The sequence below is a fragment of the Oreochromis aureus genome, linkage group 22 (genome assembly GCF_013358895.1).
Source record: "Oreochromis aureus strain Israel breed Guangdong linkage group 22, ZZ_aureus, whole genome shotgun sequence".
In the NCBI taxonomy this organism is placed as follows: domain Eukaryota; kingdom Metazoa; phylum Chordata; class Actinopteri; order Cichliformes; family Cichlidae; genus Oreochromis; species Oreochromis aureus.
This window is the reverse complement of record NC_052962.1, coordinates 17,001,405-17,053,504: the sequence shown is the minus strand read 5'-3', so window position 1 is coordinate 17,053,504 and position 52,100 is coordinate 17,001,405. Positions and strand designations below refer to the sequence as shown.

General features: G+C 39.4%; 5 protein-coding genes across 5 annotated transcripts; all 5 read left to right on the top strand.

Annotated features, from left to right (window-relative positions):
• Positions 1-895: 895 nt before the first annotated feature.
• LOC116333065 (lactose-binding lectin l-2-like) lies at positions 896-5,209 on the top strand. The gene is made up of 2 exons (XM_031756199.2): positions 896-2,008; positions 4,788-5,209. The coding sequence occupies exons 1-2, from the start codon at positions 1,933-1,935 to the stop codon at positions 5,207-5,209; spliced, it is 498 nt and encodes a 165-aa protein (XP_031612059.1). The 5' UTR covers positions 896-1,932.
• Positions 5,210-12,846: 7,637 nt separating this feature from the next.
• On the top strand, positions 12,847-13,737 carry LOC116333077 (lactose-binding lectin l-2-like). Its single transcript, XM_039605303.1, has 2 exons — positions 12,847-12,910; positions 13,304-13,737. Exons 1-2 carry the CDS (start codon positions 12,847-12,849, stop codon positions 13,735-13,737), a joined length of 498 nt encoding a protein of 165 aa, XP_039461237.1.
• A 6,591-nt stretch (positions 13,738-20,328) lies between these two features.
• On the top strand, positions 20,329-23,738 carry LOC120435528 (lactose-binding lectin l-2-like). The gene is made up of 2 exons (XM_039605302.1): positions 20,329-20,405; positions 23,308-23,738. The coding sequence occupies exons 1-2, from the start codon at positions 20,342-20,344 to the stop codon at positions 23,736-23,738; spliced, it is 495 nt and encodes a 164-aa protein (XP_039461236.1). The 5' UTR covers positions 20,329-20,341.
• A 12,862-nt stretch (positions 23,739-36,600) lies between these two features.
• Positions 36,601-38,306, top strand: LOC116333068 (lactose-binding lectin l-2-like). Its single transcript, XM_039605442.1, has 2 exons — positions 36,601-36,732; positions 37,265-38,306. The coding sequence occupies exons 1-2, from the start codon at positions 36,645-36,647 to the stop codon at positions 37,699-37,701; spliced, it is 525 nt and encodes a 174-aa protein (XP_039461376.1). The 5' UTR covers positions 36,601-36,644; the 3' UTR covers positions 37,702-38,306.
• Positions 38,307-47,195: 8,889 nt separating this feature from the next.
• Positions 47,196-48,311, top strand: LOC116333658 (lactose-binding lectin l-2-like). The gene is made up of 2 exons (XM_039606124.1): positions 47,196-47,328; positions 47,735-48,311. The coding sequence occupies exons 1-2, from the start codon at positions 47,241-47,243 to the stop codon at positions 48,163-48,165; spliced, it is 519 nt and encodes a 172-aa protein (XP_039462058.1). The 5' UTR covers positions 47,196-47,240; the 3' UTR covers positions 48,166-48,311.
• The last annotated feature ends 3,789 nt before the right edge of the window (positions 48,312-52,100 follow it).

Sequence of the window (52,100 nt, the reverse complement as noted above, 5' to 3'; positions counted from 1 at the left end):
AATAAAACTGGTCTTAAGATATCTGCAAACTTTGTGACATCATGTTGAATTTATAATAAAGTGTAACTTAAAAATAAGGCTTAGGGTTAGGGCAGCCCTGGCACTGATTCTGTTCATAATTTTTATGGACAGAATGTCTGGGCTCAGCCAAGTGGCAGAGGCTCACACTTGGGTGGTCTCAGAATATCGTCTCTGCTTTTCACGGATGATGCAGTTCTGTTGGATTCATCAGGTGATTGCCTCCAACTCGCGCTGGAATGGTTCGCAGCTGAGTGTGAACTGGTGGGAATGAGAATCAGCACCTCCAAATCTGAGGCCATGGTCCTCAAATGGAAAAGGGTGTAGTACCCACTCCGGGTCAGGGACAAGTTCTTGTTCCAAGTGGAAGAGTGAGTGACGGGAGAAGGGAGCGGGAGATTGACAGACAGATTGGTGCTGCGGCTGCAGTGATGTGAATGCTGCACCGGTCCGTGGTGGTGAAGAGAGAACTGAGTGTAAAAGCGAAGCTCTAAATCTACCGGTCGACCTATGGCCCTCCCCTCACCTATGGTCACGAGCTGTGGGTAGTGACTGAAAGAAGATTGCGGATACAAGCGGCGGAAATAAGCTTCCTCCGATGGGTGGCTGGCCTCTCCCTTAGAGATAGGGTGAGAAGTTAACCCATCCGGAAGGGGCTCAGAGTAGAGCCGCTGCTCCTCCACATCAAATGGAGGAAAGGAGCTAGTTGAGGTGGTTTGGGCATCTGACAAGGATGTTTCACCAGGAGGAAGCCCCGGGGCAGACCCAGATCATATAAAGATTTTATCTCTTGGCTGGCCTGGGAACGCCTGGGTGTTCCCCCGGACAAGCTGGAGGAGGTGGCTGGGGAGAGGGAGGTCTGGGCTTCTCTTCTTAGGCTGCTGCCCCCGTGACCCAGCTCCGGACAAGCGGAAGAAGATGGATGGATGGATGGATGGATGGATGGATGGATGGATGGATGGAAAAAAGAAGTAATTATCTGTTAACTTTTCTGTCGTTTAAAAAGAAACAGTGACTGTGGTGTTTGTAAAAGCATGTTTGTTTGTTTTTTAAATCTCAAAACTTCATGAACTCGTTAATGTGGGATTAAATGATCCTTTAACACTTGAAGCTACTGAAGGTCATGCTCTCTTTCTGCACTCCCGAGCGGACAGCCTCTCTCACTTTTTCTCTTTGTGCATGTTTGATTGTAGGAATGGAGTCCGCTGTGCAGGTCACCAAATACTACTGACACAAGTACCTGAACTTTGCTGTACTGTAATTTATGTAGCAAAGCAAAACAAAATAAGACAGAAAACAAGCACAAAGAGACTTCAAAGTGATCGCCACAGTGATTCTGCTGTAGAAACATGAAAAGGACCAAGAAAAAAAAAAAAAGAAATGTCTCACTATTTTCCTCCGCTCCTGGCCCAAATCTTATAAATGCAAAAACAGATGAAAGAAGAGGGCTCTTCCTTTTTGCATTTTACAGAAAATTTTGATTTAAAAAGAGAGAGATGATGCTCTTTAATGTAAGGAATTTGTTCTGTCTTTGTTTATGAGAGCAGCTCTACTTGCTCCTTCTTGTTACAACTGTCCTGTTTCTTTACTCATTATGCTGAAAAGGCCTTTGATCAAACCATAAATATAGAATTACATCAAAAACAGTCACGTTCTCCTGGAAGTACCAAGAAAACGTGACTGTTCAACAACTATTAACTTTTTTGGCATGTGATGTTTTTTCTGGCTTCTGTTTAGTGTTATTGTGTACAATGGAAAGCTTTGTTCCATGTGGCCAATGATGTCACACCGCAGTGAAATCACACTCTTACTCAGGTATAAAAGAAAGCAGCTTCAGCTCTGCAGAAATCTGAACATCCTGTACAAAGAAGCTTCAGTAGCTCCTCATCAAACTTTGAGACTTAAAGCTCCGACATGATCTTGCTCCTCTTCTTGTTCAGTCTGACTCTGGGTGCTCCTTCTGATGACAATGGAGTGAAGCTCCAACTTGGTAACTGTCTGACTCTTTTCTCCAGGGCCGTGCAGAGACGTTTAAAGGGGCGGGTGCTCAAAGTTAAAAAGGGGCACATTGAACCAGGCTGAATAACAACAACACACATTCATCAAGAATCTAATATGGGATCGCATCATACTACATCACTGTTGTGATGTGGCAACAAGGCAAAGCAAACGTAGCTTATGTTTTACCTGATGGGTACAATGTTGCTGTTGAGGGGTTGCTGCTGCTCCTGCTGCTGATAGTGCTGGAGGGCAGGGCTGTGCTGATCTGAGACTGTAGACATTAAAATGTTCATAGGAGAGATGGTAGCTGATTAAACAAGTGTCATGAGATAATAACAAAATGCGCTTGGAACCACAAGGCAACAAAAAACTGTGAGAAATAAACTAGGCTCTGCCTGTGAATCACGCTGCTTCTCTTCTTCTTTCCATCCCCTCATCTCATCTATCACTCTCCACTTGCTGTCTATCTGAGAACAAGGCACAACTTGCTATAGCAATAAACTATTATTTAATTATCCACACCTAACAACTGCTGCATTTACTCTATAATAAAATGATGACAGAAAAATGTTATAGAAGCAAAACATTCCAGTTGTGCTTATTATGATTTTTATACAGGAATACCACTCCAACAACTGGTACATGTGTTAATGTTACCTGTGCTCTTTGTAATCCAGCTGCTGAGGGATCCACTGCCTTTAGTATCCTCACACAGCTCCTACTGTTTCCTCCTCATGTCCTTACCAGCCATGTCTGGACTATGTTATATCATGAGTAATAATTTAAAAAAATCCATATACATAAAACACACACATGCATGCACACACAGTGACATTTTAGACCTTCTTCAGAATACTGTATATACTGTGGGCTAGGGCTGCCACAAACGATTATTTTGATAGTCGACTAGTCACCGATTATTTTTGCGATTAGTCGACTAATCAGATCATGCATCCATTGGACGTAAAATGTACACCTGAAAATATGTTAAACGTTTATTTTGTGACCCAGAAAGAATAATAATTGTAATATTAAAACTAACTAGCTGCCGCCATTGTTGACAACTGCGCTGGGCCGCGCTATGAATTCTGGAACACAGTTTCTTCTTCTTCGGGGTTTAACGGCAGCTGGCATCCTTGTACATGCAGTGCTGCCATCTTCTGTTTCAGTCCGTTATTACACTCTTAAATACTACTACTTATTCCTGCGTCTTTTGGGATCTTACAAAGCTTCAAACGACGCGTCGACTATTAAATTAGTCGTCGACGATTTTAATAGTCGACGTAATCGTGACTAGTCGACTAATCGTGGCAGCCCTACTGTGGGCACAAGTTTCCATCATGGTGCTGATCCAGAATCCTTCCCTTATTATTTATTACTAGAGCTACAATAATAAAGCAATGAGGGAAAAAAGTAATAAATATGAAATAATGTATTTATGATGATTCCATTTGTTTCACTATCCACTCTGTGCAGGCAGAAATCTTATTACATTTTTTAACTGTAGAGATGCAATGATTTTACTGCTATAAAATCAGCATTTTAAAATATATATCTACTATAATCTGTGTCTTAATGTATGTTCTTTAAAATACAGCGTATGTTTTTTAAATATTATAATTATAATAATCAATAATTATGTGGACATGCATATTAGATCGTTTTTAGTGAAATATAATCCCCACAGAAAGGCAGGAAAAGCCCTGTAACTTGCTTTAAAACTAAATATGTTCCCTAAAACGGTGACAGAGCTACAGACCCACGACAGCCTTACCCAGTTAGCCAGCAGCTATGACCAGCACTACTTGTGCAGTTAATAAAAGGACAGGTAATGTTTGTCGTGCTGTTGCACACACAGCACGCTCGTTTGTTTCAGTTCGTCAGCTGCAACAAGACAGCTTACCAACGTGTACGTAATAAGCTAATACTCCTGTGTGCTATACACTACAGTGTACGCTGTACACCTACTTACTGGTTGTGTCGCATCAGTCTGTCTCTGAGTTAATTTGTGTTTCTCCTACAGCTCCGGACCGCTAAAAATGCGCGTGCTCTTTATGAGCTCGTTCCCGGCTCGTAACCAGCGCGTTCTGCCGTCAAGGGCGATCATTGGTTAATAGTGATCATGTGACTGATGCAAGCCAGATTCTTTTATTTAGCAAAACTGTGATTAATAGTTAAATATTATTGTTGAGGGGCACAGACAGGACTCCGCACGCACGCACACATTAAAAAAATATTTAAAAAAAAAAAAAGTTGCCTCAAGAAAAGGGCACTTTGGGCACCCATCAGGAAAGGGGCGGGTGCTCAAGCCCCTCCAGCCCCCCCCTCTGCACGTGCCTGCTTTTCTCTACTTTTACCTTTATTTGTGTCTTTATTTATTTCACTCCAAGAACATGTTGTTCATGTTTCTGTTGTTTCTGTTTCAGCAGATTCTGTGATACAAAATTCTTGGTGTTGGATTGTAGCATAGATTTTTTCCCCATGTCTATACTGTAGAGTTATGATAAAAACTTGCTAGTAAACATAATAAGAGCAGCTTACTTCTCTGCATGTTTTAACTTTCCCAGTGTCAGCTGTGTAGACATGCTTCTCTGATGTACCGTCTCTGAAGAATATCAAGAAATAACTCAGTCACAAGGTGTCACCCTAAAAACTATTTCAGTGTTAATAGAACTGAAATAGTTCACTCCTATTTCAGTCATGCTGACCAAAACAGTTCTTGTTTGTTTTTTTATCAAGTTCTGTGTCTTCTTCAGATGAACACAAAGCTAAACTACCGCGTGGAAGCTGTCCCATGTTCTGGTACAGCTTCAATGGCCGCTGCTACAAATATGTGGCCACACACATGAGCTGGGCTGATGCAGAGCTCTACTGTGTGTCACAGCGAGCCAACCTGGTGTCTATCTACAGCGAGGAGGAAGAGGAGTTTGTTAAATCATTAATTAAGAACTTTGACCATGCTGAGCGATGGACCTGGATTGGACTGAGTGACCTCCATAAAGAAGGCAGATGGATGTGGTCTGATGGTTGTGCAGTGAGTTTCGTCTACTGGAATGCTGGACAACCAGACAACGCGGGAACAAATGAACACTGTGTTCACACTAACTTGTTGGACTTAAAGAAATGGAATGATAACCAATGTTCTGTCAATTTAGCTTCTGTTTGTGCAACGCAGATAACCTGCCCTTAGATACTTAAATGTACATTAAACCTGCACTCTTTATGCTATCTGTCTTTTGTGTGTTTGTGTGACAGTCTCAAAATTTCACCAGCCTTGATTTTTATAAATGTAAATGTAATATTAACCACTGGCAGCTGCACTCGAAGGGAATATTTACTCATCGTTTTAATCTCAAATCTCAAAATTTATGGAAGGGAATTCTGGAGTTCCATCAGTTTCTTCTTTGCTGTTTCACATATCATATCTTTACCTTTTCCATTTCCTTTCTGCCCACTGCCCTCTTTCCTGGAAAACTCCCTGCCTCCACAGTTATGTATTCTGGACCAGCTGCCTTTCCACTAGCTGCCCCCACTCCCTCCTTACTAATCCTCTGCATTTCCTGATTTACCAACGTTCCTCCTTTTGTCCTCGTGTCTCTCATTTTCTTCGTTCATGAGCCCCTTCAAAATACTCCTTCCATCACTCTCTTAACTCGTTAGTACATTTTTGTACTAGCGACAGTAACTGCATGTGTATATGTAAGCGTGTAAAAACTGCAGATAGTAAGATTAAAAGCAACAGTATTTTGTCTCTATCAGCCATTGTAGAAATTCATCTCATTTAAACAATAACGTGGCGCACAGCGTGACGTCAAACAAGGCGCACACCTTTGACGTTGCATGACTAAATCTATATTCCTCATCCACATGTGTGGATCCATCCACACGAATAAAAAGACGTGGGGCATCAGCTTTCACAGGAATATACACACCAACATGACTTTATTAAGCTCTCGCGTATATACCACAACATAACAGGAAATGTCCTTTCAAAAGAAAACCCCAACACATGACAATGAGGGCATCGCTATTAACTAGCCCAACACCCCCACTAGCACTCACGTTATAAGCTTTAAACGCATTTCAAAGAAACAATGTTTTTTTTAACTATATGTTTACACTCCAAACATATTTTCCAAACTTCAATAACTTGCTCTTTGTTGCTGGCTTTGTCATAACATCGGCCACCATCAGACCTGTCGAACAATATTCCAATATCAAATTGGACCTTACAGAATGATACTTGATATCGATATGCTTACACCAAATGCCAATGCGATAGTCCCTTGATTGTCCTCAAGAATCTTTGGTGGTCCCTTTTGATGCTCATACATGCTTTGCAACAGTTGTGTCAAGTACAAACATTCTTGTGTCGTTGCTGCCAAATCTATGTACTCTGCTTCACAAGTTAACAAGGCAACAGTTGGCTGCTTCTTTGTTCGCCATGGCACCAAAGTACCTTTTTCATTCAGGCTTATGCAGTAACCTGCAGTACTCCTCCTGTCAGTCACATATGCAGTCCAATCTGAGTCACTGTGACCTTGTACCCACAAATCTTTGTCACTTTTTCTGTAGCACAATGTCTTGTCTTTTGATTGTTTCAAATACCTCTGAACATCATTCACAGTAATCCAATGCTCCAAAGTTGGTTCCTTGAAGTGCTGTAATAGCTTACTTACAACAAAACTCAAATTTGGTCGTGTGCAAGAGGTCAAGTAAATAAGGCTACCTACTGCCTCTCTGTACATTCTGACATTGTTCATTTTCTCAGCATCATTTTGTAGTTCAACTTTTGTTCACAAGGAGTTGATCTTGGTTTACAGTCTTGCATTTGAAATCTTTCCAGTATGTTTTCTACATATCTCTCTTGTGATATTTTTACACAATCTTTTGGTTTGCTCAAAATTAATACCAAGAATTCTTGGTAGACAATTCTTCCGGTGCCCCCCCGTGTGCGGCAGCCTGTTACAGCAGCTCTTATCTTATCTTATCTTATCTTATCTTAAGAAAATGTTTGAGTTTCCCCATATCTTTCATTTTGAACCTTGCAAAGTTTTCAAAACACTTTCAATACTGGCTGCAATAATAATACTATCAACCCATATGATCACAATCACTTTGTCTTTTGTGTTTACACAAGGAAAACAAGAATGATCTGCAGGACTGCATGAAACCGTTCTCTATCAAATAGTTATGTAATGTCCTGTTCCAGTTTCGGCCCAACTGTTTAAGGCCATGAAGTGACTTTTCCAGCTTATAGACCAGTTTCTAATCTGTTTTTCCTTTTACTTCATAGCGCTCCAGCTGCTCAACGTAAACTTCAAAGTCTATTGGTGCATGCAAGTATGCAGTTTTTACATCCATCTGATGCAAAATCAGGTTTTCTTGTATCGCACACTGCATCAATACTCTTATGCTTGTCAGGTTAGCAGTCGGAGAAAAAGTTTTGTCATAGTCTATTCCAAAACTCTGGTTGTAACCTTTAGCTACGTATCGTGCTTTATATTTTCCTGATCCATCACCACTGTTTTCCTTTACATACAGCCATCTACCCCCCACTGCTTTCTTTCCCTCAGGTAAGCTAGTTAGGGTAAAGGTGTTGTTCTCTTTTAAGGATTGCATTTCCTCATCCATAGCTGCTTTCCACTCTTTAGAGTTGGGTGACTTGACAGCTTCACTAAATGTCATGGGTGAATTACATATCAGTCTGTAACAGTAGTCTATGTTGCTCAACACTTGATCATCAATGTCTTCTCCTGACTCATATTCATTTAGATAATCTGGTTTCTTTCTTGTTCTAGAATGATACCTTCTGGAGTTTTCAGTCTCATCACTAAGTGGCGTCTGACTGTTCACTTCTGGTTGATTGTCCGTGCATGGTTCCTGTGAACTGGTACTGGGACTTTCCCTGTTCACGTTTGGTCTCTCCCTCACCTGTATGTCCTCATCCTCAGATGTCGTATCAGTTTGTGTTTGCTTTTCCTCATTGTGTTTGGTCACAAACTTAACCAGCCTAAACTTTTGCACTTTAGTGCTGTCTGGGAAATAACCCTGTATGCTGGACTGTTTTTGTCGTAACCTACAAAAATCCCTTTTGTACACCTAGAATCCAGCTTCCCCTTGTCTTGCTTGTAAGCGTAACACTCACACCCAAACTTTCGCATTCTGGATAGATTAGGCTTCCGCCCAGTCAGCAAAAAGTAAGGTGTCTGTTCTGTCCGGTTGTTAAAGCACCTGTTTCTCACAATAGCCACTGTTTGAACTGCATATGTCCATAATTCCTTTGGTAAGGCACTCTCAATAAGCATGCATCTTCCCTTATCAAAAAGTGTTCTCTAGCCACGTTCTGCTATACCATTCTGGTGAGGGGAATATGGAGCTGAAGTTTCATGTCTTTTTCCATGTTTGTTTAACAATGCCTGGTAACTCTTTGCCATGAATTCTGTACTATTGTCTGATCTGATACACTTTACCTTCCCATGTGGGGCTGTATCGGCAAAAAAGATTTCAGTTGCTTGCACTGTTTCACTTTTGTTTTTGAGAAAATATACAAATACTGCACCAGAAAAATCATGGGTAAACAATAATGCATATCTGTGTCCATCTTTTGATTCTGGATCTATCGGCCCTGCTAGATCCGTATGTCCCAGCTCGAGAGGTTTCTCAGCTCTTCTGTCAGGGTTTCTATTCCCAGTTTGGACAAATTTTCCCTGGATACACACCTCACAGTTCAAACTTTGGTTGTCTGTTTTCCCCTTGATTTTCATGCCTTCAACCACATTTTGTAACTTCAGAATGTCACTATGATTGCAATGTCCCAAAATTTCGTGCCATGTTTGCACATCAAAACAATTATTACACTTATCATCATACTCACTTACAGTTTCAAGGTAATAAAGTCTGTTGTGTTCATGGATGTAGAACTTTGTACCGTCTCTGTGTTGAAGGACGTTTCTTCCTTTCTTAAAGATGATAGTAGCTCCATTCGTGGTGGCTGCTCTCACAGAGAAGATATTCTGTGGAAATGAGGGAATATATAGAGTCTCTTTTAGTGTTGTTTTACACTCTCTCCCTCTGCTGTCAATCAAGCATCTCCTCTGCCTTCAGCCACTCCTTTACATCTGGTGCCATCAGCTAATTCCACACAGTGTGTTCCCGGCTGGAAATCATTGTTAAATTTCTTGAACGCTATTTTATCATTAAGGATGTGTGATGTTGCACCAGTATCCACCATCAGGCCTTTGGTCCTGATTTCCTGTCGCTGTTGAGGTTCCGCGTAGTCATCGCTCATCCGGAAGACATAGGTGTCGCTGCTCTCTGCGTTGCTGCCTTCCTCCAAGGCTGTGCGCGCTTCATCATTCCGTTGCCATCTCCTGCAAGTCGACTCTCGATGGGTGTAGCCTCTACAGCAGGGGTCCCCAATCCCAGTCCAAGAGGGCCAGTGTCCCTGCAGGTTTTAGATCTCACCCTGGGTCAACACACCTGAATCACATGATTAGTTCATTACCAGGCCTCTGGAGAACTTCAAAACATGTTGAGAAGGTAATTTATCCATTTAAATCAGCTGTGGTGGATCAAGGACACATCTAAAACCTGCAGGGACACCGGCTCTCGTGGACTGGGATTGGGGACCCCTGCTCTACAGTGACTGCACCACTGTTTGTAGCAGCATGCTCTGGCCTTGTGTCCCCACTGGCCACACTTAAAACAGACTATGTCTGCCGTGTCTCTCCTGTGGTCACTAGCAGCTGCTGCGGGTCTGGCGCTAGGTTGCACTCTCGCCTTCATGATGTTATCCTCTTGTTCCACCAAGAGCATTTTCTCAGTGTCCTCGTAACTGCGGAGTTTAGTCCGCATCCATCGTCGGCAGCTTCTCTCATCGCAAGCAATAAACTCTTATCATCCAGGAACTGTATTAACTCTGTAAAGGCCTGGGCATTGTTATCTTCGTCATCCTCATCTTCGTCATCACTCTCCAATATTGTGTCTTTTAGACTTTGTAATCTAAGATGTCCCCAAATTTTTGTCTCCCACAGTTCATAATTCTTCTCATCTCCGTCAAAAATTAATCTTGCCCATCGGCCACTGGGTTCACCTGCACGCTTACTCATGATGCTAACTTAGCATGCTAGTCCTCACCGAACACGCTGTACTTTGCGACTTTTCTGGTGGTAAACTTTTCCCTGGCGTAACTTTTCCTGGGCCCATAACCTGTTAGCAGAGATGGGTCTTCCAGCAGAATCTGCATGTATACTGAAGTTACTTATTGATGTAGACGGAGGAATAAACACACGTGGGCATCAGCTTTCACAGGAATCTACACACCAACGTGACCTTATTAAACTCTTGTGTATACACTGCAACATAACAGGAAATGTCCTTTCAAAATAAAATCCCAACACATGACAATGAGGACATCGCTATGAGTGAGAACGGGTTGAACTAGCCTAAGAACTACACTGGTTTTACTATCAAGCCTTTGGTTATCCAACCCGAGGCATTGGCTTTAAGATAGTTAAAAAAGTTACAGAATTATTTCTTTGAGTGTCACACACAAAAAATAATCATGATCTTTCCTTTTCTTTTTTCTGTCTTCTTCAGATGACTGGGCAGTGAAGCTGCTGCAAGGAAACTGTCTATGCTGGCTTCTACACATAAACTATGGGACCAATATATTTAAGATGAAGGCAGCACTGATGACCATTTCAATTTCAGATTACTTAGCTGAAATTAAAAGCTACAAAGTATGCGGTCGCTACACTGAAATACAAAGTCAGAGTACTGGAATTTGGGGTCTTTCTAATAGAGAAAGCTGTTTACAGCTGTTTTACATAAACATTGAAAAACAACTTTGTTATTTTTGTGTCCGGGCACTGGGTCTGTGATCCAGTGTTTTCTAATTCAGGACATGATTCTGTTTGTTTTTGAATAATTATTGTGATTCTTAGGTACATAGCAATCTTAGTTCTCCCTCCCTCAGTGGCTATCTTCTCCTGTGTATTGTCAGTCTTTGTCCCTGTGTTTACTCTTTCCCTCCCCTGTATTCCACATTTCATGTCTAGTCTCCCTTGTCTTCATGTTCATTTGTGCCCTGTGTCTGTGTTGGCTTTATTCCCATGTCTGCTCCTTTCCCTGGTCTCAGTGTCAAGTCTCTGTCTTGGTGTGTGTCTCATGTTTCCTGTTTTATTTTGACAGTTCCAAGTCTTGTGTTCAGTGTTTTTCATTTTGCTTCCTCCCTTTCCCATTATGTTAGATCTCTTCCAGCTGTGTTCCCTGCGTGTTTCCACTTCCCTTCTTACCCCTCTGTGTATTTAAGCCCTATGTCTTCCTCTGCCCATTGTCATGTTGCCCCATGTTGGTGTGTAAGTTTCTCCATGTTTCTGGTTTCCTTCGCTCCTAGTTTTTCAATTCTTAGTACCTAGTTTCTAGTTTGAAATATGTATTTCTAGTGTTTTTATTACAGCAAAATAAAGCTGCCTCCCTTAGTTTATTATTTTGAGCTCTGAGTCCTGCATTTGGGGTCCTCATCCCGCCTGCCACAGCACTCACTATGACATAATAGCACAAAGACTGAGAGAGAAGAGAGGAGGATAGAGAAGAGAAAGGGAAAAAGCAGGATGAAAACAACAATGAAAGAGAGAGAGAGAAAAGGACCCAGCCCCCTATTTCCAGTGTTTCTTGAAGAGGCAGATTAATTATTTTTGTAAACATTGTAAACAATGTTTTGGTTGATCTGGTAGCTGTAGGGGTGGGAGGCCTTTTTTTCTTCTAAAACCATTTTCTCCGGTTTAGATTAGATTTCTACCTCTAAAGGTAAATAAAAAATTCTGTGTTTGAAACTATAACTCCTCCATTGGTCTTTCTTTGGGAGCAGGAGCTTTGTGTTGTGCTCTGGCTTTCCCCTAGGGTGGGGTGTAACAAAAGAACACAAGTAATGCAGTAAGTTACTTAATTACTCCCAAGAGAAAGTAATTTGTTATACTATTCAGTACATTACTTTCACATTAAAATGATGTGACACACACTCTTTGATCATTCCCATTTAACAATATAAACACGTAGTCTACAGTCCCACACACCAACACAAACCTCGATGAGGAAATTCTACAATCAAAGAATTAAGATATGAACATAAAGCCGAAAGCAAAATAAAGAAAACAAGCACAAAGAGACTTCAAAGTGATCGCCACAGTGATTCTGCTGTAGAAACATGAACAGGACCAAAAAAATAAGAACTGTCCCACTATTTTCCTCTGCCCCTGGCCCAGCTCTTCCTTTTTGCATTTTAATGAAAAACTTTGAGTCAAAAAGAGAGAGATGATGCTCTTTAATGTAAGGAATTTGTTCTGTCTTTGTTTATGAGAGCAGCTCTACTTGCCCCTTCTTGTTACAACTGTCCTGTATTCTAAGGAAGTCCAGATGCTTTTCTTTCCAAGCTCCTTAGACTACGATGACCTTGATGACTGAGAACCTTTACAGACAACTGTCCTGTTTCTTTACTCATTATGCTGAAAAGGCCTTTGATCAAACCATAAATATAGAATTACATCAAAAACAGTCACGTTCTCCTGGAAGTACCAAGAAAACGTGACTGTTCAACAACTATTAACTTTTTTGGCATGTGATGTTTTTTTCTGGCTTATGTTTATTGTTATTGTGTACAATGGAAAACTTTGGTCCATGTGGCCAATGATGTCACACCAGCAGTGAAATCACACTCTCACTCAGCTATAAAAGAAAGCAGCTTCAACTCTGCAGAAATCTGAACATCCTGTACAAAGAAGCTTCAGCAGCTCCTCATCAAACTTTGAGACTTAAAGCTCCAACATGATCTTGCTCCTCTTCTTGTTCGGTTTGACTCTGGGTGCTCCTTCTGAGGCTCCGTCTGATGGCAGTGAAGTGAAGCTCCAACTTGGTAACCGTCTGACTCTTTTCTCTACTTTTACCTTTATTTGTCTTTTTTTATTTCACTCCAAGAACATGTTGTTCATCTTTCTGTTGTTTCTGTTTCAGCAGATTCTGTGATGCAAAATTCTTGGTGTTGGATTTTAGCATAGATTTTTCCCCATGTCTATACTGTAGAGTTATGATAAAAACTTGCTGGTAAACATAATAAGAGCAGCTTATTTCTCTGCATGTTTTAACTTTGACAGTGTCGACTGTGCTGACATGCTTCTCTGATCTACCCTCTGAAAAATACATTTTTTCTAAAATGTCAGTCATGCTGACAAAAACAGTTATTAGTTTGTATTTCATTAAGTTCTGACTGCTGTGTCTTCTTCAGATGACCACAGAGTTCAACTACTGCGTGAAAGCTGTCCTCCGTTCTGGTACAGCTTCAATGGCCGCTGCTACAAATATGTGGCCACACACATGAGCTGGGCTGATGCAGAGCTCTACTGTGTGTCACAGCGAGCCAACCTAGTGTCTATCCACAGCGAGGAGGAAGAGGAGTTTGTTAAATCATTAATTAAGAACTTTGATCATGCTGAGCGACACACCTGGATTGGACTGAGTGACATCCATAAAGAAGGCAGATGGATGTGGTCTGATGGTTGTGCAGTGAGTTTTGTCTACTGGCATGCTGGTGAGCCAAACAACAGTGGAACAAATGAACACTGTGTTCACACTAACTTGTCGGACTTAAAGAAGTGGAATGATCGCCAATGTTCTGTCAATTTAGCTTCTGTTTGTGCAACACGGATAAACTGCCCTTAGAAACTGAAACATATATTTAACCTGCACTGTTTATGTTATGTGTCTTTATGTGTTTGTGCAAAAGTCACAAAATTTCACCAGCCTTGATTTTCATGAATCTGGAATCAACAATTGGCATCTGTCAAGGGGATATTTACTCATCGCAATGAATGTTGTTGGCACATAAATAAATGATTAAAACAGCTCTGAATTAAAAGGAATGAAAAGTTATAATGAAAATTCATCATCAGTAACTCCACTGTGTGTCTCTGGGGTTACGAGGCATGTGACAAAACATGCAAGCACATGCCCGCAACATCAGTTACCCAAATTTCATCAGTACGCAGTTATTGAAACTGAGTATATCAAAAGGAGGCAAATGGAGAAAATCCACTTCCACCTTTATCATTACCAAAAATAACTCAAATCTTATTAAGATTTATTGTTTGGCTTCATTCTAAAAAGAAAACAACATAGAAGTATATCACTGAGGAGGCCAAGAGAGAGGTGCAACAGTGAGTGTCTACAGCCATCTGTAAAGTTAACATCTAGAAAAAAAATAGCTTTGAATGTTCTTCAGGAAATCTGGAGAAACTTTCCTGAAGACTGAAGTCATACCAAACACTGACTTTAAATCTTCCCTCCCTTCTGCTTAACAGCAGCAGATTAAATGTGCACATCTAACCTTACTGCACAAGAAGATTAGTTCTTTTTATTTTACTTTATTTAAAGTGTCAGTGCATTTCGTCATAGATTTCGTCCTTGTGCATTAGGTTTTATTTAAGTTAGCATCTTGTTTTCATCAGGAAAAAAAAACAAAAAACTATAACACCAGGTGAAACAGGTCCACTCACCTACTGTATGGAAACAAAGAGCATGCATACACAAACTGGTCTACTTTTGCAACCTGAATGTGTTTGTAGCATCTGTTTGTGTTATCAGTAGTGATAAGGACACTAAAAAAAAAAAAGCAAAACTAGAGAAAATCAGTAAGAAGGGACAAGGAGAGAGCAACAGTTTGTAAAATCACTCCCTTTTTGATAATCCTTTTCCAGTTGTCAGTGTCATTTGCACCAAAGCATGTGAAATGGATTCACAATATTTATGCTTCTAAATGGAAAGATTAGCAGGTAAACTTCAAAAAATGATGTTCATGACACTGAAATTACTTACACTGTGATTCTTCAGAACTACCATAATTTTTAGTTTACTTGATTTATATATTTGATTTATATATATATTTTTATATATTTTATATATTTTTTAATGAGCTCCCAGAACTTCTTCTGTAATTTTACACATTTATTTCTTACAATTTAGGTGCAAAGAGTTGTGCTGACAGATTTCTTTCTTTGTCATGTAGAAAAACAGTTAAATGTACACTGACAGAAAGGGGAGTTTCACTGGTCCGGCCCACTTAAGATCAAAGTGGGCTGTGTGTAGCCCACGGTGTAAAATGAGTTTGGGGCTGGCTATAAATTGGGACCCATCAAGACCAGCATGGCCCCTCCAACTTCCAGCTTCCAACCTGGCTGTGTGTTTATTTGTGTATTGCGTCTGATAAAGTTTGTTTATCTATAAGGACTAGAATAGTTATTTGTGTATATATTAGTTTTGGCCAAATGAAGCTTTCAAAAGCATTGAAGGTAGTGTTGAAAAAGGGTTCATTACTCGAAGCTTTTTAATACTGTCCTCTTTGGTGACATCTAGTGGCCAGAAATATGAAGAGCTAATTAAATGAAATTAATTGAACTGCTTCATTATCATTTCCCACTCTGCAGAGCTAATTTAACAGGTTGTGTTTAATATCATTTGTCATTTCTGTCTGATATGGGGCTACCACTGTAGGTTTTGGGGTGAAAAAATTGTTTTCTCTATTTAATGAATAAATCAAATGGAATGTTGAATGTTAGGGTGGGTGTAGTTTTCCCCTACGGTGGGGTCGTGTCGCGTGGGCTGGGTGGGTTGCCCCGGGCTCTGTGGGGCTTGGTGGTGTTACTGCTGTCCCCGGTCCCCGGTCTGGATGGGCCCCGGATCCCCTGCTGTTGGTGGATTTCGGGGAACGCGGGTGCCTACTGGGGTTAGCGGGGGACCTGGCTCCAGGGAGGGGGTACTTTGTCCACCCCAGTCCTTCCCTCCCCATCCCCAACTGCCTCCCTTCTCCCGCTCCATCACACCACCACTCATGCAGGGCCTTGAGGTACAGGTGTGTCACTGAGGTGCAGGGGAGGCATTTCTCCTCTGTCCCCTTTTGGCCACCTGTGCCTCAATTTTATTCCACAACCTAGACATTCACATTACTTACACTCTCATAAAGTATGCATATGGGACCTTGGGGCTTGGGCACACTGAACGGCATCTAGCAGAGAGTGTCATGCCCTTCCCATGTTTTAAATGACACTTTAGAACAGCACGCAGCAACACCACATATGAGTGGGCAGAGTGAGGTATGAGGTCTGTGTTTGCCATCTGGGGCGGGGGACCAGGAGAAGGAGCTGGCTGTCTGGTGTGGGCCTCCCTGCTGTTGCAGGTCTGCTTGTGTCCACCCCAGAGTAAAGGGAAACATCTCCTGGGTCTGGGGGTGGACTGCCCCTCTGGGGGTGATGGTACCTTGACCTGGGGCTATAGACTATGTTTAGCGAGTGTGAGTGTTGAGGGCAGCAGTAGATTAAGTGAATGTGACGATGATCAACCTGCTCTTAAACACTGTAATGGAGAAAATCAGCACTAGTTTCATTTTTTTTAGTTTGCTAGCCATTGTTAAAGTTTTTTATTTTATTTTTTTATAAACCACACAGTGTGTGTTTGCTTGTAGATTAGTCTTCTGAGTGTTAACGGACTGTTAACGTCAGCAAATTGCTATATTTATTATTTATTTTTAAACAGAAATAAAAAACACATTACTAAAAAAACATTTCTAAGACCGATGTGATGTCTTCAGGTGACAATGCTGGACAATACTTCCCAGCCACTCCATGACATGCTGGCTAGTCACAGGAGCACGTTCAGTGAGAGACTGAGATTACCAAAAAGCACCACTGAACAACACAGGAAATCATTCCTGCCCGTGGCCATCTCCCTCTACAACTCCTCCATCTAATACACTGTAAACACTGCAATAGTTACACCCTTTTTGCACACACTCTTTCTACTTTTCTGTAATATTCCTGTCAATATTCTTGATATTTATTTATAATCACCTCTGGTAATCCTTGAATATATTAGTGTTATTTTTAAACTTGTAAATCTGTAGCATATTGTATCATTTAATTAGTTTAGTCTGTTATTGGAGCAACTGTAACCCACATAATTTCATTAGTGAAGAGGCAGGGTACACCCTGGACAGATCACCATTCTGACAAAGGGCATGTTATTAGCAGTACAAGGATAAAGATTTTTACCATTAATAGACAATTTAACATTAGCTGCATAATATACAGACACTGTTTAGTGTTTCATCATTGAAAGAGGCATAAAAAGGGGCTCATACAAAAAATATACTGCAGTAGTTAGTTAGTTAGTTAGTTAGTCAGTTAGTTAGTTAGTTAGCTATAGGTGCAAAAACTTCATGTGTTGAGAGGTAGGAGAGAATTAACACTTTATTAACATTCATCCTGGTGTTAATGAGCCACCATGCAGTTTTTAAACTGTTCAAGCAAGACATTATTAACAACCATATCTATATTTTTTTACATTTTCTATATCTTTTCTTCTGATTGTGCAATGAAAGAATCATCATCATCATCATCATCATCATCATCATCATCATCATCATATGACCCCTCAGCCTGAATGTAGCAAATAAACCAGGCACAATTTATGGGAAACTGCGCGACCTGGCAGGGACCATCTGAATGCCCTCCCCAGCTTTCTTAAGACTGACGATGAATAAATAAATAAACATTTTAATTACACGATTTGTAAAATGTGTTAGGTAGACATCTTACCAGGAGTTTTACTAATAATACATGGATAATTTTAAAATGCAGTAAATTGTCTGCTGTAAAGAACTTGTTGTTTTGTTTTGGGGGTTTTTTTTGTCAAAGGAAAACCTGGAAGGAGAGCAAGAAACACAAACTCAGTTTATTTCGTGTACACGGGCGAAGCTTACTGCGTGGCAGGACACAAGCAAGTCGCGCAGAGCCTCAGTCCATTCTTTATTTTATAGCAGAGAATAGATTATACAGCATCTCTAGGTGGAGCATACGTAATAGAAAAACATCTCTAGATATGGTTATCGCATGAGTGGCCGTTATCAATAAGACAAGAGGAACTAGTATCTTTTGTCATATCAGCTTCAGGTTGGAACTGTCTCTGCCTGAGCGTGTGTGACGTTGTAACTTCCTCACGCATGCTTCTGTTCCTTAATCTGTAGGTTGCAGGCACATCATGTTCTCACAAGAAATTATACTTAAGCAAAATAAAGGTTATCAAAGTAAGTAAATGTAAAAATCTCTTAACATTTTTACACTGGATAAAAAACTAAACAATATTAATACTGGACATTTCTTGTAAATCACTGCAGTGATTTTAAGACCAAAAGCAACTTTTGCAGACAGGTAAGAGAGTCCAGAGCATCACAGCAGATTCTTTTGTCACACATTAGGTGACCATTCAAACAGTCCTCCAACTCCCCACAGAAGGCCAGTGATTTCCACACCTCAGCCCAAATATCACTGTCTGTGTCCGGCTGTGAAGAAATAATAGACAGAAAGTATTTACATGACACTGTTATGAAAAAAATCTTCTTTGTACTTTAGGACAACATTACATTTTTTCTTTTTGCATTACATTGAAACTATCGTCACAGCTTAGTGACAAATAAAGGCCTTCTTTCTATAGACAAGCAGCAACTGCCATCTCTACCTGTCTGTGAAACTCTCAGTAAATGCCATTGATGGGTTTTGTCCTTTAATAAAATTAATAATAGAAGATTTATTTCTGATTACAATCCAGAGTATATTAATAAAACTGGTCTTGAGATATTTGCAAACTTTGTGACATCATGTTGAATTTATAAAAATAATATGCAGAAGTCATTTCCACTTGATAGAAATGACTTCTCGATGGAAAGTCAGAATATGCCTGTTTAGTTTTTTTTAGGTTCGCTAAATAAGAGAAAACAGTTTTCAGCTCAGAGCTCTGTTCATTAAAACTGTGGCATCATAATATCACTCTTGGTAGTATTATAAGATTCTACTCTCCTCGGGAGAAATTGCCAGTTTTAACAATTGTGTTCAACAAAAATTTAACAACAAGTAGAAAAACTTTAAATTCACAGAATTCACAACAGTCTAGATGGTATTTTATTTTATTACTCTTCTAATGTCATTGGAATCAGTGACTCAGTCAGGATGGATTTGGGTTAATGCAACTGAAGCCAGCTTTGTTCTTAGAAATGATGGAGAGCTGAGCAACAGAGTATATAATGAGCACTGTGTGCATTTCAACCAGGCCACAGACTTGTTATGTAACAACAATACATTTGAAAACATTCTCTTGTGTTTGCTGAACTCTCGCACTGAGCAGCTTATTACTGATTAAACTCACTGATTTTACATCTGCTTTTCTGTGGTGATGATTAAGTGTGCTTAAGTACAAAAGTCTGAAAATTATATTTCCATGTGTGCTGGACACTAACACAAACAAGCTCAAAACATTTGTATAAAATCACTGCACTATTTTTCCTAATTTAACAATGAAATAAATAAAGATTTAATGTAAAGAGTGTAAACAAATCTATTCTATCCACTGTCCTTCATCATTTTCATTCACATTCACAGGCAAAAATATTATTGTATCCTAAACAAATATCAGAGCATGCTGCAGTTAAGACAGAAGAGAAACAGATTTTAAACAAGTTTTATTAAATGTTTAAAAGGACAGTTTTAGATTTATCCCTTCAGCTGCAACCTTGATGGTTTTTAATGGGCTAAGAGCAAGGAAATAATACATGTAAAAAGACTTCAGCTTATAAGCTCGTGCAAATTTGGTACAAGGTCAGAAAGTACCAATATGTGTCCTGTCAGGATCAGATATTAAAACTTACAGAAAATTAAAGTTGCTGTAAAACTGTTTGCATCCAACAGAATAAAAATCAAGGAAATAAGCTGTATGTGTAATTCTATAGAATTTACATTTCTTACTGATTCTTAGGGAAAGATAAAGACTTCAGATGCCTTTGAAATCTCAGACCCTCCTACTGTCAGAGTTATCTTCCAAGCATCAACGCAAAAAAGAAAGAAATCCTCTTGCATGGAGGGAGTTTGTTGTCTCTCTGTTTACTAAAGCAGCTCTGGAGTCTCTTCTTTTCTCCTCCTGTAAAAGCTCTGCCCTGTCTGTTTACTTAATCAATGCCTTTTATGACACAATAGAATATAATTGCACAGTAAAAACAGTCACAGTCACGTGTTGGTATTCGTTGGAATTCAATGGTCTTTTCTGGCTTCTGTTTAATGATGTTTACAGTGGAGGGTTCTGGTCAGTTTGGCCAGTGATGTCACACCAGCAGTAAAAACACCCTCTCAGGCAGCTATAAAAGAAAGCAGCATGAACTCTTTGGAGGAATCCTGTACAAAGAAGCTTCAGTAGCTCCTCATCACACTTTGAGACTTAAAGCTCCAACATGATCTTGCTCCTCTTCTTGTTCGGTCTGGCTCTGGGTGCTCCTTCTGAGTCTCCTTCTGATGGCAGTGACGTGAAGCTACAGCTTGGTAACTGTCCTGTACTCTGGATCTTTTTTCATTTATTTACTTTGACCTCTGTTTGTCTTTTTTGTAATTTTAGCACCTTTTAGTTAAACACTCCAAGAATATGTTTTTTTATGTTTCTGATGTTTTTTGTTTCAGCAACTTCTGTGATACAAAAATGATTAGTATAGGATTATAGTGTGGATTTTTCTTTCTTTCCATACCAGATGGTTTCTGCTAAATCATAGAGTTATGATAAAGACCTGCTAATAAACATGATAAGAGCCACTTTGTTCTCTGTGTATTTCAACTTTCGCCTTGATGGACAAACTTTCATCTTTGACTTTGGCACTATAAATAATCTCCAGAAGGGGATCTGTCAACACTTCAGATTAAGTGGATGGAAATCATATTTTCCTTTTGATGCTTAACTGTGTTGACTTCTACCTTTTGCTAACTATGGCCCAGTTTGCTTCTAAAATATATTGTTAAAAAAGTAATTCTCTGTTAATTTTTATGTCATTTAAAAAGAAACAGTGACTGTGGTGTTTGTAAAAGCATGTTTGTTTGTTTTTTAAATCTCAAAACTTCATGAACTCGTAAATGTAGGATTAAATGATCCTTTAACACTTGAAGCTACTGAAGGTCATGCTCTCTTTCTGCACTCCCGAGCGGACAGCCTCTCTCACCTTTTCTCTTTGTTCATGTTTGATTGTAGGAATGGAGTCCGCTGTGCAGGTCACCAAATACTACTGACACAAGTACCTGAACTTTGCTGTACTGTAATTTATGTATCATAAAAGTCGTTCTTGGCAAAATGAAACATTTAGTTTAGATGTTAAAACGTGAGCTCTCCACTCCCTTTTTTCATAACAGGAAACCTGCATAAAAATGGATCAATTATGGAAGGCCTACTTACAGTAACTAAATAACTCTCTATGCAATAGTTTCTATATACAAACCACTTGAAGGCTATAAAAAGATAGAGGTTCACTTCCAAATGTCAGTTTCCACTGTTAGAAATGTTACCAGGAAACTTCAGTAAAGGGATATGGTGGAAGCTCAGATGAACAAAGCTTTAAGACCGTCACACAAACCTCTCACATGAGTGCCAAATATCTGCAGGACAGTGTAGCTGACACAGCAGTGGTAATGATCTGCTTTTAGATTAGTCTGGTTACTGCAGGGGTTTTATTTTGGATGCTTTACAATTGTAATAGACACAAGTGTGCTTAGAGATTTGTGTACACTGTAAATATCTCAAAGTAAAAAAAAAAAATAGATACATACACATTTTTTTTTTAATTGACTCTAAACAGGCCAGCCACGAACGCTTGTGCACAGGGTTTGTTTTGTATTTTTGTATTTTTTTTACTGGAAAGGATCATAAACTTCTGTTTCCTCTTCCTGGTACAGTCATTTATTCTGTTTTCTTTTTGCTGATAATGTGATTTTATAATATAATAAAACCATAATTATTCAGACAAACAAACAGTGAAGTAAACCTAATAAACCAAAGGTGTTAATAGTTTATTTATTTTGTCATTTACTCCAATCAGGCCTGCCACAGCAGTCACATGTCTCTGGGTCCAGTACTAAGTGAGGATCCTCTTGATTGTGTGGAGTTCATTCTGTCTTTGTTTAATGGAGCAACTCAGGAGTTTTCACCTGTTAGAGCTCTGACCTGTCCTGTTTGATTAGTCATTGTGCTGATAAAGCCTTTATGGTACAATAAATATAAATTATACATCAAAAAACAAACAAAATTTCTTCATGTCTTTGGAATTTGATATTTTTTCCTGGCTTATGTTTAGTGTTGTGTATAGTTGAGAGTTTTGGTCCGTTTGGCCAGTGATGTCACACCAGCAGTGAAAACACCCTCTCAGACAGCTATAAAAGAAAGCAGCTCCAACTGTCTGCAGGAATCGAGAATTTGTTCCATATTTGTTTGTATTTTCCTGTTACAACAACCTTTCCTGTGTGTTTAATCATTATGCTGAAAAAGCCTTTGATCATATCATAAATGCAGAATTACAGCAAAAACAGTCACGTTCTTCTGAGCCTGCCAGGAGGACGTGGCTGTTTAGCAATTATTAATTTCTTTAGAATCTGATGGTCTTTACTGCCTGGTGTTAGTGATGTTTACAATGGAGAGTTTTGTTCCATTTGGCCAATGATATCATAGTGATCAGTGAAAACACCCTCTCAGACAGCTATAAAAGAAAGCAGCTCCAACTCTCTGCAGGAATCCTGTACAAAGAAGCTTCAGCAGCTCTTCATCAAAGGTTGAGACTTAAAGCTCCAACATGATCTTGCTCCTCTTCTTGTTCAGTCTGGCTCTGGGTGCTCCTTCTGAGTCTCCTTTTGATGGCAGTAAAGTCAAGCTACAACTTGGTAACTGTCCTATATTCTGACTCTTCCCTCCCTTCTTTTATTTAACTCTTTTGTGAGTGTGTGTGTGTGTGTGTGTGTATGTTTTTTCATCATTATTATTATTATTCTAATCACATTTTAGTCAAATACTCCAAGTTTTTCTGCTGTTTCTGTTTCAGCAGAGTCAGTGATACAAAAATCTTGGTGTTGGATTGTAGCATTGATTTTTTTCTGCATGTCAGATGGGTTCTACTATACCGTATAGCTGATGATAAAGAGCTGCTTGTAAACATAATAAGAGCAGCTTACTTCTCTGCATGTCTTAACTTTCCCACTGTCAGCTGTGTAGACATGCTTATCTAATGTAGCATCTGTAAAGAATATGGAGAAAAACGTCAGTCACAAGGTGTCACCCTAAAACCTACTTCAGTGTTAATAGAACTAAAATAGTTCACTTCTATTTCAGTCACACTGACAAAAACAGTTATTGTTTGTTTTCATCAAGTTCTGACTGCTGTGTCTTCTTCAGATGACCACAGAGTTAAACTACTACATGGGAACTGTTCCATGTTCTGGTACAGCTTCAATGGCCGCTGCTACAAATATGTGGCCACACACATGAGCTGGGCTGATGCAGAGCTCTACTGTGTGTCACAGCGAGCCAACCTGGTGTCTATCCACAATGAGGAGGAAGAGGAGTTTGTTAAATCATTAATTAAGAACTTTGATCATGCTGAGCGATACACCTGGATTGGACTGAGTGACATCCATAAAGAAGGCAGATGGATGTGGTCTGATGGTTGTGCAGTGAATTTCACCCACTGGAATGTTGGTGAGCCAAACAATGGTGGAACAAATGAACACTGTGTTCACAATATCGGTTACTTAAAGAAGTGGAATGATCAGAAATGTTCTCTCAATTTACCTTCTGTTTGTGCAACACGGATAAACTGCCCTTAGAAACTGAACTGTACATGTAAACCTGGAGTGTTTATGTTATCTGTCTTTATGTGTTTGTGCAAAAGTCACAAAATTTCACCAGCCTTGATTTTCATGAATCTGGAATCAACAACTGGCATCTGGCAAGGGGATATTTACTCATCGCAAAGACTTGTTGACACATTAATAAATGATTAAAACGGCTCTGAATTAGGGCTGCCACAAACGATTATTTTGATAGTCGACTAGTCACCGATTATTTTTGCGATTAGTCGACTAATCAGATCATGCATCCATTGGACGTAAAATGTACACCTGAAAATATGTTAAACGTTTATTTTGTGACCCAGAAAGAATAATAATTGTAATATTAAAACTAACTAGCTGCCGCCATTGTTGACAACTGCGCTGGGCCGCGCTATGAATTCTGGAACACAGTTTCTTCTTCTTCGGGGTTTAACGGCAGCTGGCATCCTTGTACATGCAGTGCTGCCATCTTCTGTTTCAGTCCGTTATTACACTCTTAAATACTACTACTTATTCCTGCGTCTTTTGGGATCTTACAAAGCTTCAAACGACGCGTCGACTATTAAATTAGTCGTCGACGATTTTAATAGTCGACGTAATCGTGACTAGTCGACTAATCGTGGCAGCCCTACTCTGAATGAAAAGGAATGAAAAGTTATAATAAAAATTCATGAAAATTCATGATCAGTGCCTCCACTGTGTGTCTCTGGGGTTACGAGGCATGTGACAAAATGCAAGCACATGCCCGCAACATCAGTTACCCCAATTTCATCAGTACGCAATTACTGAAGCTGAGTAAAATGAGAAAATACACTTCTACCTTTATCATTACCAAAAATAACTCAAATCCTATCAAGATTTATTTATTAAGATTTATTTAATTCATTCATTAATTTATTTATTCTAAAAAGAAAACAAGACAGGAGTATATCACTGAGGAGGCCAGGAAAGAGGTACAACAGTGAGTGTCTACAGCCATCTGCAAAGTGAAAAAGTTAACGAAAAAATAGCTTTGAATGTTCTTCAGGAAATCTGGAGAACCTTTCCTGAAGACTGAAGTCATACCAAACATTGACTTTCAAGCTTCCCTCCCTCCTGCTTTAACAGCAGCAGATTAAATGTGCACATCTAACCTTACTGCACAAGGAGATTACTTGTTTTTATTCAAAGTGTCAGTGAATTTCATCATAGATTTCTTCCTCGTGCATTAGGTTTTATTTAAGTTATCATCTTGTTTTCATCAGGAAAAAAAAGGTTGTTGACGGTGTGTTGATGCTTTTCTATAGTCCTGTCCAGCTCGTCTCGGGTAACAGCCTTTCTCCTGGTACCTCCTACACACTCTTGAGACTGCGCCTGGGACTCAAAGCAGACCTTCTTGCAACAGCATGTATGGATGTGCTAACACTGACTTTCTGGCTGTAAATCTGTGTCCCTATTATTTGCCCAGAGAATTCACACACGCTATTGTTGTCATTGTTTACATTCCTCCAATCTGACGCAGAGACTGTGAGTGATGTCATCCACTCCACTGTTGCTAAAGTGCAAAGACAGAATCCTGAGGTGCTTGTGTCAATGGGAACTTTAATCAGGTAACATTGGATAAAAAACTTCCTGGCTTCCTCCCAGTATGTTGACTATAACACCAGGTGAAACAGGACCACTCACCTACTGTATGGAAACAAAGAGAATGTACACAAAGTTGTCATTTGCCAATTTCATTTGCATCAAAGCATGTGAAATGGATTCAAAATATTTATGCTTCCTAAATGGACAGATTAGCAGGTAAACTTCAGAAAATGATGTTCATGAATCATACTGTGATGCTTCAGTGCTACCATACATGGTAGTTTATTTGATTTGTTTTTTTCTTTAATGAATTCCCAGAACTTCTTCTGTAATTTTACATATTTATTTCTTAGAATTTATGTACAAAGAGTTGTGCTGACAGATTTCTTTCTTTGTCACGCAGAAAAACAGTGAAATATGTAACTTCTTTACACTGACAGAAAGGGGAGTTTCATTGGTCCGGCCCACTTAAGATCAAAGTGGGCTGTATGTGGCCCACTGTGTAAAATGAGTTTGGGGCTGGCTATGAATTGGAACCCATCAAGACCAGCATTGCCCCTCCAACTTCCAGCTTCCAACCTGGCTGTGTGTTTATTTGTGTATTGCGTCTGATAAAGTTTGTTTATCTATAAGGACTAGAATAATTATTTGTGTATATATTAGTTATGGCCAAATGAAGCTTTCCAAAGCATTGAAGGTAGTGTTGAAAAAGGGTTCATTACTCGAAGCTTTTTAACACTGTCCTCTTTGGTGACATCTAGTGGCCAGAAATATGAAGAGCTAATTAAATGAATTTTTAAATGAAATTAAATGAACTGCTTCATTATCATTTCCCACTCTACAGACCTAATTTAACAGGTCGTGTTTAATATCATTTGCCATTTCTGTCTGATATGGGGCTACCACTGTAGGTTTTGGGGTAAAAAAATTGTTTTCTCTATTTAAGGAATAAATCAAATAGAAATAGAATCCGCCATGTGGTGTGGGGGGCCAGGAGAAGGAGCTGGCTGTATGCTTCTCTCCACCCCAGAGTAAACGGAAACATCTCTTGGATCTGGGGGCGGATTGCTCCTCTGGGGGTGATGGTACCTGGACTACCAAAAAGCACCACTGAACAACACAGGAAATCATTCCTGCCCATGGCCATCTCCCTGTACAACTCCTCCATCTAATACACTGTAGACACTGCAATAGTTACACCCTTTTGAAGACGCTATTTCTACTTTCCTGTAACATTCCTGTCAGTATTCTTGATATTTATTTATAATCACCGCTGTTAATCCTTGAATATATTAGTGTTGTTTTTAAACTTGTAAATCTGTAACATATTGTATCGTTTAATTAGTTTAGTCTGTTATTGGAGCAACTGTAACCCACATAATTTTCTTAGGGAAGAGGCAGGGTACACCCTGGACAGATCACCATTCTGACAAAGGGCATGTTATTAGCAATACAAGGATAAAGATTTTTACCATTAATAGACAATTTAACATTAGCTGCATAATATACAGACACTGTTTAGTGTTTCATCATTGAAAGAGGCATAAAAAGGGGCTCATACAAAAAATATACTGCAGTAGTTAGTTAGTTAGTTATTTAGTTAGTTAGTTAGTTATCTCCAAAAGTTGAATCTGTTCATCTGGACGTAGCGTTTTGTGGGAGAAACGTTTCGTCACTCATCCAGGTGACTTCTTCTGTTGTGGCCATTTTTGTTGATTGTTTATAAAATGCAATTTGTATTCATTTTAGTTTTCTTTAAAGTTGCAAGAATATACTGAATAGGATGTATACTGATAGAATATAGTTTTGTTATGTAAATTTGTAATTTTATTGGAGAAGCTTTTGGAAAGTGATTGGTTTATTAGCTTATGGACCCTCCCATTAATCAAGAGATTAAGAGCACCCTGGATGGGTGTGGTAAGGATGTTTTGTTTTTTGTTTGCCAAATGTCACATGGGAAGACGGGAGGGTTAGAAAATGATTTTTTGACCACTTTTGAAGTTGTTAAAGCAAATTAAGTTAACTTTCGTTTCATTTTAAGTTTTAAGAAGTTTTTTGGTTTATTTTTGTTTATAATTTTCCACGAAATAAACGGCATATGATTTTTAAACAATGGAGTCAGAAGTGCGTTCTAAAACAAACCTCCCGTTGCCACCCACGGCCTTTTCTTGGACTTTTTTGGTGTTTGGAACGTAAAAGGCCGCGACATTTAAGTCAAAAAATCATTTTGACTCGCTTGGATGTCAACTTGGAAGCTGGGAAAACTTGCAAGATTGGACTTGGAAGATTGGATCTTCGCAGAATGGACTGAAAAAATGACGCAAAGTTCGTGAGTAAACGCGAAACTTTGTTTGGATCAACCGAGATGCTGAGCTGCAACATAAAACATTTGTATTAAAGAATGATCTTTTGGACCTTGTGAAACGAATTTTCTGGTTAAAATGGAGGAACAAGAAAGAGAGCTTTTTAATTTAATTAAAAAACGCAGAGCGAAGCTTGGCGTTCTGACAAGAAAACGAAATGACATTAATGCTCTCATTGATGCTGGAGAATCAAAAGCCTCCATAGATGAACACATGAAAACATTTAATGATTATTTGGGAGAGTTTATGGACTTACAGACTTCAGTTCAAAGATTGCTGAACGATGATGAAAAGGAAACAGATCATAGCGATTGGTATGAACCTAAGCTGATCAGTTTTAAAGACTTTCTGCATGGAATCGACACATGGATAAATGCAGACCCTGATCCACAAAAGGATGAAATTGCAGCCTCTAATGTTGAACCAAAGGTAGCATCTCATGACAGTGACATTGCGCCGCATGATAGTGTCTCACAAGTAGCGCAAGAAACAAGCGACATGATTTCTGAACGAGTTGCTAAACCTGTCAGCAAGGGCTCTAGTAAAGCGCCCAGTAATGTTACCGCAGCCTTAAGTTTAAGGAGTAAAAGCTCGCGTGCGGCTTCAATGGCGCTGATGGAAGCTGAAGTGGAAAGAGCCGCTTTGAAAGCGGAGGTGGACGCACTGCAAGAAAAACATGCGCTTGAACTGGAAGAAGTTCAGTTAAAAGCAAGAAAAGAAGCATTGGCTCTAAGAACTAAGTTGGTTAAGGCTGATGCAAAAATGCAGATTTTCACCTCTGCTCAGGATCGGCAGAGCCTTAGTTCCAGGGCTGAGGTTGAATCAGAAGGCGGGATTACAACTCCTTCTGGAACATCTACTGAGTTCATACCTGCTGCTACAGCTCAAAAGGCTTCAAGAACAAAGAAAGCCCCTTTAGTTCATTCACCTTTGCCAATGCCCCTAGAGACACATGCACCTGCTAAGGTTAAACCAGAAGGGGAAAGCCCAAGGCCAATCTCTTCTCAGGTTGAGGTTCACAGCAGTGCCCTAACAGAGATTATGAGAAAGCAAAATGAGATTACTCAGATGCTTGTAAAACAACAGAGATTGTCACTGCTTCCAGCTATAGAAATTCCTGTTTTTGGTGGTGATCCTTTGCATTTTAGATCCTTTCTTAAGGCGTTTGAGCAAGGAATAGAAACCAAGACTGATAATATGCAGGATAGGCTTTATTATTTAGAACAGTTTACTACAGGACAGCCCAGAATTTTAGTGAGAAGTTGCATGCACATGAGTCCACGGACAGCTTATGTTGAGGCAAAAAAGCAGCTTGAGTGCAGAGCAAAGATAACATCTGCATTTATAGACAAGGCTCTTAACTGGTCAGTTTTAAAGTCTGATGATGCTTCAGCATTACGAGCTTACACATTCTTTCTAAGAAGCTGCTTCAACACAATGGATGAAGCCGGGTTTCTTGATGAGCTGGAAAATTCAACCAATATGAGGATTCTTGTTTCAAAGTTGCCTTTTAGACTTCGTGATAAATGGCGAATAATAGTCGTTGATATAACAGAAAAGTGCAATCGCAGAGCAAGATTTAAAGATCTTCTTGATTTTCTTGAAAAGCAAACAAGAGCTGCATTAGATCCTGTTTTTGGAGAGAGTCAAAACACAAAAGAAAAGATGGTTTCAAAACCTTCAAAGGCTCAGTTTAAAACTAAAAGCAGTAGCTTTGCTACTTCTGTTGCTGTAGTTTCAGAACAGAACAATGACAAACACAAACTGGAACAGATTCAAATAAGCCACAAAGGGTTAGATCAAACTCGGTGCTTGTTTTGTGACCAAAATCATTTTTTGGACGTATGTGACTCATTCAAACTAAAAGCCAACAAAGAAAAGGTGACATTCCTTAAGAGTAAAGGTTTATGCTTTGGTTGCTTACAGAGAGGCCACATGAGTAAAGCTTGTCCACATCGTTTGAGATGCCACACCTGTAATAAAAACCACCCTACTGTTCTCCACATAGACTCAAAAGAAAGGCAGTGGCAAGCAGCTAAAGCTGAATGTAAAGAATCATCAGTCTCAAATGCACAAATGCACTCCCGTTGCCACCCACGGCCTTTTCTTGGACTTTTTTGGTGTTTGGAACGTAAAAGGCCGCGACATCTTCAGTCTCGTTTCTCCCACAAAACGCTACGTCCAGATGAAGAGATTCAACTTTTGGAGATTTACTTTCCTGGATGATTGAGAATGCATCAAGAAGTTAGTTAGTTAGTTAAAAGTGCAAAAACTTAATGTGTTGAGAGGTAGGAGAGAATTACTTTATTAACATTCAACCTGGTCTTAATAACCAACAATGCAAACAACTTTCCCAGCCCCCACAGACTAAGACGTTTTTAAAGTGTTCAAGGAAGAGATTATTAACAACCATATATATATTTTTTTTTTTACATTTTCTATATCTTTTCTTCTGATTGTGCAATGAAAGAATCGTCATCATCATCATCATCATCATCATCATCATATGACCCCTCAGCCTGAATGTAGCAAATAAACCAGGCACAATTTATGGGAAACTGCGCGACCTGGCAGGGACCATCTGAATGCCCTCCCCAGCTTTCTTAAGACTGACGATGAATAAATAAACATTTTAATAGCACAATTTGTAAAATGTGTTACATAGTTATCCAGGAGTTTTACTAATAATACATGGATTGCACAATTTTAAAATGCAGTAAATTGTCTGCTGTAAAGAACTTGTTGGGTTTTTTTGGGGGGGGGGGTCACTGGATAAAAAAACAAACAATATTAATCCTGGACATTTCTTGTATATCACTTCAGTAATTTTAAGACCAAAACCAACTTTTACACACAGGTAAGAGAGTCTAGTCTCCAGAGGCCTGGTAACGAACTAATCATGTGATTCAGGTGTGTTGACCCAGGGTGAGATCTAAAACCTGCAGGGACACCGGCCCTCGTGGACTGAGATTGCCCACCCCTGGTCTAGAGCATCACAGCAGATTCTTCAATCCATTCAAACAGTTCTCCGACTCCCCACAGGCCATCGACTTCCACACCTCGGCCCAAATATTACTGTCTCTGCCCTGCTATGATTTAAACACACATCCTCTTGGAAGAAATAATTAACAGAAAGTATTTACATGACACTGTTATGAAAAAAATCTTCTTTGTACTTTAGGACAACATTACAGTTTTTTAGTGCTTTATCATTTTAGTGCTTGTTGTTCAGCTAACGCCATGATTTCCATTACGTTGAAACTATCGTCACAGCTTAATGACAAATAAAGGCTTTCTCTCTACAGACAAGCAGCAACTGTCATCTCTACCTGTCTGTGAAACTTTCTCAGTAAATGCCATTGATGTTTTGTCCTTTAATACAATTAATAATAGAAGATTTATTTCTGATTGCAATCCAGAGTATATTGATAAAACTGGTCTTAAGATATCTGCAAACTTTGTGACATCATGGTGAATTTATAATAAAATGTAACTTAAAAATATGCAGAAGTCATTTCCACTTGATAGAAATGACTTCTCGATGGAAAGTCAGAATATGCCTGTTTAGTTGTTTTTTAGGTTTGCTAAATAAGAGAAAACAGTTCTCAGGGTAGAAATGACTGAAAAACATGTTGTGAAGTTGAAAATTTATTAGGCTGTGTTTTGAGTTTTGTTTGAAAAAGAATAACTTCATATAAGAAAAAATATATATATCACATATAACACAAATATATATCCCCCTTTGTGCTAACAATCAAGTCAAACACCAACATCATCAAATACACAGTTGAAACCAGATATTTACATACTCTTCAGAAAAAAACACAAACAGTTTTTTAATTGTAAAACATCAAATCACACTAAATGTTAATTTTTTTTTAGATTGATAAATATAAAAAAAACACATTTGTTAAATTTAAGAGTAAAGAGAGAAATTTTATGTATTTCTTAACTGCAAATGGCACCAAATTGTATTCAAAATTGAGCCACACTTATGGAGCTCCACAATTCTTTTCCTGGTGTTTTGGTTGATATCTCTTGATTTTCCCATGTCAAAGAAACAGGCTCTGTGTTTTGGGGGTGCCTTATATGCATCCACAGGTGTGCCACCAATTTAATCAAATGGACTCCATCAGAAGCCTCTTAAGCTCAGAATGGAATCGCCTGGAGTTTTCTTATTAACTAAAGACACAATAAACTTAGTGTATATATACTCCTAAATTTAAAAGTGATGAAAAATACACAGCTCTCTCTGTTTTTCCCCTAAAGTGTATGTAAATATCTGGTTTCAACTGTGAATACACGAATATGTGTATTGAAATTCCTCTTGTTTTGCATAGAAATATATTGAACAACGTACAAAGCATAATATATAAAAGTGTGTTTTCTTTGAAAGAATCCCCTTATGTCCATTGTTGTGTTCATCAGTATGTAACTGAAACCGATTTAGAGCGCTTTGTTTAGCCGTGGAGGGTGACAACTGAAAATATGAAATAAACACACATGTAAGCTAAGACTCTCTAAAAAGCAGCATTGTCGTTCGGCTTTTCATTTCGCCATGTGTTGATTCACTCGAAGAGCAAGTAACGTAATATGGGTCAAGTGATCAGTTTGATATCAATCCTTTGTGATACACCGTCATATTTATATTATTTGTACAGTACGAATGATTTGCTTTGGTACCTGGTCAAACTTAAGCTCTCCTCTGTCTGCCTGGCTGCACTTCTCCTACAGCAAACTCGCAGGCAGCAGCTTCTCTCCCCTCACTCACATGCGTAAGTGCTGTGCTCAGTCAGCTAGTGCCTGAGCTCGGACCATACTAAAATTAGAGGGAATTTACGACTGTGCGCCATGTGCTTCGAATATTGTGTGTAGTTTTTGTTTTATACAATTGTTAGTCAGGCATCTAACTATGAAACAAATTACACTCCAAAAGACCCCGGGCTTCTGAAACAACAACCCGGGCTTAAGCCCAGTAAGCCACCCCCCCGCTCCGCCAATGCTTCCCTTGAGGCAACCATGAGATTGCTTTGTGAGTTTAGATGAATGTGAAGTGTTACAGCCTGGAAACAGTCCTGTGTTCTGGTACAGCTTCAGTGGCCATTGCTGCAGTTATACAGCCAAATTTAAGACCTGGGCTGATGCAGAGCTGCACTGTGTGTCAGAGGGAGCCAACCTGGTGTCTATCCACAGTTTGGAAGGAAGTTTATTAAACTGCTACTCCAACTGAAGTCAGCTTTGTTCTTAGAAATGATGGCGAGCTGAGCAACAGAGTATATAATGAGCACTGTGTGCATTTCAACCAGGCCACAGACTTGTTATGAAACAACAACACATTTGAAAAAATTCTCTTGTGTTTGCTGAACTCTCGCACTGAGCAGCTTATTACTGATTTAACTCACTGATTTTACATCTGCTTTTCTGTGGTGATGATTAAGTGTGCTTAAGTACAAAAGTGTGAAAATTGTATTTTCATGCGTGGAAACAAGCCAAAAACATTTGGATAAAATCGCTGCACTATTTTTCCCAATTTAACAATAGAATAAATAAAGATTTAATGTAAATAGTGTAAACAAATCTATTCTATCCACTGTCCTTCATCATGATCATACACATTCACAGGCAAAAATATTATTGTATCCTAAACAAATATCGGAGCATGCTGCAGTTAAGACAGAAGACAAACAGATTTTAATCAAGTTTTATTAAATGTTTAAAAGGACAGTTTTAGATTTATCCCTTCAGCTGCAGCCTTGATGGTTTTTAATGGGCTAAGAGCAAGGAAATAATACATGTAAAAAGACTTCAGCTTATAAGCTCGTGCAAATTTGGTACAAGGTCAGAAAGTACCAATATGTGTCCTGTCAGGATCAGATATTAATAAATTACAGAAAATTAAAGTTGCTGTAAAACTGTTTGCATCCAACAGGATAAAAATCAAGGAAATAAGCTGTATGTGTAATTCTATAGAATTTACATTTCTTACTGATTCTTAGGGAAAGATAAAGACTTCAGATGCCTTTGAAATCTCAGACCCGCCTACTGTCAGAGTTATCTTTCAAGCATCGACGCAAAAAAGAAAGAAATCCTCTTGCATGGAGGGAGTTTGTTGTTGCTCTGTTTACTAAAGCAGCTCTGGAGTCTCTTCTTTTCTCCTCCTGTAAAAGCTCTGCCCTGTCTGTTTACTTAATCAATGCCTTTTATGACACAATAGAATATAATTGGACAGTAAAATCAGTCACAGTGACGTGTTGGTATTCGTTGGAATTCAATGTGATCTTCTGGCTTGTGTTTAATGTTGTTTACAGTGGAGAGTTCTGGTCAGTTTGGCCAGTGATGTCACACCAGCAGTGAAAACACCCTCTCAGGCAGCTATAAAAGAAAGCAGCTCCAACTCTTTGGAGGAATCCTGTACAAAGAAGCTTCAGCAGCTCCTCATCACACGTTGAGACTTAAAGCTCCAACATGATCTTGCTCCTCTTCTTGTTCGGTCTGGCTCTGGGTGCTCCTTCTGAGTCTCCTTTGGCAGTGAAGTGAAGCTACAGCTTGGTAACTGTCCTGTACTCTGGATCTTTTTTCCTTTATTTACTTTGACCTCTGTTTGTCTTTTTTGTAATTTTAGCACCTTTTAGTTAAACACTCCAAGAATATGTTTCTTTATGTTTCTGATGTTTTTTGTTTCAGCAACTTCTGTGATACAAAAACAATTAGTATAGGATTATAGTATGGATTTTTTTTCTTTCCATACCAGATGGTTTCTGCTAAATCATAGAGTTATGATAAAGACCTGCTAATAAACATGATAAGAGTCACTTTGTTCTCTGTGTATTTCAACTTTCGCCTTGATGGACAAACTTTGATCTTTGACTTTGGCACTATAAATAATCTCCAGAAGGGGATCTGTCAACACTTCAGATTAAGTGGATGGAAATCATATTTTCCTTTTGATGCTTAACTGTGTTGACTTCTACCTTTTGCTAACTATGGTCCAGTTTGCTTTTAAAATATATTGTTAAAAAAGTAATTCTCTGTTAATTTTTCTGTCATTTAAAAAGAAACAGTGACTGTGGTGTTTGTAAAAGCATGTTTGTTTGTTTTTTAAATCTCAAAACTTCATGAACTCGTTAATGTAGGATTAAATGATCCTTTAACACTTGAAGCTACTGAAGGTCATGCTCTCTTTCTGCACTCCCGAGCTGACAGCCTCTCTCACCTTTTCTCTTTGTGCATGTTTGATTGTAGGAATGGAGTCCGCTGTGCAGGTCACCAAATACTACTGACACAAGTACCTGAACTTTGCTGTGCTGTAATTTATGTATCATAAAAGTCGTTCTTGGCAACATGAAACATTTAGATTAGATGTTAAAACGTGAGCTCTCCACTCCCTTTTTAATAACAGGAAACCTGCATGAAAATGGATCAATTATGGAAGGCCTACTTACAGTAACTAAATAACTCTCTATGCAATAGTTTCTATATACAAACCACTTGAAGGCTATAAAAAGATAGAGGTTCACTTCCAAATGTCAGTTTCACTGTTAGAAATGTTACCAGGAAACTTCAGTAAAGGGATATGGTGGAAGCTCAGATGAACAAAGCTTTAAGACCGTCACACAAACCTCTCACATGAGTGCCAAATATCTGCAGGACAGTGTAGCTGACACAGCAGTGGTAATGATCTGCTTTTGGATTAGTCTGGTTACTGCAGGGGTTTTATTTTGGATGCTTTACAATTGTAATAGACACAAGTGTGCTTAGAGATTTGTGTACACTGTAAATATCTCAAATTAGAAAAAAAATAGATACATACACATTTTGTTTTTTAATTGACTCTAAACAGGCCAGCCACAAACGCTTGTGCACAGGGTTTGTTTTGTATTTTTGTATTTTTTTTTACTGGAAAGGATCATAAACTTCTGTTTCCTCTTCCTGGTACAGTCATTTATTCTGTTTTCTTTTTGCTGATAATGTGATTTTATAATATAATAAAACCATAATTATTCAGACAAACAAACAGTGAAGTAAATCTACTAAACCAAAGGTGTTAATAGTTTATCTGTTTTGTCATTTACTCCAATCAGGCCTGCCATAGCAGTCACATGTCTCTGGGTCCAGTACTAAGAGAGGATCCTCTTGATTGTGTGGAGTTCATTCTGTCTTTGTTTAATGGAGCAACTCAGGAGTTTTTACCTGTTAGAGCTCTGACCTGTCCTGTTTGATTAATCATTGTGCTGATAAAGCCTTTATGGTACAATAAATATAAATTATACATCAAAAAAACAAACAACTTTTCTTTATGTCTTTGGAATTTGATATTTTTTCCTGGCTTATGTTTAGTGTTGTGTATAGTTGAGAGTTTTGGTCCGTTTGGCCAGTGATGTCACACCAGCAGTGAAAACACCCTCTCAGACAGCTATAAAAGAAAGCAGCTCCAACTCTCTGCAGGAATCCTGTACAAAGAAGCTTCAGCAGCTCCTCATCATCTTTGAGACTTAAAGCTCCAACATGATCTTGCTCCTCTTCTTGTTTGAGTGACTCTGGGTGCTGTGTCCTCTTTAATGTTGAGAATTTGTTCTGTCTTTGTTTATTATTATTATTATTATTATTGTTATTATTATTATTATTACAACTCTGACCTTTCCTGTTTGTTTAATCATTATGCTGAAAAGGCCTTTGATCATATCATAAATGCAGAATTACAGCAAAAACAGTCACGTTCTTCTGAGCCTGCCAGGAGGACGTGGCTGTTTAGCAATTATTAACTTCTTTAGAATGTGATGGTCTTTACTGCCTGGTGTTATTGATGTTTACAGTGGAAAGTTTTGTTCCATTTGGCCAATGATATCACAGTGATCAGTGAAAACACCCTCTCACTCAGCTATAAAAGAAAGCAGCTCCAACTCTCTGCAGGAATCCTGTACAAAGAAGCTTCAGCAGCTCCTCATCACACGTTGAGACTTAAAGCTCCAACATGATCTTGCTGCTCTTCTTGTTCAGTCTGGCTTTGGGTGCTCCTTCTGAGTCTCCTTCTGATGGCAGTAAAGTCAAGCTACAACTTGGTAACCACCCTATATTCTGACTCTTCCCTCCCTTCTTTTATTTAACTTTTTTGTGAGTGTGTGTGTGTGTGTGTGTGTGTGTCTGCGTGTTTGTGTGTGTGTGTGTTTTATCATCATTATTATTATTATTCTAATCACATTTTAGTCAAATACTCCAAGTTTTTCTGCTGTTTCTGTTTCAGCAGAGTCAGTGATACAAAAATCTTGGTGTTGGATTGTAGCATTGATTTTTTTCTGCATGTCAGATGGGTTCTACTATACCGTATAGCTGATGATAAAGAGCTGCTTGTAAACATAATAAGAGCAGCTTACTTCTCTGCATGTCTTAACTTTCCCACTGTCAGCTGTGTAGACATGCTTATCTAATGTAGCATCTCTAAAGAATATGGAGAAAAACGTCAGTCACAAGGTGTCACCCTAAAACCTACTTCAGTGTTAATAGAACTAAAATAGTTCACTTCTATTTCAGTCACACTGACAAAAACAGTTATTGTTTGTTTTCATCAAGTTCTGACTGCTGTGTCTTCTTCAGATGACCACAGAGTTAAACTACTTCGTGGAAGCTGTCCCATGTTCTGGTACAGCTTCAATGGCCGCTGCTACAAATATGTGGCCACACACATGAGCTGGGCTGATGCAGAGCTCTACTGTGTGTCACAGCGAGCCAACCTGGTGTCCATCTACAACGAGGAGGAAGAGGAGTTTGTTAAATCATTAATTAAGAACTTTGATCATGCTCAGCGATACACCTGGATTGGACTGAGTGACATCCATAAAGAAGGCAGATGGATGTGGTCTGATGGTTGTGCAGTGAATTTCACCCACTGGAATGTTGGTGAGCCAAACAACGGACTTGGAGGAAAAACTGAACAGTGTGTTCACAGTATCGGTGACTCAAAGAAGTGGAATGATCAGAAATGTTCTCTCAATTTACCTTCTGTTTGTGCAACACGGATAAACTGCCCTTAGAAACTGAACTGTACATGTAAACCTGCAGTGTTTATGTTATCTGTCTTTATGTGTTTGTGCAAAAGTCACAAAATTTCACCAGCCTTGATTTTCATGAATCTGGAATCAACAATTGGCATCTGGCAAGGGGATATTTACTCATCACAAAGACTGTTGTTGGCACATAAGTTATTAACACTGCTCTAAATTAAAAGGAATCAAAAGTTATAATGAAAATTCATAATCAGTAACTCCACTGTGTATCTCTGGGGTTGCAAGGCATGTGACAAAACATGTAACCGCATGCCCTGCAACAGCATTTACCCCAGTTTTGTCAGGATCCTGGGTCTCTCAACCCAGCATTTTGAGTTCCTTGTGTCTTTTGTATTATGTTTGATGTTTAAGGTTCTCTTTGTATCTCAGTTTATTCCATAGTGTCCAGTGTTCTTAGGTTTCCTGTTTTGTCTCTTTAGTTTCCTGTGTATTTAATAGGTTTCCCTCTGTGTAGCTGACCCCTGTGTCTCCCTCTGTGTGTCTAAGTGGATCTAGTGATGTGAGTATTGTGTTTTGTTCCCACTCCTTGTGTTCTGTGTTTCCTCATCCCGTCATGTGCTCCTCCATGTTCTCTTTCTCCTCCAGGCTGTCTCTGTGTACTTCCTGTTTTACTTTGAAGGTCTGTGTCTCATGTAAGTGTATTCTGCTTTGCTTCCTTGTCTCATCCTGTCTGATTTCTTTCAGCTGTGCTCTCCTCCTGTGTCTCATTCCCCTCGTTATTCCCCAGTGTATTTAAGAACTGTGTTTCTCTGTGTCAGTGTTGCATCCTCCTTCATCCTGTGTGTTCCCTTGTGTCCCTCTCTGTGAAGTTTAGTTTAGGTTTGTGTCTTTTCCTTGAGTCAGCAAATAAAGCTGTATTTTGAGTTCATTCCATGTGTCGTGAGTCTTCCATTTTGGATCCAATCTCCTGCCTGCCACACAGCGATCCTTGACAAGTTTAATCAGTATGCAAATGGGGAAAATCCACTTGTATCTTTATCATTACCAAAACCAACTCAAATCTTATCAAGATTTATTGTTTGGCTTCATTCTAAAAAGAAAACAACACAGAAGCATATCACTGAGGAGGCCAAGAGAGAGGTGCAACAGTGAGTGTCTACAGTCATCTGTAAAGTTAACACTAAAAAAAATAGTTTTGAATGTTCTTCAGGAAATCTGGAGAACCTTTCCTGAAGACTGAAGTCATACCAAACATTGACTTTAAATCTTCCCTCCCTCCTGCTTTAACAGCAGCAGATTAAATGCACATCTAACCTTACTGCACAAGGAGATTAGTTCTTTTATTTTACTTTATTTAAAGTGTCAGTGCATTTGATCAGATTTCTTCCTCGTGCATTAGGTTTTATTTAAGTTATCATCTTTTTTTCATCAGGAAAAAAAAGGTTGTTGACGGTGTGTTGATGCTTTTCTATAGTCCTGTCCAGCTCGTCTCAGGTAACAGCCTTTCTCCTGGTACCTCCTACACACTCTTGAGACTGTGCCTGGGACTCACAGCAGACCTTCTTGCAACAGCATGTATGGATGTGCTAACACTGACTTTCTGGCTGTAAATCTGTGTCCCTATTATTTGCCCAGAGAATTCACACACACTATTGTTGTCATTGTTTACATTCCTCCAATCTGACGCAGAGACTGTGAGTGATGTCATCCACTCCACTGTTGCTAAAGTGCAAAGACAGAATCCTGAGGTGCTTGTGTCAATGGGAACTTTAATCAGGTAACATTGGATAAAACACGACTTGCTTTCCCAGTATGTTGACTATAACACCAGGTGAAACAGGACCACTCACCTACTGTATGGAAACAAAGAGCATGCATACACAAACTTTTACTACTTTTGCAACCTGAATGTGCTTGTAGCATTTGTTTGTGCTACCAATAGTGATAAGGACACTAAAAAAAGCAAAACTATAGAAAATCAGTAAGAAGGGACAAGGAGAGAGCAACAGTTTGTAAAATCACTCCCTTTTTGATCATCTTTTTCCATTTGTCAGTGTCATTTGCACCAAAGCATGTGAAATAGATTCACAATATTTATGCTTCCTAAATAGACAGATTAGCAGGTAAACTTCAGAAAATGATGTTCATGACATTGAAATTACTTACACTGTGATTCTTCAGAACTACCATAATTTTTAGTTTATTTATTTTATTTATTTTATTAATTTAATGAGCTCCCAGAACTATTATTTCTATTATTTCTTACAATTTAGGTCCAAAGAGTTGTGCTGACAGATTTCTTTCTTGGTCACAGCAGCTTCTTCTTTTCATGTAGAAAAACAGTAAAAATATGTAACTTCTTTACAGTGACAGAAAGGGGAGTTTCATTGGTCCGGCCCACTTAAGATCAAAGTGGGCTGTATGTGGCCCACTGTGTAAAATGAGTTTGGGGCTGGCTATAATTTGGAACCCATCAAGACCAGCATTGCCCCTCCAACTTCCAGCTTCCAACCAGGCGGAGTGTTTATTTGTGTATTGTGTGTGATAAAGTTTGTTTATCTATAAGGGCTAGAATAGTTATTTTTGTATATAGTGTACATATTACTTATTGCCAAATGAAGTTTTCCGAAGCACCCCAAAACCTGTCACTGTAGGTTTGGGGGTGAAAAATTTGTTAGATTTATCCCTTCAGCTGCAGCCTTGATGGTTTTTAATGGGCTGAGAGCAAATGAATTAAAAGACTTCAGCTTATAGGCTCGTCCAAATTTGGTACAAGGTCAGACAGTACCAATATGTGTCCTGTCAGGATCAAATATTAATAAAGTAAAATAGCTGTTTGCATGCAACAGGATACAAATCAAGTAAACAAGCTGTATGTATATTTCTATAGAATTTACATTTCTTACTGATTCTTAGGGAAAGATAAAGACTTCAGATGCCTTTGAAATCTCAGACCCTCCTACTGTCAGAGTTATCTTTCAAGCATCAACGCAAAAAAGAAAGAAATCCTCTTGCATGGAGGGAGTTTGTTGTCTTTCTGTTTACTAAAGCAGCTCTGGAGTCTCTTCTTTTCTCCTCCTGTAAAAGCTCTGCCCTGTCTGTTTACTTAATCAATGCCTTTTATGACACAATTGAATATAATTGCACAGTAAAATCAGTCACAGTCACGTGTTGGTATTCATTGGAATTCAATGGTCTTTTCTGGCTTCTGTTTAATGTTGTTTACAGTGGAGGGTTCTGGTCAGTTTGGCCAGTGATGTCACACCAGCAGTGAAAACACCCTCTCAGGCAGCTATAAAAGAAAGCAGCATGAACTCTTTGGAGGAATCCTGTACAAAGAAGCTTCAGCAGCTCCTCATCACACTTTGAGACTTAAAGCTCCAACATGATCTTGCTCCTCTTCTTGTTCAGTCTGGCTCTGGGTGCTCCTTCTGAGTCTCCTTCGGCAGTGAAGTGAAGCTACAGCTTGGTAACTGTCCTGTACTTTGAATTCCTTTTTTCCTTTATTTACTTTGACCTTTATTTGTGTTTTTTGTAATTTTAGCACCTTTTAGTTAAACACTCCAAGAATATGTTTCTTTGTGTTTCTGATGTTTTTTGTTTCAGCAGGTACTGTGATACAAAAACGATTATTGCAGGATTATAGTATGGATTGTTTTTCTTCCTGCACCAAATTAAAATTGTAGTAGACACAAGGGTGCTTAGACATTTGTATACACTGTAAATATCTCAAAGAAGAAAAAAATAGATACACAGTCTTTATTTGACTCTAAACAGGCCAACTGTTAAATTTGTATTGTTTATTGTCATATATGCTTAGAAATATATACTGATATATGCTTAGAAGTATATAATCATTTGTAGATTGAAAGAATGTCTCATCCTAGGAGGTCTGTAACAACTCTGTGTAGCATGAAGTGGGGAGTGCGTTCACTCCTCTTCAGAGTGTTCTGGCATAGATCACACACCTCCTATGTCATGGTTTCTCAGCTCTTCTGTCAGGGTTTCTATTCCCAGTTGGGACAAATTTTCCCTGGATACACACCTCACAGTTCAAACTTTGGTTGTCTGTTTTCCCCTTGATTTTCATGCCTTCAACCACATTTTGTAACTTCAGAATGTCACTATGATTGCAATGTCCCAAAATTTCGTGCCATGTTTCCACATCAAAACAATTATTACACTTATCATCATACTCACTTACAGTTTCAAGGTAATAAAGTCTGTTGTGTTCATGGATGTAGAACTTTGTACCGTCTCTGTGTTGAAGGACGTTTCTTCCTTTCTTAAAGATGATAGTAGCTCCATTCGTGGTGGCTGCTCTCACAGAGAAGATATTCTGTGGAAATGAGGGAATATATAGAGTCTCTTTTAGTGTTGTTTTACACTCTCTCCCTCTGCTGTCAATGAAGCATCTCCTCTGCCTTCAGCCACTCCTTTACATCTGGTGCCATCAGCTAATTCCACATAGTGTGTTCCCGGCTGGAAATCATTGTTAAATTTCTTGAACGCTATTTTATCATTAAGGATGTGTGATGTTGCACCAGTATCCACCATCAGGCCTTTGGTCCTGATTTCCTGTCGCTGTTGAGGTTCCGCGTAGTCATCGCTCATCCGGAAGACATAGGTGTCGCTGCTCTCTGCGTTGCTGCCTTCCTCCAAGGCTGTGCGCGCTTCATCATTCCGTTGCCATCTCCTGCAAGTCGACTCTCGATGGGTGTAGCCTCTACAGTGACTGTTTGTAGCAGCATGCTCTGGCCTTGTGTCCCCACTGGCCACACTTAAAACAGACTATGTCTGCCGTGTCTCTCCTGTGGTCACTAGCAGCTGCTGCGGGTCTGGCACTAGGTTGCACTCTCGCCTTCATGATGTTATCCTCTTGTTCCACCAAGAGCATTTTCTCAGTGTCCTCGTAACTGCGGAGTTTAGTCCGCGTCCATCGTCGGCAGCTTCTCTCATCGCAAGCAATAAACTCTTATCATCCAGGAACTGTATTAACTCTGTAAAGGCCTGGGTATTCTTATCTTCGTCATCCTCATCTTCGTCATCACTCTCCAATATTGTGTCTTTTAGACTTTGTAATCTAAGATGTCCCAAAAATTTTGTCTCCGACAGTTCATAATTCTTCTCATCTCCGTCAAAAATTAATCTTGCCCATCGGCCACTGGGTTCACCTGCACGCTTACTCATGATGCTAACTTAGCATGCTAGTCCTCACCGAACACGCTGTACTTTGCGACTTTTCTGGTGGTAAACTTTTCCCTGGCGTAACTTTTCCTGGGCCCATAACCTGTTAGCAGAGACGGGTCTTCCAGCAGAATCTGCATGTATACTGAAGTTACTTATTGATGTAGACGGAGGAATAAACACACGTGGGGCATCAGCTTTCACAGGAATCTACACACCAACGTGACCTTATTAAACTCTTGTGTATACACTGCAACATAACAGGAAATGTCCTTTCAAAATAAAATCCCAACACATGACAATGAGGACATCGCTATGAGTGAGAACGGGTTGAACTAGCCTAAGAACTACACTGGTTTTACTATCGAGCCTTTGGTTATCCAACCCGAGGCATTGGCTTTAAGATAGTTAAAAAAGTTACAGAAGTATTTCTTTGAGTGTGCTACTGAAAGCATCCTTGAAAAAATACTTTGTGAAAAATTATTTTTGTTTTTCCACTTAACTTCACTATTTGCTCCTTTATTCTTCCTGTTCTTGTATAGCCTCTTTGTCCTCTCTTTCTCCATCCTTTTCACTGATTACAGACTACTGCTGTAATATACATAGACAGTAACATCATTTTGACTTACTGTCACCTGGATGTGGAGCTGTACTGTGAACAAACACTGAAGCCCAATTCGACCAGAATAGAAATAGAAATTTTTAACAAATTAAAATAATAAAATACATCCGCTCCTTGGCTGGAAACTCCTGATATCCCAGCAAACTGGTGGATGAAAAGGTTAAAATTAGATAATAGTCTCTAGTGATTTAAGCTACATTAGCTAACATTGGTGTGTCTATTACACGTTTTGACGTGATATCGGGTTGCACGGGCTGCTCAGTCAGTGACAGCAAAGCTCCGTCACAAACTCTTTAATGTGGCATTAAATGACTCTGTAGGAATTGAAGCTACTGAAGGTCATGGCCTCTGCCCTCACTCCACAGCTGACAGCCTCTCTCTCCCCCTTCCATGTTTGATTGTAGGAATGAAGTCCTCTGTGCAGGTCACCAAATACTACTGCCATAAGTACCTGGACTTTGGTGTTAAAAATTATTATTATTATTATTATTATTATTATTATTATTATTATTATTATTATTAGTAGTAGTAGTATAATCATTATTATTATTATTACAGTAAACCCATATCAAAGTTAATCAATTATGGAAGGCCTTCTCAGAGTAAAGAAAGACCTCTGTGTATACAAACCAGTGGGAGGCGATAGATAAACATGTTATTAGGAAACTTCAGTAAAGGGATATGGTGGGAGTTAAGACGAAGAAAGCTTTGTGACAGCACTTCACATTTTAGGGTAGAGAGTGACACAAACCCCCACATAAGTGCCAAGTAGCTGCAGGCGAGCACAGCAGTGGTAATGATGTTCTATTAGTTCAAGGTCTATTTACTGCAGTGGTTATATTTAGTTTGTAAGTCACACAAGGGTGTTTGACATTTGCATACATTGTAAATATTGCCAAGTGGGAAAGGAAAAACATACAAGATTGAGTCTAGAAGTCTTACAGTTACATAGACGGTGTTTCTTTTTATTGACTCTGAACAGGCCAGACATAATCACTTCATGTATATGTTCACAACAGTTTAAAAAAATAATTGCACAGGGTTTGTTTTTTATTCGTTCACTTAAAAGGCTTCCGGAATTCTATTTTCTTTTCTTGGTAGAGTAACGTATTCTGTTTTTCATTTTCGTGATAATGTGATTTTATAATATAATAAAACAATAAATACTCAGAAAAACAAGCAGTAAAGTTCTCTGGCAAGTGTCAGAGCTCAGTATCATAACATAGTAAAGTAATATTGCTTTGTGATGTCATTGAGTTGTGGATGATTTTTAACCAAACACATTTGAATGGATTTTGTAGAAAAGACTTAAACCTCAAACATGATTTTACAAATAAATAATACTAACTTCAGTTTTGGTCCATGTGGCCAATGTCGTCACACCAGCAGTGAAAATTCACTTTTGGTCAGGTATATAAGAAATCAGCTCCAACTCTCTGTAGAAGACTACACATCATCTTCAGCAGCGCCTTATCATTCTTTGAGACTTAAAGCTTCAACATGGTCTTGCTCCTGTTCTTGTTTGTTCTGGCTCTGGGTCCTTCTGAGTCTCCTGATAAAAATGAAGTAAAGCTACAACTTGGTAACAGTCTCCTCTTTTCCTTTAAATGCACTTTTATCATGAGATAAAACAGTGAAGCACTCTGTTGCTCTTAAAATAAGATGGAGACTAAATAAGAATAAGATAAATAATAAGAATAATAAGATGTAGATAAGATGGAGTATTTAATACCTTGTATGTGAAGAGAAGGATTTTTAATTTTATTCTTAGCAGGGAGCCGATGGAGAGAAGCTAATGTGTAATGTTTCCTTCTATTCCCTGAAGTACATACATGAAAGCAGCCGGACTCCAGGTCTCACCTCAGCAGTACAGATCAGTTTTGTTTCTGTTACAAAAAAAATAATAATCATGATCTTTCCTTTTCTTTTTTCTGTCTTCTTCAGATGACTGGGCAGTGAATCAGCTGCAAGGAAACTGTCTATGCTGGCTTCTACACATAAACTATGGGACCAATATATTTAAGATGAACGCAGCACTGGAGAGGTGACCATTTCAATTTCAGATTACTTGGCTGAAATTAAAAGCCACAAAGTATGCGGTCACTACTCTGAAAAGTCAGAGTACTGGAATTTGGGGTCTTTCTAATAGAGAGAGCTGTTTACAGCTGTTTTACATAAACATTAAAAAACAACTTTGTTATTTCTGTGTCAGGACACTGGGTCTGTGATCCAGTGTTTTCTAATTCAGGACATGATTCTGTTTGTTTTTGAATAATTATTGTGATTCTTAGGTACATAGCAATCTTAGTTCTCCCTCCCTCAGTGGTTATCTTCTCCTGTGTATAGTCAGTCTTTGTCCCTGTGTTTACTCTTTCCCTCCCCTGTATTCCACATTTCATGTCTAGTCTCCCTTGTCTTCATGTTCATTTGTGCCCTGTGTCTGTGTTGGCTTTATTCCCATGTCTGCTCCTTTCCCTGGTCTCAGTGTCAAGTCTCTGTCTTGGTGTGTGTCTCATGTTTCCTGTTTTATTTTGACAGTTCCAAGTCTTGTGTTCAGTGTTTTTCATTTTGCTTCCTCCCTTTCCCATTATGTTAGATCTCTTCCAGCTGTGTTCCCTGCGTGTTTCCACTTCCCTTCTTACCCCTCTGTGTATTTAAGCCCTATGTCTTCCTCTGCCCATTGTCATGTTGCCCCATGTTGGTGTGTAAGTTTCTCCATGTTTCTGGTTTCCTTCGCTCCTGGTTTTTCAATTCTTAGTACCTAGTTTCCAGTTTGAAATATGTATTTCTAGTGTTTTTATTACAGCAAAATAAAGCTGCCTCCCTTAGTTTATTATTTTGAGCTCTGAGTCCTGCATTTGGGGTCCTCATCCCGCCTGCCACAGCACTCACTATGACATAATAGCACAAAGACTGAGAGAGAAGAGAGGAGGATAGAGAAGAGAAAGGGAAAAACCAGGGTGAAAACAACAATGAAAGAGAGAGAGAGAGAAAAGAACCAAGATATGAACATAAAGCCGAAAGCAAAATAAAGAAAACAAGCACAAAGAGACTTCAAAGTGATTGCCACAGTGATTCTGCTGTAGAAACATGAACAGGACCAAAAAAATAAGAACTGTCCCACTATTTTCCTCTGCCCCAGGCTCAGCTCTTCCTTTTTGCATTTTAATGAAAAACTTTGAGTCAAAAAGTGAGAGATGATGCTCTTTAATGTAAGGAATTTGTTCTGTCTTTGTTTATGAGAGCAGCTCTACTTGCACTTCTTGTTACAACTGTCCTGTATTCTAAGGAGCTTGGAAAGAAAAGCGTCTGGACTTCTTTAAGTTAAAGCAACTTAAAGAAGTCCAGATGCTTTTCTTTCCAAGCTCCTTAGACTACGATGACCTTAATGACTGAGAACCTTTACAGACAACTGTCCTGTTTCTTTACTCATTATGCTGGAAAGGCCTTTGATCAAACCATAAATATAGAATTACATCAAAAACAGTCACGTTCTCCTGGAAGTACCAAGAAACGTGACTGTTCAACAACTATTAACTTTTTGGCATGTGATGTTTTTTTCTGGCTTCTGTTTAGTGTTATTGTGTACAATGGAAAACTTTGGTCCATGTGGCCAATGATGTCACACCAGCAGTGAAAACACCCTCTCACTCAGCTATAAAAGAAAGCAGCTTCAACAACTCTGCAGAAATCTGAACATCCTGTACAAAGAAGCTTCAGCAGCTCCTCATCATACTTTGAGACTTAAAGCTCCAACATGATCTTGCTCCTCTTCTTGTTCGGTCTGACTCTGGGTGCTCCTTCTGAGGCTCCTTCTGATGGCAGTGAAGTGAAGCTACAGCTTGGTAACTGTCTCATATTCTGACTCCTCTTTTCTCTACATTTACCTTTATTTGTGTCTTTATTTATTTCACTGTGACTGTCACTACAAAATTCTTGGTGTTGGACAGTAGCATAGATTGTTCCCCCATGTCTATACTGTAGAGTTTTGATAAAAACTTGCTTGTAAACACAATAAGAGCAGCTTACTTCTCTGCATGTTTTAACTTTCACTGTGTCAACTGTACAGATATACTTCTCTGATGTACTGTCTCTGAACAATATCAAAGAAAAAAGTCAGTCACAAGGTGTCACCCTAAAAACTACTTCAGTGTTAATAGAACTAAAATAGTTCACTTCTATTTCAGTCACACTGACAAAAACAGATATTGTTTGTTTTTCATCAAGTTCTGACTGCTGTGTCTTCTTCAGATGACCACAGAGCTAAACTACTACATGGGAACTGTTCCATGTTCTGGTACAGCTTCAATGGACGCTGCTACAAATATGTGGCCACACACATGAGCTGGGCTGATGCAGAGCTCTACTGTGTGTCACAGCGAGCCAACCTGGTGTCTATCTACAACGAGGAGGAAGAGGAGTTTGTTAAATCATTAATTAAGAACTTTGATCATGCTGAGCGATACACCTGGATTGGACTGAGTGACATCCATAAAGAAGGCAGATGGATGTGGTCTGATGGTTGTGCAGTGAGTTTCACCCACTGGAATGTTGGTGAGCCAAACAATGGTGGAACAAATGAACACTGTGTTCACAGTATTGGTTACTTAAAGAAGTGGAATGATCAGAAATGTTCTCTCAATTTACCTTCTGTTTGTGCAACACGGATAAACTGCCCTTAGAAACTGAACTGTACATGTAAACCTGCACTGTTTATGTTATCTGTCTCTATGTGTTTGTGCAAAAGTCACAAAATTTCACCAGCCTTGATTTTCATGAATGTGGAATCAACAATTGGCATCTGGCAAGAGGATATTTACTCATCGCAAAGACTGTTGAATTAAAAGGAATCAAAAGTTATAATGAAAATTCATAACCAGTAACTCCACTGTGTATTTCTGGGGTTGCAAGGCATGTGACAAAACATGTAACCACATGCCCTGCGACAGCATTTACCCCAGTTTTGTCAGGATCCTGGGTCTCTCAACCCAGCATTTTGAGTTCCTTGTGTCTTTTGTATTATGTTTGATGATTAAGGTTCTCTTTGTATCTCAGTTTATTCCATAGTGTCCAGTGTTCTTAGGTTTCCTGTTTTGTCTCTTTAGTTTCCTGTGTATTTAATAGGTTTCCCTCTGTGTAGCTGACCCCTGTGTCTCCCTCTGTGTGTCTAAGTGGATCTAGTGATGTGAGTATTGTGTTTTGTTCCCACTCCTTGTGTTCTGTGTTTCCTCATCCCGTCATGTGCTCCTCCATGTTCTCTTTCTCCCTCCAGGCTGTCTCTGTGTACTTCCTGTTTTACTTTGAAGGTCTGTGTCTCATGTAAGTGTATTCTGCTTTGCTTCCTTGTCTCATCCTGTCTGATTTCTTTCAGCTGTGCTCTCCTCCTGTGTCTCATTCCCCTCGTTATTCCCCAGTGTATTTAAGCCCTGTGTTTCTCTGTGTCAGTGTTGCATCCTCCTTCATCCTGTGTGTTCCCTTGTGTCCCTCTCTGTGAAGTTTAGTTTAGGTTTGTGTCTTTTCCTTGAGTCAGCAAATAAAGCTGTATTTTGAGTTCATTCCCATGTGTCGTGAGTCTTCCATTTTGGATCCAATCTCCTGCCTGCCACACAGCGATCCTTGACAAGTTTAATCAGTATGCAAATGGGGAAAATCCACTTGTATCTTTATCATTACCAAAACCAACTCAAATCTTATCAAGATGTATTGTTTGGCTTCATTCTAAAAAGAAAACAACACAGAAGCATATCACTGAGGAGGCCAAGAGAGAGGTGCAACAGTGAGTGTCTACAGTCATCTGTAAAGTTAACACCTAAAAAAAAATAGCTTTGAATGTTCTTCAGGAAATCTGGAGAACCTTTCCTGAAGACTGAAGTCATACCAAACATTGACTTTAAATCTTCCCTCCCTCCTGCTTTAACAGCAGCAGATTAAATGTGCACATCTAACCTTACTGCACAAGGAGATTAGTTCTTTTTATTTTACTTTATTTAAAGTGTCAGTGCATTTGATCAGATTTCTTCCTCGTGCATTAGGTTTTATTTAAGTTATCATCTTGTTTTCATCAGGAAAAAAAAGGTTGTTGACGGTGTGTTGATGCTTTTCTATAGTCCTGTCCAGCTCGTCTCAGGTAACAGCCTTTCTCCTGGTACCTCCTACACACTCTTGAGACTGTGCCTGGGACTCACAGCAGACCTTCTTGCAACAGCATGTATGGATGTGCTAACACTGACTTTCTGGCTGTAAACCTGTGTCCCTATTATTTGCCCAGAGAATTCACACACGCTATTGTTGTCATTGTTTACATTCCTCCAATCTGACGCAGAGACTGTGAGTGATGTCATCCACTCCACTGTTGCTAAAGTGCAAAGACAGAATCCTGAGGTGCTTGTGTCAATGGGAACTTTAATCAGGTAACTATGGATAAAACACCACCTGCTTTCCCAGTATGTTGACTATAACACCAGGTGAAACAGGACCACTCACCTACTGTATGGAAACAAAGAGCATGCATACACAAACTTTTACTACTTTTGCAACCTGAATGTGCTTGTAGCATTTGTTTGTGCTACCAATAGTGATAAGGACACTAAAAAAAGCAAAACTAGAGAAAATCAGTTAGAAGGGACAAGGAGAGAGCAACAGTTTGTAAAATCACTCCCTTTTTGATAATCTTTTTCCATTTGTCAGTGTCATTTGCACCAAAGCATGTGAAATGGATTCACAAGATTTATGCTTCCTAAATGGACAGATTAGCAGGTAAACTTCAGAAAATGATGTTCATGACATTGAAATTACTTACACTGTGATTCTTCCATGCTGCTATAATTTTTAGTTTATTTATTTTATTTATTTTATTAATTTAATGAGCTCCCAGAACTATTATTTCTATTATTTCTTACAATTTAGGTCCAAAGAGTTGTGCTGACAGATTTCTTTCTTGGTCTGTTACGCCCCCAGTCTAGGCGTGTAGGGACGCACATAAAGGTTGGAGGAGAGAGAGACAGATACCCGCCCTGGTTCCCAAGCCAAACATCCAAAACCAGTTGTGTGTAAAAAAAGGTGATTTTATTAAAGGTAATGAAGCATAGCTCCAGGGTGAACCCAGGCCAAAATAATGAACAAAACCAACTAAGTCCCACCAAAGAAAACTAACTAAACCCTAAGAAAGAAACAAAACAAACAAATGACAATACTAACCCTCGCTCCCTAACCCGGAAAACAGGAGAAAACTGTTCTAAAGAAAAAGGCGGCTCACCCCTTCCGCTTCAGCCTAGAAGTGCCTAGGCACTAAGTTAATACACTAGGAGCGGCTCTCACAGAGCACGCTCACACAAACACACAGCAAAGGTATAGGCTGGAAACCAGGGCCAGGACCGCGTCGGCTGTCAAGCTGCTTGCTCGCTTCTCTCTCTCTCTCTTCCCGGCGGGAGCTGTCAGAACGGCTTTTTGAACGCGGTCACGTGTTCCACAGTCCAATCAGCTGCTCACTACTCTTCATTAAGGGAGGGACCTGCAAAGAGTCTTAAGCACAGTAAAGAGACAGAACAAAACAGCCCACACAGAGATCTTATGGCCACAGCCGTAACACCCCCCTTCCCAAAATCAAAGACATCTCCTTAGCAGATGTTTTGACAATTACGTTTACAGGAAAACACGGGATAGGGCATCCGCTAACACATTCTCTGTACCCTTTTTATGGCGGATTTCCAAGTTGAAATCTTGCACCAGGAGAGACCATCTCATAAGCCTTTGGTTCGAGTTCTGCATATGCATTAGGAACACCAGGGGATTGTGGTCGGTATAGACGATCACAGGCGAGGGGCTGGAACCGACATACACCTCAAAATGCTGCAATGCGAACAGCAGAGAAAGGGCCTCTTTTTCAATCGTGCTATACCTTCGCTGGTGGACATTGAATTGCTTTGAGAAATAGCCGATTGGGTGATCCACACCATGTCGGTCTTCCTGTAGCAATACAGCACCTGCTCCGTCTGCACTGGCATCTACCTCTAATTTAAAAGGGCGTGCAAAATCAGGGGCAGCCAGCACTGGCGCACTGCACAGGAGAGTTTTAACAGCCAGGAAAGCACTCTGACACGCAGAGGACCACACAAAAGGTTTCAACACACTGGTGAGGCTAGTGAGGGGTGCGACCACTTCTGCGAAATTTCGACAGAAACCCCGGTAGTAGCCCACCATGCCGAGAAAACGGCGGAGCTCACGCCTAGTACGAGGGGCAGGAAAGTCCAGTATGGCCTGGATTTTGGCCAAGATAGGGCGCACTTGGCCCTGACCCACCTGTTTCCCCAAATATGTCACCATGGCTTTACCAAAATCACACTTGGCAAGGTTGAGGGTGAGGGACGCCCTTTCCAAACGGTGGAACACATCAGCGAGTGTTTCCATATGCTCTGACCAGGTGTCTGAGTAGACGACAATATCATCTAGATACACTTCACACTTGCGAACGCTTCCCAGCACAATGTTCATGAGCCGTTGAAATGTGGCGGGGGCGTTGCGCAACCCGAAAGGCATGACAGTGTACTGCAGAAAATGGTCAGGAGTGACAAAAGCAGAGATTTCGGCTGCACGTGACGTTAAAGGAACTTGCCAATAG

Bases quoted from the DNA above. Each gene is read 5' to 3' on its own strand.
- LOC116333068 (XM_039605442.1), top strand. From the start codon at position 36,645: ATGATCTTGCTGCTCTTCTTGTTCAGTCTGGCTTTGGGTGCTCCTTCT. The intron at 36,733-37,264 runs GTAACCACCCTA...TGTCTTCTTCAG, and splicing joins TAAAGTCAAGCTACAACTTG to ATGACCACAGAGTTAAACTA.
- LOC116333065 (XM_031756199.2), top strand. From the start codon at position 1,933: ATGATCTTGCTCCTCTTCTTGTTCAGTCTGACTCTGGGTGCTCCTTCT. The intron at 2,009-4,787 runs GTAACTGTCTGA...ATGAACACAAAG, and splicing joins TGGAGTGAAGCTCCAACTTG to CTAAACTACCGCGTGGAAGC.
- LOC116333077 (XM_039605303.1), top strand. From the start codon at position 12,847: ATGATCTTGCTCCTCTTCTTGTTCGGTTTGACTCTGGGTGCTCCTTCT. The intron at 12,911-13,303 runs GCAGTGAAGTGA...TGTCTTCTTCAG, and splicing joins TTCTGAGGCTCCGTCTGATG to ATGACCACAGAGTTCAACTA.
- LOC120435528 (XM_039605302.1), top strand. From the start codon at position 20,342: ATGATCTTGCTCCTCTTCTTGTTCGGTCTGGCTCTGGGTGCTCCTTCT. The intron at 20,406-23,307 runs GCAGTGACGTGA...TGTCTTCTTCAG, and splicing joins TTCTGAGTCTCCTTCTGATG to ATGACCACAGAGTTAAACTA.
- LOC116333658 (XM_039606124.1), top strand. From the start codon at position 47,241: ATGATCTTGCTCCTCTTCTTGTTCGGTCTGACTCTGGGTGCTCCTTCT. The intron at 47,329-47,734 runs GTAACTGTCTCA...TGTCTTCTTCAG, and splicing joins TGAAGTGAAGCTACAGCTTG to ATGACCACAGAGCTAAACTA.